The sequence below is a fragment of the Anomalospiza imberbis genome, chromosome 27, assembly GCF_031753505.1.
Source record: "Anomalospiza imberbis isolate Cuckoo-Finch-1a 21T00152 chromosome 27, ASM3175350v1, whole genome shotgun sequence".
NCBI classification, from domain to species: domain Eukaryota; kingdom Metazoa; phylum Chordata; class Aves; order Passeriformes; family Viduidae; genus Anomalospiza; species Anomalospiza imberbis.
In genome coordinates, this window is record NC_089707.1 from 469,491 (window position 1) to 530,438 (window position 60,948).

Here is a 60,948-nt window from a genome sequence, read left to right on the forward strand (position 1 = left end):
CTGCATGTGACAGCCTCCTCCCACAGCGCTGCCTGGACTGGCAGCAGTTCGCACATCCCTGGCATGAGCACAGAGGCAGTGGGAAGGAGGGAGGTGATGGAGCCAGGATTCACACCCAGAGGCAGTGCCAAGGTGGCAGCAAAGCCCAACAGTAGCTTAAAAATTGCTTGAAAGCAATTCCCAGCTGAAAGGTGAGGCCATCAAGGATGGTTCCTTTGGGGAAATCTGCTGCCTTGAGAGAGGCAAAGGCAGTGCCCATGGAGCTCAGCCCAGCTAGGTGCAACACCATCCCAGTCCAGCCAGGCATGGGGCACCTGCTGGGGCAAAGGGACCTGATGAGTGACCTGGCCAAAAGGGGTGACAAGGAAAAAAGGGAAGCAAAAATTAAAGGGTACAGAGACACAGACCTGGACAACTATCCTGGTTTGAAAGACAGGTGTCTGCCAAGGAAGATGAGAACCTTCCTTGGAATTGCCAAATTATCATAACCTTGGAATCAAGAAGCTTTCAGGCAAAGAAATGGAAAAAGAAATAACAGTTCTTTATTAGCATATATATATATGTGTGTGTGTGTGTGTATGTGTGTGTGTATAACAAGGCAAACAAACAACCATAACAGCAGCAACAACAAACAGAAGCACAGACCCAGTCGCAGCCCGAAGCACAGTCCCAGTCCCAGCCCAAAGCATGGACCCAGTCCCAGCCCAAAGCACAGACCCAGTCCGTGCCCAAAGCACGGACCCAGTCGCAGCCCGAAGCACAGACCCAGTCGCAGCCCAAAGCACAGTCCCAGTGCCAGCCCAAAGCACAGACCCAGTCGCAGCCCGAAGCACAGACCCAGTGCCAGCCCAAAGCACAGTCCCAGTGCCAGCCCGAAGCACAGACCCAGTGCCAGCCCGAAGCACAGTGCCAGGCCCAGCCCGAAGCACAGACCCAGTCCCAGCCCGAAGCACAGACCCAGTGCCAGCCCGAAGCACAGTCCCAGTGCCAGCCCGAAGCACAGACCCAGTCCCAGCCCGAAGCACAGTCCCAGTGCCAGCCCGAAGCACAGTCCCAGTCCCAGCCTGAAGCACAGACCCAGTCGCAGCCTGAAGCACAGACCCAGTCGCAGCCTGAAGCACAGACCCAGTCCCAGCCCGAAGCACAGACCCAGTGCCAGCCCGAAGCACAGTCCCAGTGCCAGCCCGAAGCACAGACCCAGTCCCAGCCCGAAGCACAGACCCAGTCCCAGCCCGAAGCACAGACCCAGTCCCAGCCCGAAGCACAGTCCCAGTGCCAGCCCGAAGCACAGACCCAGTGCCAGCCCGAAGCACAGTCCCAGTGCCAGCCCGAAGCACAGACCCAGTCCCAGCCCGAAGCACAGTCCCAGTCCCAGCCCGAAGCACAGACCCAGTCCCAGCCCGAAGCACAGTCCCAGTGCCAGCCCGAAGCACAGACCCAGTGCCAGCCTCTCCCGGCCGCAGGCACTTTCTCCTTTGGTGCAGTTCCGGGCACAGCCAGCAGGGGCGCCGGTGGCTCCCGGCCGGGCGGGGCAGGTGCGATGATTCCCCCGCGGCTGCAGGGGGCGCTGTGGCGCGGGCTCAGCCACTCTCCACACGGCAATGGCGGGCGGGCTGGATGGCGAAAATGGGCTGCAGCAGGAACCTCGGGGCGGTGGCTGGAACCGCAGGGACGAGCAGACTCCGGAGCAGCAAACAAAATGTAACAGAAACTCCGCAGCTGTAGCGGGAGCCGAGGGGTGTCCCGGCAGGCAAGGGTGCTGAGTTACAGGGCAGTGAAAAACCCAGAGCAGTGGCAGAGAAGCGGCGGGGCTGGGCATTGGCCGCTCGGCTCCCGAACGCTCCTGGGAGAGGCTCCCTGGGAGCGGGAGGGGGCTTGGGCATCCCGGGGTTTCCCCTGAGGCACCCGAGTAGATGGTGAGGGTCCTTTCTGGTGAGGAAGGGTGTTAATGAGGTCCCAGTGACACGGCCGCTCCCAGGAGCAGTTTCACTCACGGTAGGAGAAGGCAGGAGGAGGCACATCCTGCACAGGTGGCGAATTCTCCCCGCAGTGAGCGCAGCCTGTCTCCCCTCTGATGTCCAGAGCGAGAGAGAGCTAGAGCCCCTCCTGCCAGCCCAGACCTCCCGGTACCGCTGTCCTTCCCAGGAGAATGCCCTTCAGCTGCCATAGTGCAGCCAGCTCCACTCCTCCCTCTTCTCCTTGGCCTTGTCTCTCTTAATTATCAGTCGCTGTTGTCTCTTAGCAACAAATGGGAGAAAATTCCCTGAGAAGAAGAAACAAAAGGAAAAATCCTAACCCCCAACAATAGCAAATGACAGCAAAGAAAGTGTAATAACTGAACCTCATAATTCAACAATGAGATCACAATTCCATGGGCATCACTCCAGGGAAATCCAGCCTGCATAGGTGTGCAAAGCTGGGGATCAAAGGTGTGTGTCCCAGACAACTCCAAGTGCCAAAGGAAGGATGTGAGCACTAAAGCCATGTGGAGTGAAAGGATTTGGGGAGGACAAGGTGTCAGACATGCCAAAAGAGTGCAAAGGGAACTGGTCATGGGTAAAGTGGAACCGGTCAGTGAGCTTGGCCAAGGCAGCCCAGCTCCAGGCCGGGGTTCAGGCAGGCAGAGGGTTCACGTGGCTGTCTGCAAAGCCACCTGGCAGCAGCTGCCCTTGCATCCTGCTTTATTCATGCTCAGCTGGTGCCTTCCAGAGTGATGTGACAAAGCAGAGTGGAACGCATTTTGTTCCCTGTGACTGGGAATAAGGCTATCATGCCTCGACACAGGAAGAGCTGCCTGCAGAACAGAGAGGTGGGATGCAAAGCCCAGCATATGCTGTTCCCCATTTATCAGTTGAGGAATCGAGGTGGCATATGCCCTGCAAACATCTCCACCATGAACCTATGCAGCAGGACAGAACTGAGCAAACAGCCAGGGCAGGAGCCAGACCTCCCCTTTTCGCAGAACGCAGCCTGGACACCCAGAGCATGGCACTGCTCTGCTGCTGGTGTCCCCAGGTGCCATCCCAAGGGGCTGGAGGTCCCTGTGGTGCCGTGGACCAGGAGGGCTCTGAGCATTCTGCACAGGGAGATACAGACTCCTCCAGCACTCAGGGGCTCTTATCATCCACCTGCAGCTGGGCCGAGGGAGGGGAGATGCAGCAGACTCTGTGATGTAAACAGGATTGGGCACTGCAGGAACAGGAGGAATTGCCAAATTCATGTGTTGGATGAGGTCCCACATGGGCTGGCAGCTTCAGGGCATGGGAGGTCATTGCCCAGAGGAGGGGAGGGGGAAGCTTGGGGGAGTGGTACCCAGACAGACTCCCAGGTCTGCTCTCCAGGCCATCCAGCCCCTCTGGACTGTGCCCTGCTCACTCAAACAAGCTAGAAGTGCTGGGCAAGCTCAGTCCAGCCATGAGCAGATGAGGGGATCATAGGAGTGGGAAGCAGACTAAAGACCTTCCAACCCATCTCAAACCTGCTTTCCTGGAGCCAACCTGCAGGCTGAGCAGGTAAGTACTGGCTGTCTAAAAAGTGATGAATGCTGTGACCTTTCCTTTACTCCTTCTCTGCATTATCATCTTCAGGCAGTCCTCGAGTCTTGTAATTCCCACTTTCAGTGAATCCAGTCTCCCTTCCTGTTGATTGACTGTGGATATGCTGGCATCCAGGATAGAGACAGCAGAAAGTGAGACCCTGATTGATGAGGTGGAGGATATGAGTGGAAGAGGTGAGTTTTCAGAGGGGAACAGGATGGGTAACTGTCCTCTACTGAGGACAGAATGCATCCTGCTTCTGCTGTGGGACAACTATTGAAGGTCAAAGCACTGGGGCTTGTCCCCAGACTAGGCTTTTCATGTGTTGGGACTTGGTGGCTGCACCACTCCCAGCTGAACGTGTGGTGCTCATCTGTAGACCCAGCTCCAGCACCAAAGGCTCCTGAACTGACATCCTTGGCCCCCTCCACTGCTCATAGAAAGGGATGTGAATTTGGGGCCATGGGTTATGGGTCTTGGAGTAACCTCTACTGTGGTCGGCACTGGTTTGTGCCATGACCTGCCTGTTCTCCTCTCGCAGCACCAGATGCACCCAGGCAGAGGTCCAGGTGGCTGCACTGAAGGTGTGCACCCACCCACTCAGGTGCTGCCTCCTCCTCCAGGAAACTGAGGTCCCCTTGTCCAGGATGCGTGCAGGCCCCTGGGGTGGGGACAGGTTTGGGGCAGCAGGGAGCCAGGGACAGTCCAGCTAGGGGGGTTTTCCCACTGCAGGGAAAAGGAACTCACCCTGTCCCTTCTCCTTCTGGGGTGGATGCAGTCCCAGGACTGCCTGTTCTGAGCAACTTCTCTTCCTTTGTCCCCAGCTGACGTGACTCTGGACCCAGATACCGCCAACCCCTTTCTCATTCTGGCCAGTGACCAGCGAGGGGTGGGACGGGGGGATGAGTGGACCTTGCTGCCCAACAACCCCGAGCGGTTTGACACGGAGCCATGTGTGCTGGGCAGCCAGGGCTTTGCTGCGGGGAGACACTGCTGGGAGGTGGAGGTGGCTGAGGCAGGGGACTGGTGGGCAGTGGGAGTGGCCCAGGAGTCTGTCAGGAGGAAGGGGGTCCTCAATTTTACACCCCAGGAGGGGATCTGGTCCATGGGGCAGTGGTTTGGACAGTACCATGCTTTCAGTGATCCTGACTGGACCCCACTGCACCTTACCTGCCTCCCCAGGGCCATCCAGGTCTGCCTGGACTTCACAGACAAGCAGGTGACTTTTGCTGATGCTGACAGTGAAGCCCCAATCTTTGCTTTCTGCCTGGCCTCGTGTCCTGGGGAGAGGCTGCGCCCGTGGTTCTGGGTGGGGATGGACTCGTGGCTCAAGCTGTGCCCCTGACAGGGAGGGAACATGGGGGGCAGGAGAGAGACTGGAAAGACAAATGCCGTCCCCTTGGGTCTTGGTGCTAGGAACTGGGAGGGTCCTGCATCCTGCTGGCTTCTCCTCATGTGGATCCTCTGGCCACCAAGGAGAGGACTGGCAGGTCATGGAAGTGGAGGCCACAACAGAGCCTCCTTCATCCCCCCACCCCTTGGCTGGGACTGCAGGGACAACAGGGATCACAGAGACTGGGTGCAGGGAGGAGCTTGGTGCCCAGTGGTTCTATGGCAGGGACCATCACTGAGTGCCAGGGCACTGCAGAACTGCTCTGTACGAGGCCATGGAAAACATAGCAGGGTCCAGTTCCTCCAAGGGTGCTGGAGTCGTGCCTCTGGCTTTTTTCAATTAGGTTAAAAAACCCCAAACACAGCTGGATACTCATGATAACACTTATCTTCCCCACACATCCAGAGCCTGTCCTTGCTTGATGTGCACCAAGCACATTTCTTGCAGCAGAGCACTGGTAGCAGTGCAGGGGCAGCAGCAGTGGCAGCCCAGGAAGGAAAGCACAATGCTGAGCTGTGTCTGAAATCCACAGGAGAGGCAATTCCCACAGATCTGCCATTCTCTGATCTCTCCCCATCAAGGGCCCACTTCACAGGATCCTGCTAAATCCTGTCCTTAGGAGAGGAGAAGGTGGATGTAGGTGAAGGGGGACGTTGCCTGGGTCCAGCCTAGATTTCATCTCCAAACACTTTTCTGGGTGGATCTTTAGTGCCACCTCAGTTGTCATCATTGTGGTGGCATCTGGGCACAGGAAACAGTATTGGTCCCCCTGCTCTACTCCAGAAGCTGCAGAGTTGCAGCACTGGGTCATGCCCAGGTATCTGCCCCCAGAGCTCTGCCCTAAGCCTCTTCCACTGTGGTAGCACCAAGACTGGGGAAACTCAGGTATCTCTGCTCCCAGTGAGGCACTTTCCTCTCTCCATGGGCAGGAGCCTCTGAGACTGTCCTGGTTTTGCTTGGGATAGAGTTAACTTTCCTCTCAGTGGCCGGCACAGTGCTGGGTTTGGGATTTAGGGTGAGAATAATATTGATAGCAACAACCAAACCATCAGTCATGTGGGTTTTACCCTACCTCTTCAGTGTCTCATGCTCTGCCAGTGAGGCGCTGCACAAGAAGTTGGGGGGGAGCACAGCCAGGACAGCTGACCTGGCCAGAGGGATATTCCACAACATAAAACATCCTGCCCAATGTGTAAACTGGGGGAACTGCTGGTGAGGGGCTGATGGCTGCTGGGAGACAGGCTGGGCACAGATCAGTGGGTGCTGAGCACCTGTACTGGGCACCACTTGTTCCACTTGAGGTTAATATTTTTTTTCAATACAATTATTATTATCACTAGTATTATTACATATTACATTGTCTCAATTATTAAACTGTTTTTACCTCAAATCAAAAGGGGTTTTTTCCCCCATCTCCCTTGGAGAGTGGCGTGTGACTTGAGTGGCTGTGTGGTGTTTAGTTGTCAGCTGGGGTTACACCATCACAGAGGTTCACAGCAGAAGGTTGACTTATGGAGATGGCAGATTGTTAGTTCTGTATTTTTGTCTTTTGTCATGCAAAACACCCTTGATTCTTCTCAGTCAAGAAGAAATTCCTTTCTGAAAGCCAGCTCAGTCCCTCGACTGGAGAAAAGTTGGGTTTTCCAGCAGATTGGTGACTGGGAATCTCTTCACTAGAATTTTGTGGTTTGGAGGGAGTAAATATTCTGCTCTGGTTTCCTTTTTGACGTGCCCCCCAAAAATTAAATTTTAAAAAAATCATCTGTCTGGGAGCTGAGTTGCATAATTGCAGCATTTGTGTGAGAAATACACAATTTCATGAAGAATTGCACCACAAAGACTCAGGGGAGCTTAAATTGAGCTCTCACGTGCTAGAGGTCTCTGCATGTCGGAGCCACAACTGGTAAGAAGGCTTAAGGAACACTGGGATCCTTAAGCAAGGCTGGACCCACATGGGCTCTGAGTGGTTTTGGGGAGACAACCGGGGCCGGGAGGTTTGTGCCATATCCAGCATGGGCACAGACAGCACGTCACGGCAGTGACCTGCTGCCTCCTCAACTGTGCCTGGGCACAGAGGCCACAGGGCAACTCCCAGGCTCCCAAAGCCCTTGGTCCACAGCAGGGTGTGATCAGAACCCTGGGACCCTCCTGCTGCCAGGGAAAAAGGCTGCAGCAGTGGACAGTGGGAGCACCTCAACAAACATGCTCTTCTCTGCATTGCTCTCTCAAACATGCTCCAAACAAAGCCTGCCTGGATTTGGCACACCAGCCAAGCAACTGTGACTGAATGCCCTTCCCATGAAACTGTTTCCTTTTCCCGGTGAGCCCTTTCTCTGGGACTTCTGCTCCTTTTACACTGTTCCTGCTGTTGCAGATGCCACATTTTCTTCCCCCAGCCTGTCAGATTGCTGTGTGGCATCACAGTTTTATTTTAAAGGACTGGCTGAGCCAACCATTGCACTCTCTTGTTTTAAACCTTTTTTTCTTTTAATATAAACAAGCCCAGAAAACCCTTGATTTGAGAGCTTGGCCAGGAAACTCATCCAAGGTCTTGCCCAAGGCTAAAGTCTTGTCCAGCACCTGGGAAATGCATCCAACATTGGTGTTGCAGTGCTTTGAATGGCACTTTAAACAGGCAGCTTCACAATTTCCAGCCCCCTGCTGCAAGTGTGGTGTGATCAGATTTGCAACACAGATCCAGGGCCAGGGGCCAAGGCTGCAGGGGATGTTGGGTCTCCTCACTGCCCCACAGAACAGGGAACGATGGCTGGCCAAGTCTCTGCCCTGAGGTTTTATGCCCTGCAGCCTCTGCCATGGTGCTGGCCCTGGATGGCTCTCAGAGCCAGCTGGTAGCAAGCACACAGAGCAAGGCTCCTGCCCTGCAGCTAGCTGCCAGCAGCTCTTGGACACTTGGGCACAGCTCAGACACAGCCTGGACACAGCACAACCACAGACACAGCTCAGATGCAGCTCTGAGTGGCTCGGACACACTCAAACACAGTTGTGACAGAGTCGGGACACACCTCAGACACAGCCCACCATGACCTCACCAGGTGGGGCTCACAGACATGTCCGGTGTCTCCCACAGCCCTGGAGCGAGGGGCTGGGCTGCAGGGCCATGGGCAGGCCCAGGTCAGGCAACTCACAGGGGCAGCATCAGGAGCCTCTCTGGACTGGCATCATGGCAGCATCAGGGTTACTCCATGCAGCCCCATTCACACCCCTGGCCCAACCAGGGGCCAAAGGACTCTTGACTTGGCCCAAACTTCATCACCTTGCTTGGTGCCCACGCCAGGCAGGCTTCTGTACACTGACAGAGAAACTGCCCAGAAATTAAAAAGGCCCTGGGTTTTGTCCAACTTTGAAACCTTCTGCTGGGGTCCTGGGGGCAGGCCAGGGCAGCTGCTGCAGGCAGGGTGCTCTCAGGGAGGCAGCCTGGGCTCTGACCCCCCCCCTCCAATAACAACACAACAGTCCAAAGTTTATCTCACTTTTATTTACATCATTGCACAGCCCATTTCCCCAGAACACATTGGAACATGGTGGGTCAGACACTGATTGCCCACATCCACGAGCTGAACATCTCTGGGAAGGAGGACGAGACTCAAAGAGTCACTACTGGGTCTTGTGGGGGCACATGCAACAACTCCATTATTGGCAATGACAACAAAGCCAAGGATGCTGAGTGCAGCCACGGCCACACACAGACTGGGCCCCCAGTTCCCCAGCCAAGGGCTTCTGGCTTTCACAGTTGCGTATTTGGATTGATGGTGGGTTTCTTAACTGGAACACTGGCTCCATGAAGTCCTTACCCTGGGGACGTGCTATGGGAGACAGCATCCCTCATCACCTGCCAGAACTCGGTGCCTTGTGGGGCTAAGCTCCTGGGAGACAGCCAGGGCTGGGAAGGTTAAACCACCTCCCCCCCTTTTTCTTCACTGGTGATGTCCTGGTGACAAGGGGGTTGTTGGGAAGGGGCTGAAGGAAGGGGCACCCAGGACAAGGCACAGAGCAGTGGAGCAGAGCCTGCTGCCATGGAAGGGGTGTGCAGGGCGGGGAGTGCCTGCGTGGGAATGGGATGGGACTGGAGTAGGGACTGTGACTGGAGCTGGGCTGCAGCAGCCTCTCCACCAAGAGTACCAGAAGCAGAGTAATCCCTGCATGAGTGCATGACTGGGAAAAGGGCAGACACCCACAGGTATGTGGAAGAAGAGAAGGGACAGTCTGGCTGAGAGAGGGGAGCAGAGATGTGCAGCCTGGCTGTAGCAGACGACATTCACCCCACAGTCACGCCAGCCCCTCACGCTTGGAAGAGAGACCAGTACAGAGCAGCCTTCAGGGCAGAGAGGCTGCTGCAAGATGTGTCAGGGCATCCCCAAGCTGCACCTGGGAGAGGGGATAGAGGAGAGCAGACAGACACCAGGGCCAAGGGCTGGAGCAATCCTACTGGGCAAGATGGCACACTGGTCCCTGCTGCTCAGGCCACCAGCAACTTCCAGCTCAGGCTGAGGGAACACACAAGGAAACACATCCTGTTTTGCAGCTGGAGAGGAGGAGGAGGAGGAGGAAGTGCACATGGTGCTTTGAATTCAGGAAATTACAGATCTCTATCTCACAGGGCATTGCACTGACCCACCTGCTTCCAGCAAAGGGGCAGAGGGACATAGTGCATGACCACCACCACCACCCACTGCAAGGACAGGTCCCTCAGAGCCTGCCTCTTGCCTGCTCTCTACCCTCACCACCAGGGAGCCAGAGCCCAGGCTCCAGCAAAGGAGCTGCACACACCTCTGGAGCACTTGGCAGGGCAGCATCACCAGCGTCCTCACAGCCTGTGCCACTCGGGAGACTCAGGAAAGCTCAGCACCAGGCACTGTCTGGCAGGGTGAGGAGGTGGCAGAGGCAAGGACCAAAGCCAAACCAGGAGAACTCTTGGCAGAGGGGGCATTCTGAGACAGAGGCCTTTGAGAGCTGCATGTGTTGGAAACACAGGTGAAAGGAGGAGGAGAAGGAGGAACACCGGCCCCATAGGACAAGGGACCCAGAGCCTGTTCTCTGGGACCAGCAAACTGGGGGGGTTTCACTAGAGGACACAACAGGCAGGCAGCGCTACCAGGGATGAACCCAATCCCAGCAGCTCCTCTGGAATGTGCAAATAAAGTGCAGAGACAGCCAAGAGCACCTGCGTCCTGCCAGCGCCGCAGGGCATGGCCTGTCCCCTAAGGTACGTGTGAAATTGATGCTACAGGAGGTCCAGCCTCAAGCTGGTGAAAGGACATCAGCAAACACAGACTCCAACTCCCACCTTCTGGGGTCAGGAAAGCTCCTTTCTCAATCTTTTCAAAGCAAAGGCAATGGTGGGTTTAGCTAGTACGGAGGCATCTCTTCCTACCCTCGGATCCTCCATCTACCTTTGCCAGACAGACCAAGGGCTGAGTGCATCCGAGTCCTGGGGATAAGCCAGGATCTCAAGGAAAGCATTTTGTGAGATCATGTCTGAACCAGAAAAGATTCTCTCATTCTGAAACTGATTTTGAAATTCTCAAAATTACAGTACAATACAAAATGTCTCCATTCAGTATTACGACATTTTACTCCTTCTGGGATTATAATAATTATTAAAAACACTCAACTTTCTAGAAAGGACAGAACACCACAAAAGAGACCAAAGAGTAATGGGAAGTCTGCTGCAGTATATCAAAACCAATTTAGTGCAAAGGAGAACGGGACTTTCAAGAATGGTTGATGAAAAGTGTTCCTCATATGCTCATTTGGAGAAAAGGCATTGATTTAACCTCTGAATGAGATCAGGTTGCCAGCTTCTATCCTGAAGCTTAGAACATCAACACAAAAGGATTGAAACACAATATGCATAGCCATTAAAAAATAATATTATATATAGATATATATATATAGAGAGAGAGAGGGGGAGATGTTTTCCATGTATGGTATTTCATTATAGGAAAGTGTCCCTGCAGACAGGCATTTTCTGCCATCAGGCTCTTCTGGGCCATTTCACCCACAGATGTTGATTATGTGTCTCTTTGCCAAGGTCTAAAGCACATGCTGAGTGCAGAGTCCCTTTGGGTGGGATGATTGTTTTCCAGTGCCCCCACAGCTGCCACGGTCCCTGGGCCTGTGGGGACGCCCGACCCTCCACTCTGGCTGGCCGCGGGACGGCTCAGACCGTGGTCTCATCCGCGGCCTTCTTCATGAGCTTGGTGGAGAGGAGGGAGTGGGGCACGGGGTGAGGGCTCCGGGAGGCTGGGATCATCAGGCGGACTTTCTGGTTGGTCCTTCGCCACTCCGAGTACAGCTGGCAGTGGTAGCGGAACGAGACCTGGCGGGTGAGAACACAGCGCTGTCACCAACCCTGCCCCTCGCTCCGGAGCACACGCAGGGACAGCCCGATGTCCGCGCCCCTCTGCCTCTGGGGACCCTTTATCCTGAGGCAAGGGCCACAGCACTGACCCCGGCACGGTCTGGGGCACTCCCTGTCCCCAGACTGACAAGCAATCAATCCCTTCCTGGTGACACCTGGCTGAGTGGGGCACAGCCAAAGCGGCCTTCTGGGCATCACCAGCAGAGTGGGACGGAGTTTGCTCAGCTGGGTTTGGGTCCAGGCTAGTGAAATGTGGTGGGGATGAGCTGCAACTCACCCCTTCATCCAGCCCCGGGCTGCAGCCAGCACCTTCAGTGAGCAAAACAAGGGTCTGAACCCAACCAGCCTCCTCCCATCTCACAGATCCCAGGGGACCTTCTTCATCCTGCACAAAAACCTTCCCTCCTTTGTCTGCAACAACAGGACAGCAGATGGACTCATTTTTTCCTGACAACACCGTGGCCTGGGAGACTTGGCCACCCGGAGAGAAACAGGAGAGGATGCAAAGGCTGAAGGGACCCAGGGCAGCCCAGCAGAGGCAGGAGCTGGCCCTGCAGTTTCAGAGCAGCCCTGCGAGGGGAGCTTTGAGCTCAGCTCAAATACCGAATCCAGTCAGCCACTGACCTAAACCAGGCTTTCTGACAGGAAGCATTTAGCTGGCAACTAGGACGTACCAGGAAGTGTATCTGACACAGAAACCTCAGTAAAACTATTACTTCTGGATGGGTCTACGAGACATCTTAGGAGAAATGAAGTTGTGGCACTGAGGTAATTGAGCTTATTGATCTGTGCACACCCCTCCTTCCTGTTGCAGAAGGATTGTGGCAATAAGACTGTTTGCTGACAAATTCATCTCCCAGTTTTCAGAAAATGGGGACCTAATGGTGGGAACCTCAAGGAAGGCTCCTGCTCCTCACGAAGGAGCTGCAGCCTTGGCTACAGCCTCTCTCACAACCTCACTGGTTACAGCCTTGAACCCTCTCCTACATGTCAGCCCCTTGTACTGCACAGCCCAGGGTTGAGTGAACTGAATATGAATAAAGGTGCTTCACCTAATGTCCTCCTCTGCTCGAGGAAAAGTGAAGCACAGTAGAATTAAACCCATTTTAGTCAGGACTTGTTACTGCACAAACATTTTTCCATTTCCTCCAGGTTTCCAGCTCCTCCCCACCAGTCCTGAGATAGGGAAGACAGAAGCACTTCCTCTTAAGGTTTCCAATTTTAGCTTGGCTTCCTACGGAAACAAGCTTCATGCAGGAACATGCATGGAAACTTTCCTCCATGGCTCCCATGCAAGGAGTACCTCCAGCTTTGCTCCCAGGCACTCTTGCTCCCAGAGCAGGGGCTGTTGCAGCACCAGCTCATCCTACCCTGGCTCCCAAGTCTGTTGGGGAAGAGTTGTAAGGAGTGTCCAGCCCCAGGGGAAGGGGTTACTCTGAGAAAGTGGAACATGAGACGACAAGGAAATGGACTGGGGAATTTCTATTTCCCACAGGACTCCCAGCTTTTTGAGGTACCACTGTTTCTCCTGCATCAAGTGCACTTCTTCCCTTCCCAATATGATGCTTCCCTGCAAGCAGTTGGAAAAGGGCATTGACAGGGCATGAGCACACAAAGGGCTTGCATGGAATAGGAGAGCCAAAATCAAGATCCAAACCCAGAAGTCCACCCAGCAACACAAGACAAAAGAAGTGAATGGGAAACAGAGGGAAGTCCTTGGCAGAGCAGCCCCTGAAGGGAGCAGCCCTGGGGCCCTGGGGAGGGGCCAGGCAGCCCCACTGAGCCTCCACTTGTGCCACACCCAAACCCTCAGTCGCTGTCCTGCTCTTCTCAGCTCCCTGCAAGATACAAGCTCCTCGCCCCCTAATTCAGCAGGTCCAGAAATGCCAAACAAGGCATCTGCAGGAAACTCTCTCCCAGCAGGGATCAATTCAACACCCAGACTGGCTCAAGTGCAAGTTCCCAGCAACCTCCAGAGCCCCCCATACAGCAGTGGGCCAGGGCACGCTGACTACCAATCCCTGACTCGGGGCTGACCACACAACCCAGCATCAGAGAAGTCACAGGTTTCCCCAGGGCCAGAGAGATCCTTCCACACACCTTAAAAATACTGCACAGGAGTTTGTTTAGTTGTGGCCAGAGACCCCCCCCCAGGGCCAGTCTGCACCCCAGCTGGGCACAGCCAGTCTCTGCTGAGCAGCAAAAGCACAGAGGGACATGGTGGTAAATTATTTAGGTGTCCAATGTGTTCCGTATTTTACTTTTCCCCTGCACTGCCCAGGTACCAAGTTTGTGTTTCTTCTTGAACCACAGATGGGCCATTGCCTGACCCAGCCCCAAGCCCTTCCCAACCAGCCTCAGCCCCAGCTCCAGCTCCATCCCAGCTCCGGCACATCTGTGGCTGGTTGGGTTCTGACACCTGGGGAACACTGTGACAGTCTGGAAAGCAGATGACCAGGAGGTGATTTTCCATTCTCAGCAACAACTTTAGCAGCTTGCACATGAAGATAATTAAATGGACATTCAAGTGGAAGAGCCCAAGGTGTTCTCACATGGGGAAGCAGAAATAGCAGGAGGCACTGATGAGGTGTGAGCCAGTGCTCCCAGCTGCTGTTGGAGCAGGAGCAGGACCCTGGCAGCTGGCACTTACCAGTGTCCAGAGGACGTAGATGGTGAAAAGTGCTATAGTGAGTGCTATGAGTCCGATGGCCTCCAGCCGGCTGTTGAACTGCAAGTGGTCCTGGGCCCCGCGCAGACACAGCCAGCCCGAGATGGCCGCCAGTGGAGTGATGAACAGGAAACACACCATGTCACAGAACAGCGTCCTCTTCTCATTGCGGGGCCCGGGGTCCTTCAGCCACTGCGGGAAGGACGGAGAAGGGGATCAGCCTGCGACAGGCAGCGAGCATGGCGGGCGGGCAGAGCTGGGGAGCTCTCGCCTGCACTGTGCGGTCTGACTCGCATCAGCCTTCTCCTAAATGGAACCAGAGTGTCAAGTCTAGATTTAACAACTAACAAGGGAAATGGAAGAAAGTTAATGTGTACAGGGGAAGGCAGTCATGAACACACAAGCTCCTGGGCTCTCCTCTGGAGTAGTGAGGAGCAGGCACTGCAGGACATCAGTTCAGTAAAGCCTGGCTTGATGTGGATCTGACAGGTCTTGGACTAAACTTCAACAGAAACAGACCCAGGACTCTAACTGGTGAAAGGGCTGTGGCAAACAGGGGCACTAGGGTCTGCAGCAAGGCCAAGCTATAAGAGAATCTGTCCCAAATCTAGCCCTCAGGTTCCTGTGGGAGAATCACAGCATTTTAGTTTCACAGGCAATCTCCACATGTTTCTTTCTTTTGGGAGTCCTAACTTGCTTCCAGTGTGAGTTCATTTTAGATACTTAACTTCAGCAAAAGCAATTGTTTTATTTTCCTAGGATTATGCGATCTTTAGCCTTTCCTTTTCTAGATTAGCAAGAAGCTGTGGTTCCTACAGATACCAAGTTGTTACAGCACATCTTTACTGGGATCTATGTGTGCTGGCATGCAGATTCTTCTCCTCACAGAGATGACTGCCTCATTCAGGATTTTTAAAATAAAATTTGGAGAATATTATTGAAAAGGCACAGGCAGAGCAGGGAAGAGACTATCAGAGTGTGGGCTGTCAGGCCAATTCTACTGTACAGTACCTGCTTTGGAACAGACAGCTTGGGAAGGGACTCATCTGGGAACTCCACAAAGCTCCTTTCCTACTCAGAAACCACCCTTTAAGGAGCAATACAGAAGTGTAATACCTTGACAGGTATGCAAGAAGTTATGAGACCTCAGCAGAGGTAACCTGAGGACATGGCTGGCCAGAGGCATGCAGAGAGCACAGGCCCAGAGGGGCATGCAGGGGGCACAGAGGTGAGTGCAGTTTTAACTGCAGCAGGGATGTTCAGTGAGACAGAGAGAAAGAGCAAGAATGGGACTGGAAGCACAGACAACTTTTGTGGAAATGGGAAAGAGAAGGGGAATTTGGCAAATCTGGGCATAGAATAGGGGGGTAGCTGGGCTGGTTAGAGCCACAGGAACAGCAGGTTTTGCAGCACCTGGGACAGGACACTGAGCTGGCCACGAGCAGAGGAGAGGATGCTGCAGTGACAGGAATGAGCCTGGCCCAGAATTCCAGCTGGGAGGACTCATAACCATGGTATTTTAGGGATGTGACCTGAATTATCTGAACACTTCAGTGATTAAGAGTCAATGAATTTTCATTGATTCCAAAGCCATTTGGAGCATGACTTGATGGGCAGACAGACAAAAGAAAACCTCAAAGAATCACAGAATCACTAAGGTTGGAAAAGACTTCTAAGATCATCAAGTCCAACCATCAACCCAGAGCCACCTCCAAACCATATCCTCAAGTCATCCACATATTTTTTGAACACTTCAAGGGATGGTGGCTCCACCATTGTCCTGGCAGCCAGTTCCAATGCCTGACAACCACTTCCAAGAAGAAATTTTCCCAATATCCAACCTAAACCTCTTCTGGCACGCCTTGAGGCTGTTTACTCTCATCCCGTCCCTTCTTCCCTGGGAGCAGAGCTCAACCCCCACCTGGCTGCATCTTCCTGTCAGGGAGAGATAACAGAAGGTCTCCCCTGAGCCACCTCTTCTCCAGGCTGAGCCCCAGCTGCTCCTGGTGCTCCAGACCCTTCCTGAACTCTGTTGCCCTTCTCTGGACACACTCCAGTGCCTCAATGTCTTTCCTGGACCAGGTGGCCACCCCAGGATTTGAGGTGGGGCTGCACCAGTGCCCAGCACAGGAAGATGGTCACAGCCCTGGTCCTGCCGGCCACACTGTGGCTGGTACAGGCCAGGTGCCATTGGCCTTCTTGGCCATCTGGCTCACATTCAGCCACTGCTGACCAGCACCACCAGGTCCTTCTCCACTGGGCAGCCTTCAGAGCAGGCAGAACTGTCACTTGGACAGGAGCTGGGGGAAGGGAGGCAGACCTGCAGGTCCCTCCTTGTATGGCTCTGCAGAGGAATCAGTGTGATGAGCTGCGTGGGAACAATAAACACCACACATGCAGTCTGAGCAGTCCTGGGAGGAAGTGAGGGTGGACAGCAACTCACTGGCACAGGAAAGCTGCTCAAACTCAACCTCGTGCCAGGCTCTCCCCAGTCCAACCAGGACAGGGCTGCCTGGTGACACAGCACTCAGGTGAGAGCCAAATCACCCTGTCTGGACCAAGTTCCCTCCAGCAGCAAGCCCAGAGCACCCCATTCTCTGCAAAATGACATGGTGGAACACTTCTGACCCTTGTACAATAAGATGCTCAGGCAGATGGGTATTTTACTGCATCTTAATTCTATTTATATTCCTGTGAATTTTGGCTCTCCTTCCTCTTCCCCAAGATGGGAGACAAACATATAAAGGCAGGAAGTAAATTAATTTCCTTTTGAAGTAGTTGATTTACTTTGCCAATAGGCACTGACACAGTAACAAAATGGAAAACAGTAAGCCACTCTAAGGGTGCAGCATTTTTAGCACAGCAACATATTGGTGCATACAGGACTTTAAATAAACTTCGTGAGCAATCCATAAACTGGTCAGGCAGATTAAACAATTTTTGTAGGAAAACTATCAAGTAAGCATGGGCAAGCAACAAAAGCACAACTTGGTCTTCTAGCAGCTTCCACACTGCAATCATGTCTGAGACTAAAAGAGGCAGAGGTGCCTGCTTGCTGCCAACAGGGCTACGAGCTGAGTCCTAGATCCTGCTTTAAACAACTTCTCTCTGCTTGTGTGACAGAATTCTGGGTGCAAGCAATTTCTTTGTCCTCCAGCATGATCCTGAGGCTTTTCCAGATACTGGGATAAGCAGGGTTGTGGAAGGGAGCTCATTTTTTAGAGCCACAGCAGGGCTGTGGGATGATGAGAGCTGACTCAGCTGGGTTCTGCAGTGCCCATGAAGCTCAGGTGAGCCCAGGTGATGGGAGGCAGGAGGGGAGCAGGCAGTAAAAGGCAGCAGGACATCATCAGTTCCTCTGGAAGACAACAGCATATCAGAGCAGTCTCTCAGTGTGTCCATCCCAGCACCTGCTGCTTCATGTATCTCAAGGCTGAGCTGCATTCTGCCCCTTGGGACCAAGGGGAGTGGACAAAAGAGGGACTCTCCCAGCAGCACTCAGCATCTTGCAGTGTGTCTGGGGGCTTAAAAATGGGTGTTTTAAAAATCAGCTTTCATTGATTCCTATGACTTACCTCATGTGGCTCAATGTCCCTGGCTGGGAGCTGTCAGCCTGTTTCATGAACACATCCCATGCAGCACTCAGTGCAGCATGCCACTGGAGGGATCAGCATGAGCTCATGTCTCTCCCTGCCTTGCACCTGGACCCCTCACTCTGGTGGGCACGAGTCAGGACCAGTGTGACCTGCCAGCCTCACCACCTGACCCTGCCAGAGTTCCCCACAGCTTCACAGCTACAGCATGATGGCAAGCCACAGCACCACACAAGCATTTGGCTGCATTACAAAACATCCCACATGCTTTCTGGCCACCAAACAGTTACCCTCTGGCTTCTCAGGTGCCTGCTGATTTTCCTTCCACTGCTGACCTGGTGCCTGGCTGTAAAAGCCAGAAAGAAAGTCACATGAACTTGATCACAACAGCACTATTAGCCCTGTCCCTGTACTGAGAAACATGTTGAATCAAAAAGTACAGCTTCAGATGCGGGACTCTCACATCCCTTCTCTGGGCCTGCACCAAAACCTTTCTGCAGGCCATCGAGCTCTATGGACAGCCCCAGCAGAATAGTCCTGTTCCTTCCCCAATGTGGGAAGGGATGTTTTCTGACAGAGTACCCAGAATTCGGGAAACCATGACCCAGAAATGCCCCTAGCCCTGCAAGCAGAGCAGTTAAATGCTGCAGCACAAAGCTGCCCCTCCTCATCCTCCTTCCCCCAACAATGCTCCACAGACCAAATCTCTCCTCGTACGGGCATGAAAGCCTTCCCTACACCCTCAGCTGCTGAGGGTTCTGGGCTGACCCAAGAGATTCAGGAGCACTAGAAATGGTGGACAGGAGAGGAAGAGACCCAAGCAGTGCTATAGGTCACTGGGACACTTTCCTCCAGAGCACGAGCTTCCATGGTTGGTGGCACCATGGCAAATGCCACACCACGACATGCGCCAGTACGGGATCACAGCACTGCCAGCACTGTGCCTCAGAAAAAGCCCACTGGTCTTCTGGATAAGCACAGCACAGCCCAGCCAGGGCTGGACAAAGTGGTGAAGATGGACAGGTAAAGTGGAAGACTAGTGCTGGTGAGTATCAGGAGTGCAAGGGTATTTCCTGTTTTGGCCCTAAACAGGCCAAACAGGCCATTGCTTTATGCAGAGCAGTGCCCAGGACTGCACAGAGAAGTGACAAGAGGATCTCATGTTGGACCTGTGACCAGCATCTCCAGACAGCAAACTCAAGTAAAGTGAGAAAGGAAAAGATTAGATAGGTGGAACTCAGCTGGAACCAAGAAGGATTTATTTTTCACTAGATCCAGGAGTGTAAAAGAGGTGTGCATTGACCAAGGAGAGAGGTGGGCTGGGGAAGGGTAGAGGAACACGGGTCGGACAACAGTGCAGTGAGTTCAGCAGAAGAGTTCGAGGAAAGCAAAGGGAAAAGTCTGTCTGCAAGGAAGATAAGGCTGGAGGAAGGGTGGGGGAGAGCTTATACCACAGCTCAGTTCTCCGAACTGGAGGGGGCACATTGAGTGCTGCGCCGGACACTGCGGCCAGAGACAAAACTTCTTTCCCTAATAACGTAAGCAGAAGTAACATCACAATTCCTGCCTGCCAACTTCCCTTTTTGTGTTCCAGGGACATCTCTGCAGCACCTCCCACAGCCCGAGGTGCAGGAGGCACAGGAGATGAAGCAGAAGGACTGCACATGACAGACCCATGGGAGGTGTCCCCTACTCTAGTGCACCTACTCTAGCGTAACCCGCAGTCAAGCAACTCCTCAGAGAATTTCAAAAACATTTTGTTGCATGTGACATTGTGTTTGAAAACTGTACTTTCAAAAGACAAAAAAATAATCCACTGACCTACATAAAACATGAAGTTTAAGTGAATCAGAAGTGTTAGCAGTCATTGAAAAGTAATAATCTTTAATCAAAATTGCACCATAAACTCCAAGAAAAACAGCAGGAGCAAAAACTGTCAGGCTCCTTTACAGCACAGCATTCTTGGAAGGAGGAGCTGTTTTGAGGAGGCAAAGGAACACACCAGAATCACAAAAGCAGCCCATTTATAAATAAAGCTGTTAAAATACACATTGCTGGAAAACACCAGCTCTGAAGACATGGAAGCAGAATTTTCTTGTGACTCCCTGGTGAGATTGGCTTGCAAGGACAGAAATAGGGAAACAAAATGTGTAGCTGGACTGCTCCAACAGTAACTGGTTCACCAGAGAAATCTTTTTGGAATTAGTGAGATGTCTTAAATGAGTTTTGCCTTAGCAAAGGAATTAAATGCTTGCAGAAGCATTATGATCAAGTCCTGCAGTATAACTGTTAGCTTTCACCACGAGGGTATGTTGACTTTCAACCTCCCAGTAATTTTAACAAATCTGCACCAGATTTGTTAAAATTACTGGGAGGTTGAAATTAGCAGATTTGCTAAATCTGCACCAGCAGTTTGTGTCCTCTCTCAGAGCACAGACTGAAACCTCCTGGCTCCTCTTCCTGGTATTTACATGATGAGTGAACAAAAACACAGCCTTCCCGTGGAGTATGGAGTAATCTTTGCTGGGACTGAACAGCTGCTGCTCTGACAGCGGCCTGACCTGCAAGCCCGGGACATTTCCGCAGAGATCTGGGCTGGCAGCACACACCTGATCTGATCCCTCCACATGCCAGGACTGCAAACCAAAGCTGGCTCACACCAGGGGCAGATGGCCCTTGGGCTGCGAGCTGGTGCTTCTCTTCAGCCCATTGAGAAACACTCAAGAGGGGACGAAATTAACAGTAGCTTGAAGCTTTAACACTTTACAAGTGGTTAATGAACTGAAGAGAGAAATGAGAGGGTGGGTGCCACAGCAAAACACACAAAACAAGGCTGCCATGGAAAGGAAATACTTTTGCTGGTAACCTGGGAAAGTAAAAATGGGGGGGAGTGAGCTCAGGTACACCAATACAGACCAACCCACTCAGCCACTTCCCTCTGTGGGCAGTGGGCTGCAGCCAGGAAGAAGGCCACGAGCTGTGCAGAAGGGCTTGTGGCAGTAGAAACACAATGGTAATGCTTGGTAATGCTTTCTGGAAATACACAATGCATCCCATACAGTCCCAAATGCCTCCATCCACACATCTCTGCCTGAAATCCCAAAGGACAAAGTATCTCCAGTGGGAAGACCACTTTGTAAGAGAAAATGGGTTTGGGATGGATTTTGCCCCAGACCAAAGAGAAGAGTTTATGTGGAAGGGAGAACATTAAGGACAGAGGCAGGGGAGGCAATATTTTGACTCATACACAAGTTGCCTGGTTCTCCTACAGCCAGGAAGAGGCAGGCTCCTCTAGACATGTTGACACATCCTAACTTAGCCTTCTAAGGAGGCAAGAATTAATTGATCACAAGAGGTATTCCCTTCTCTCAATACACTATATAGGACTTTAAAGAACAAGGTCTGGCTGAGGCACATTTAAGGCATGCAAGGTTAGGACAAATAAACTCAGTCATGCCTAGAGAATTGTATGACCATCCATGGCCTGGGAGAAAGAGCTGTCTAGGCTACAGCAATCCTTCAGGTCCAAAGGCCTGTGCTCCTCCTTCTACCATGCTCTGGACAGGAAAGGTACAGATACTCCTGTCACAGTCTAGAATATCCCTTTGGCTGCTCTGGATGCCTCAAGACCCTGGCAGGGGGCTCAGGGACCTTGGCAGCAAGTCAAAAACACCTGTGGCTTCGATTTTAGCCCATGGGAGAGGCTGCCAACCTCATATGAGGAATTACAAGCCAAAAGGGCTCGAGTAGTGTAATAAGGGAATTGACACAGGGTGAAAAAGTAGAATTTTGGGGTTTTTTAGAATGTAATTCAGGGATACAATATGGAGGAATCTGGGTGTGCCCTAGCCTTTTCTTCCTTCTTCTTGTCCTCCATGGCTCGGTGTGATGGTGACACTTTTCTATTGGTCTAGGATAGGGACACACTGTCCAGCATAGATTTTAGGTATTGGTACAGGAACTGTAAACATGGTACATGTAATTTTGAGTCTATAATGTGGGAGACACCCAGGGCTAGCAGCAGATTGCCATGGCTTCTGTACTAGCCGGACTTCGGCGGGTCAGAAAGAAAATATTTTAGATAAGAAATAAACAACCTTGAAAACTCAGCTTCATGCCTTCCAGACGTCTTCTTTGGCTGCCAGGCTAAGGAAAAAGGACTTTCACACTGTTGGGGTCTTGTCAACCCGACCACGACATACTCCCTGAAGAAGAATCCTGGGCAGTAACTGCACATTTCCTGTGCATGATATTATTAGAACAAAGAGGAAAGTACTTCCTCCAGGAAAACTGTGTCTGCTGCAACTTACACTTCAAACACTTCATCTAAATATCAAGTGACAAAATCTTCCAGGGAACACAGAAAGTATTTTGCCTTTTTTGACTATGCCAGCCATGCTGGCTAGAGTGTTCTGGAGTCAGATCACTTTCCCGTAAACATATGGAGGTCCATTAAATTAACAATCATATAGGGAAACCGTCTTTCTCTGAGGCTTGGCCATTTTGTTCTCTGCTGGGGATATGCTCCTCACTCAAGAACCCTGGTCCACAACTGCCTTGTGCTGGAGACCACTTCAGAGCCAAGCAGAAGCCTTTCTGTCCTCTCACAGCACAGGCACCAGCGTCCTGCACCTCTGGCTACAAAACTCTCCACCCAGGGCAGCAGGTCAATTCTCCATCTCCACCTGCAGGGGTTCAAAACATGCCCCTGCTCAGCCCAGTGATCTCACAGCCTGACAGATTTCAAAAGCCTCTCTTTCTCTTTTTTCCTTTTTTTTTTTTTTTTTTTTTTTAGCTAGCTTCTTAGTTAAAAATAGCTCAACTAGGCTGAACTGCAGGAGGTATTTCCCCCACACCCATGGGCCAGCCTGTGGTTGCCAGAGCTGGCTCTGGGCTCAGATGAGTTCCCCACTCTGTGTTCAGAGATGAGGCACACTGGCAGTCAACACTGTTACTGTTTTTACATTGAACAGACCCCAACATAAATCAATGGCTACTTAAAGAAAACAGAAATATAATTCTATTAACAAATTATCTTTAATCCATACTGGACAAAGTTGACACCTGTTCTCTGTAAAAGAGGCTGCAAAATTTAATTACTGTTTGTCAAGTGCTTGGATGTCACAGCAATTAGTACCCCAGAGAAGCTTGTGAGAAAATGAATAGTTTTGTCTTGGTGAGCAGGGACACAGCAGGATTAACACAGCAGGATTAATACAGTTAGCTAGTGAGCATCTTCCATCCATGCACTCCTTCTGGAAGACAGCCTGTGACCATGAAGACCACACTGTAACACAGACAAAGAGGCCTGAAGTAAAAACTAAGACAATTTTGGTCATGGCATTTCCTGACTTCTAAGAAATCAGGAAGTTACACAGAAGCATTTCAACTTGGCCATGTAGCTTCCCCCCAGTACTCACCAAAATGTCTCCTGCAGCCCAAAATCAGCCTCAGGCCCTCTCCCTCCGAAGGATCTCAAAACCACATGACAAAGCCAGTTCTTAATGAAGCTGATGGTCCCTTCCCAGAAATGAGCTGTGCTGACCAGTGACTGCTGCAGCCACTATGACCAGCTCTAAGTTTCCCCAGGCTGGAAAGTCAGGACATGGCAGAACCAACAGCAAGAGCTGCTTTCTCCTCAGAGGCCCAGCAGCAGCTGGTAGCATGTTACCAAATTCCCTTGTGGCCAGGTGACAGCAAAGGAGAGCCAAAATGCTTCGATAGCCTTTCACACATGGGGCAGACCCTTCTGCCATGCAGCATGCTCCTGCATTATTCCTAGTCCTAGTCTCCATCCATTTATCCATTTATCCTCTGCTCTTAATTTCTATTTTGATTCCACAGCTTTATTTGGTGAGCAGTGGATTTTTATCAGGGCTCCTCAACAGCACACTCACCACAAACATTACTTTCCCCAAAGTTTCAAAACACTCCCCACCCCTCCTCACAAACAACCAAGAGGCAGAGAACTTCCCAGATAAGGTGGCTGGGGGAACTGTGACATTTTTAAATGACTAAGCAGCCTCTTTCCCCAGCCTTCTTCTCAGAAACAGATGAACAGCTGGAGATGACACTTCCCAAAAGTATTTGGTGAAGAGCTGCAGCCCGTTCTGGTATGGGGATGAGATTGCACTCATCCCTGCAGGCAGAGTATTAATGGAAAGTGCCAGCCAGCTGGCCAAGGGGTTATCTGCTCCTGCCAAAGGGCTCAGCACTAAGGGCAGAGCCTCTGCTACCAGCGGGAACTTCCCGAAGTGGTCACACTTGGTCAGTTGACCTCTAAACCCCAGCAAACCTCATGGGATGAAGCACGCTCACTGTCACTGCCTCTGCCCAGCAGACTGCAGTGGTGCAGGAGGATCAGAGTGGCTGTAATAGCTCCCAATGAAAATGAGAAACTGAACTCCAAGTCACTCTCCCCAGGCTCCAGGCAAGGATCAGAGGGTTTATAGCATGGTGGAAGTAATACAACAAAACCAGGTGGTCTTTCCAGCCAGGTGAACCATTTTGCTCTAGCAGGAGCCCTCCAGCCATGGCGTGCCAGGCACAGAGCACATGTGCTGATGAGCTAACAGGGCTGTGCAGGGCCCCAGCACAGCTGAATGCTGCAGCCACAGCACACACTGCTGGTAACCCACCCACCGCACTCCATTGCCTGGGGGCATGCTGTCAGCCCCGGAAGAGGGGCAAGAACAGCCTGCTACCATGGCCTGTGCTAAACCAGGCTATATGCTGCTTTCCAAGCCAGGGAAACCCTTTCTGCGCCTGAGCTGCTGGCAAGGGAACTGCTCTGGGGCTGCACCATGTTCGGCTCTGCTCTGCAGGGGGGATCACTCTCACCAGCTACCTGGTGACTTTTCATCAGGTGCTTACCAGCCTCCAGACTCACAAGGCACTTTAGGCAAGCTGCTCCTCAGCAGACACCACAACAGAGCAGATCATCCCCTTCAATGTGCACACAGACAGTCTAAAAATACCAGAAGTAACAAATCACTGGAATCCCAAAGCCTTTGCCAGCTGGCAGTAATGGCTCAAGAAGTCCATTCCTCTCTGAAAACACAGTGGCAGTTCTCCTGTGTTTGAGTTCATTAAATGCTGCCCACCCACCACCTCTCAGCACTCACTGTTTGTTGATCACCATACCCTTATAGGCTCTAGTCCAGAGGGGCTTTTCACAAATGTCAACAGGAATTAAAATTGATTATCCTGGAACGCTCATTCACCCACACTGAAGTACAGACAAGACTTTCCCAGCAAGCTCCTCATGCCAGATGGAGGCACAGAGTGGGTGTCACAGGAAAAAAACTCCTCCAATACACACTGGCCTTTGAGCTTTTATTTGAGTGTGCAATTTTCCAAGCCTATGTTTGTTATGAGGTGACACAGCATCATGAAAGATGGCTGAACACACTCCCATGTGTTTGTTTCTGGCTAGGAATATTTACCAGCTCTTAAGCTAAAAAATCTGAGACCTGCACTCACAACTTGGCCTGCATAAGCCCTAGCAAGATCACTGCCCCTGGGCTTGCCTGCACTGTGTTCTCAAAGCCAAGGTACAACCCTTCCTAAATGTTTTAAAGCAGTGTTTTGCAACCTCTGAAACAACCAGTTGAGAGATACTGGCCAAAGCACCAATTTGTATATCTGAGCAGCTAGGAGAGAAGCAGTAAGACCCCAACAGCAGTAACCACTGAGGTAATGCTCATACAAATTGCTGTGCTAGATACATGGTTTGGGTTAGCACTGTAGGCTAAAGCCTCCTCCTGTCTGGGGCTGTCAAGTCCATGACAGTCAGTTGTAAGTTAAACAGTCATTAAAACTTAGTATCTACTTTGCAAACTGAAGCTTGAATGCTTCCCCAGTTAGTGGACTCTATTCCACACCAAGGTTCACCTAGGAGGAGATGGGAATATGAGAAATAGAGCTAGGGACTCTGGAAAGGAAAAGGGGGCAAATATTGTTTCCAGAGGGAGGTGGGAAGAGAGAAGAAGCAACCTCTGGAATCGATGGGAATGGAAACAGAAATGTGGAAAGCAACTTAGAATTCCAGTTGTGACTCAGTTTTGATCTAACTGATGGGGCAAGGGGCATGAGAGAGTGGACAAGAGCAGTCACCACTACAAATCCGAAATTACTCTGCCTCAGCACACGCTCTGGTGGCAGGCAGCGACAAATCTCCCGCAGCTGTCAGGTAACAGGAGTCTGTTGCTAAGAATCAGCTCCCAGAGCTCTCACTGCTGATGGCTGCAGGAACGTGGGACTCCCAAAATTGTTAAGTGTAAATGCCCAGCTGCAGAGTGACGCTTCTCTGCAGCTGCACAGCGTTTTGAAGGAACCCCCAAGCCAAGCCAGCAGCACACTGACACGGGAGAGCTCACTCAACTGCAGACATATTAAACCATCTTCTAAAACAAATCCTTAAGCCTTTTGTATTGTACCTCACCAGTTTACTTGTTCCTCTTTTGGGGATGTACACTTGAACCCTGAGGTCAGACAATGGCCTGGTCCACGCTGCCTTTGTTCCCAAAATAAAAAAACCCAACCCACCAGCCAGAGCCCACATTGTACGTTCCAGCTCTGGGAGGCTGATGGACTGATCCCCTGTGGTCAGTACAGAGAGGAACATAAGGACCAGCTGAGCCCTGTCCTGTTTTCTCCTTCAACTGGGAGGAGCACAGAGCAGCAGGAAGGAGCAAGGCCTAAAGGAGCACACATCAATATTAGTTATGGGAAGACAGGTCTTTTACAAACAGTATCAGCAATCACCACATCTCACTTTTCAGAACAGAACATGACAAGGAAGGCACATGCAAGAGAGCTGCACTAATCTAGCACTGAGATAAGATTAAAACCAGGAGCAAAAAAAAAGAATATTTATGAGAACTTCATATTTCAGTCAGTCATGTTGTGACACCTGCATTTTGATCTTCAGGCATTAAAGCCCAGCCAAAGCACAGTGCTTGCCACTGGCAGGTGGCACATGGGCAGGTCACAGCTAGGAGCTGCCCCAAACACCACTACTGTGTGTTTGCAAGTACATCACTTGGTCTGGCAAGGGACTTGATCCCTCCAAACAGACTCCTTGTGAGTACAAAGGTACTGCAAAGAGGAGGAGACACCAAGAACTTCAAGAATAGTAGGGCAATCAGTCATTTTCTCTCAAATTATATGGAAATAAAAATGAAGCAGGAAGAAAATGGTACCTCTGTCAAGGGTCTTGGTCTTCTTTCAACAACAAATTCTGTGTGGCAGAGCTCACAGTAACTTGTGTTGGAGGAGGATAACCATTTTTCCAGACAGCTCTTGTGCACGGTGCCCAGTGTTCCTGTGCAGTCACATGGGGAAAGCAGTCCTTCCCCATTTCCACCTTCATGACAGATTCGACAGATGGGACCATCACTAAAGAGGCAGAATGAGAGACAAACAGAATGAAATCACAGTCAGAGCAGGCAGAACAACACTGCCACAGAGTCTGGTCCCACCAAGCCCCAGAAAGGCACATGAACAGCAGGCGGTGTGTGGCACAGCATGCCAGGAGCCTGCTGCAGCAAGAAACCAGTCTCAGGGGACCATGGAGGTGCTCAGGACATTTTAGATCATTTAAAATCTGGAAGATCCATAACAACAAGAGAAGATGGCACATCAGCCTGGCCAGCTCAGCTGGCCCCAGAAGTGACTGCAGCGCACGTCCCACAGCCTTCAGCTCTACCCACAATGGGCAGGGGCTGATACCAGATCCAACACCAAGCTTGAAGCACTCATGCAAATCCAGACGACCAAAGTAAAGCCAAACAACCCACGGTAGTCACAGCGTGCCCTAGCCACCTGCAGCTACTCAAGAGGCTGGCAATCAGGTCACATTTACCAGATCACCTACCCACTCTCAGCCCACCTCGGCTCTGCAGCCTGGGCTGAGCAGGAACTGCACAAGGAACAGTAATTTCTCGAGAGACAACTGAACTGACCCTGGAAGCTCACCTCCCCAAGAGTACAACATATATCACAGCAATCAGGCACCCAGAGCAAGGTCTCCAGCATACAAACCCTCTGCCCATCACTGCACAGTAACTCTGCAGCATCCCGTGGGCACACCCTCCCCAGAGCAACAACTGCTCTGCAGTGTTCGGCAGCTCGGTGGCCACAGAAATGCTTTGGTGCTTCAGGAACAACACCTCCCTGGCCATGAGTTCCAACTACAGAATCACACAGAACCTCACAGAACCAGAGATAACTACCAAAGCAACTAACATTTTCAGAGACACTTGCAACCTTTCCCGCAGGAGGCCTGAGCTGCTCATCACACTCAAACCATCCATCTGTTCCCAAGATATTCCTCACACCTTCAGCTGGCACCACTGACTGAACAATTAGTGCTACACCTTTCACTAGACCAGCTTGCTCAAAGTCCCAGCCAACCTGGCCTGGAACACTTACAGAGATGGGGCATCCCAGCTGGCATCCCAAGGCACACAGGTTTCTTAGCAGCCATATGCCAGCCCCGTGATGAGGATGTTTTGGGCTCCCTGGGAAGCCCCAGATGGATCTAGACACCAAAGTTCACTGTTTTCAGCAGTTCAGTTCGTCTCTTCAGCATTCACCAATCACTGAGATCATTTAGAAACAAAATGCTGGACAGCAGAGGCCCAGGGCAGGACTGCCTTCCCTGGACCATGGAAACCAGGCCCTCACTAGTATCTCATTTCCTACCTTCCAAACAGCCATTTCTTTCACACATTTTTCCTCTTACATCCAAAGCTGCCCAGATTTGGGGGTGCGAGAAAGGAAAAAAGTGAAAATGGACCATCTTTATTTCAAAGACCCTATTGTAAGTCCTCTTGAAATCCAGGTGAGCGGTATCAGATATCACATTTTCTAGATACTGCTGACAGAACAAAAAAAGCCACACTGAGGCCATATCATAGTTCACACTCCACTGCTATTCTGAATTCAAAAAACCCCACCTGACTGCAGAAGTCTGTGGGATTGCAACACAACTGCCAAGCAATCTTCAAAACCAGCAGGACCACTTCCGTTACTTTGCATAGAAAGCAAGAGTGAGGCATTGTAAGCACAGTTCAAGGAAAAGGAGCATACTGGGGGAAAAGGTGCAACAGGAGCCTGGGGGGGGTCTTTCATCCTCAAAGATCCTGGAAACTACATCAGACAAGACTCTGAGCAGGCTTACTCTAAAAGGAAGCTGTGCCAGATATCCTGTGGAATTGTCTTCCAATTTGAATTACTTGATGATTGTGTAACATTTATTGCCATAAAATGCTGTACCAGAACAGCATGCACACAGAGCCCTAGTGACACAGACAATCCCCTACAGCCTCCAGTGCTCTCATGCATCTGTCATTTCCTAAGAAAAGTGTCTGTAAGATATTTCACCCATTCTCTTCCTGTTTGAGAAGTTTCATATTTCCAGAACATTACTATAACCTTGGCTATCAACAAACAACCCAAAATGAAAAGATTTGCTGACAGTGTGTGGAAAGAATTCTTATCAGACTTCATTTTCCTTCCTTCCTTTCCTCTGCCGGGTGGGGGCTCGCTCACACTCCCACATGATACACACTCAGACACAGTTTTCCAGCTAGCTGAAGACACTATATCAGTAATTCAACATTCCAGTGCAGTCACACTGCTCTTGGCTTTGCTGTGCTAAGTGCTGGTGACAAGGAAGACACTGAAACCCACCACCAAAAGAAACAAACTGGTGTCCATCATTATGGGTTGACCCTAAACATTAAACCCTAAAAACATTAGGGTTTTTTAACCTGTTTCCAGGCAGTTTTCCCACACAATTATTACACCCCCACAAGTTCTAAAGGGTTAAACAACTTCTCACCCTGAGTATCTACTGCCAGAGAACAAGCCCAGTTACTTTCACATTTTTATTGACCTGCTCCAGGTTTGCTGGATGCAGCAGTTATGTTTGCCTCTATTCTCATCCAGCTTCCCTGTATCCCTCCCCCATATCTGCAATCACTGCTTTCATATCACATAAATGTTTGACCAAACTCATTGAAACAAGTAACAGCTGTTCAGACAGGATTTCTGAACACAAAATGTGACAGCTCTCAGTAGATGGACTGAACAATGCTGCCAAATGTCCTCTACTCTGGAAGCTGCTCAAAATAAGTGACAAGAAGTCACATCAGGAGGAGTCTGAGCTAGTGAAGCTGCCACGTGTCCCCTCCAGCAATAGCTGGGTGCTGTAGTTGCTGCAACACAAACACCCTCCCCTCCCTGCGGCTGAAGATCAACGCCATGCCTTTATTCCATGGATGTTCCCGGAACAAAGGCTGTGCTCCCAGCCCTTCAGATGTGTCCCCGAACAGCAGACTGCCCGGCAAGCACGGCCCCACCTTCACGCCGCGAGGCCGTGACAGCAGCGCAGCCAGAGGGCCCCGTGTCCGAGCAGCTGCAGCTCTGGGCTCCCCGAACCGCCAGCTCCAGGCCAGCAGCGCCCGGACTGCAGGAGCCCAGCGCAGGGCACGGAGCGGCGGGCCCACGAGGAGGCACGCTCGCTATTAGCGCCCCGGCAAACTCCTTCACTAAACAAGACCAGTGTCTCCCTGTACCCGAGCCACCGAAACAGGGGAAGAGCCCAGCTGCAGCTCCGAGCCCCGTCCCTGCAGCAGCCTCACCTCTGGGCACCCAGCGCCTTGATCACCGTGGAGAGGAGCCGGCCGTCCTTGGCCGTGACCTGTGTGATGTACTGCGGGCGGCCCATGTCCGACTCCTCCACCGACTTGGAGAGGGCAGCACTTCCCGGACAGTCGCAGAGGGAGCCGGGGAGGTGGCAGCAGTCGCCTGTCGTCATGGCAGCTCCGGGCCCCTCTGTCCCGGGCCCGGCACCCGGGAGACCTGCAGGAACAGCACCACAGTCAGAACCCAGAGCCCTGGAATCCCCAACCCCTCACGATCCTCCAGCCCCACTCGCGCCAGGAGCACCCCAGGGCCCCAACACACATGCGTTTTGTGAGTCTTCTGTCCCCTTTAATAGGCTTTGTGAGGCTGCCTTACCATAAAATTAAGGCTCCAAGTGTTGTACTTACATAACTTACCATCAGAATTGCAAATCTGCCTTTCCCAGAGAGAATTCCTGGTAACCACCCTTTAACCTGATGAAGCCTTTCAAACTGAATGTGCTGATACAGAGATGGGGAAGGCAACCAGAAGCCCCATGGGCCTGTGCTGTTCTGGCTAAAGCCATCCCGAAAACTTATATTCATACTCTCCATAAATGCAGCAAAGTTTCACCTCAACAGGGCACCTAAACCAGTTTATGTGGCTGAGTTCAGGAGGCCCTTCTCAGCTGCCCTCAGGAGCTTTCTGAGCACTTGAAAGACTGTCCAAGCTCAAAAGGCTCTCCCATTCCATCGCTGATGTTTTTTCTCATTATTTCATTAAAGAAATACACATGCTCACATTTCTATATCCGCTGGGGTACATCCCAATAGTGAATGTGTGGATATGAACATCCCAAAAGCATCAAAAATCCTCCTTGGGAATGGCAGCAGGCCAGCCTGACTCCTTTCCCTTTCAACTGTTCGGACCAATCATGACTTACATGAGCCACTTGCAAACAGCAAAGCACACCAGCACATTTTCAATGTTCACCCAGCAAAGAGAAGACACGGAACAAACAGCAAATGCTAGAAACAGAGAGAAGAATGCAGAGAAAAGCCCAACACAGCAAACCAGGAGCTGGCTCTGATGAGCCACATTTGGACAGGAGAGCTCTCTGCCTTTGAGGTAAGGCAGCAGCTCACCCAAGCTGCCAAAAACAGCCATGTTCCTCCCTGGCAGGGGGTATCTCATCCCCAAAATCAGGTATGCTCTGCAGATTTAGAAAAATCCTGGTTTTGGCAATCGTCTTTAACCTGGTCCCTGAGAGGCAGCTGTGCAGAAATAAAGAGCTGAGGTTACAGTGAGTCACATTGAACACAATCCAACAACACCGTACTGCTGGTAAAACCAAAATCCCTGTGTCTGTAAACAGGACTGCCTTATGTAAGGCACGCACAGTAATCCCTGTGCGCCAGCACTGCTGGGATCAGAGCTGGAATGCTGCCTCATCCTGGTGGCTGGATTTCAAGATGAAATAAACCCGTAAAGAAGTTCAAATGAAAGCAATGAAAAGGAAAAAGGGGGAGGAATAAAAGGAAATAAAATAACCACAACCCCAAATAAGATCTATGAAAACAATTAGGTTTGTTAAATTTTGGGGGAGTGGGGGGAATCTGCAATCTTTGCTTCCTGGAAGCAGAAGCACGCAAATCTTCACCATCCCATCCAAGGAAAGGTTTTTATTTGAGATCTCTGAGCACAACAGGAGGAAAACATTCTCATGAAACTGCAGTTCTGTAAGGTTCAAGTAAGCCAAAATCTAACAAAAATAACTAAAGAAAATAAGGGCTTGTTCCTGGTTGGAGGCTTGGCCACACTACAGAGGAAAAAAACCAAAAAGCCGGTACAAGAACATGATCCTTGAAGCCATGAAAACACTGATTTGGGTAAGCAAAAGTGCTTTTTCACGTCTTGGAAATTAAGCAACTCACACAACCAAGAGCTTCATCTGTCAGGACAGCTTCTTTCATGTACATGCGTTTAGGAGGGAGAGAGCCCTTCACCGGTGTCTCAGAACCAGATGCCAACTTTGGTAGCACTCCCTCACTTTACAGAATAGTTTCCAATTTCTAATAGAAGACTTTCTAATCGATTTTTTAAAGCTGCTCTTGATAACTATCTATAATCCTTCCTTCGCATCTGAGCAGGAATAAGCTTGAGCTTGTGGCTAGGTCAATCCTCTTCAAAACGAACGTGAATCTTTTCATCAACTTAAAAATTAACTTGATAGACTCAGCCTCTCTCTCCACCTGTGCAAAGAACACACAGAGTTAGAGCTACTTTTCTTATTTCTCCTCCTCAAAAAAAAGGCTACAAATTCTCCAACTGCGAGGAGCAGAAAGTAAGATGATAAATGCTATTGGAATTACTTAAGTCAGCTGTTCTGCAAGTTAAGGAGTTCTTTAAAATTAACAACCTCTTACTGAAACAACCATGAGAAGATATATGCTTTTAATAAAAAGGTTGGTTCCATTTGTTTGGCCAAAATGTTGTTTATTTTAAAGTTCAGAGGAAAAAGTCCATTCTGCATACTGGAATAAAACTGCCCTCACTGACTGTGTCCTGGGAGTATTTATACTGAGGCTCTTTGTGCTCCACATCTGACAGACACAGGCAGTCCCATGGCCTTGCCCCAGGGCCCTGTTGGGGCTGGAAGGGAATGGCCACCCTGCCGTTCTTCAGGAAATGCACAGGTTTCTGTTACGAGTTATTTGGCATTTCCTTGTCAGGGTCCAGCCCAGGGTGGAACCTGAAGTCACTGCTTTAATATCTGACTCATGCCATTTAGCAAATACGAAAGAAAAGCAGCAAGATTTTCATGGTTAGTAAAGAAGTAACTGAAATCCAAAGACAACATCTGCAGTGCACTCGGGTCCCAGTTCCATACCCAGTGGAATATGAACCATGGTATGCAGGAGCATCACAACAATGGTGTACAGCCAAGTCAGTCCCTTTCCTGATCCCTGAAGGATCAGCTCATCAACACACAGTCTTCTCTCACAACAGCTCATCCAACCCAAACCCAGTGTTCACAGAATCGTTCAGGTTGGAAACAGCCTTTGAAATCATCTAATCCAACAGCTCCCCCAGCACTGCCAAGCCCACCAGGAACCCACATCCCCAGGTGCCACATCCACAGTTTTTAAATCTCTGCAGGGATGGTGATTCCACCACTGCCCTGGGCAGCCTGTCCCGGTGCCTGACCACTCGTTCCATGAAGGAATTCTTTCAGCCTAAACCTCCCCAGTACAATCTGAGGTTATTTCCTCTCTTCTTGTCACTCCTTTCCTGGGAGAAGTGACTGACTCCCACCTGGCTGAACTCTCCTTTCAGGGAGTTTTAGTGAGCAAGAAGGTCCCCCCTGAATCTCCTTTTCTGAACAGCCAGCTCCCTCAGCCACCCATCATCAGATTTCTGCTCCGGCCCCTTCCCCAGCTCTGTTTACAGCAGAAACATCAAAATCCCAGGGTGAGAAACAAGACCCAAACAGCTGGTTTGAACCACACACTGGTTTTTTTTCTAAGCACATGTGCTTTCTGAGCCCATTCCTTGGGGATACATTTCTTGTACACATTTTTTTTAAAGTCTCAGAGACACTAGGTTTATTATCAACATCCCCTCTGCTGCCATAGTTAGACATTAGCAAATAAATAGGAAGGCTCTTCTCAGCAACATTTTGCATCCTCAGCTTCTAAGCAGATCCAGAACATAAAGGGCTGTAGAAAATTACTCAAACTGAAAAAAAAAACTGTCTGTGGAAAGCTGTCTCAGAATAGTGAATTCTGCACTAGGATTCCAAAACTCAAACATGTGCAGCAAAATGAGCCACTTCCTTGATGAGCAGCTTGTGCTCTGTCACTGCTCCAAGGCAGAGACCAGACTGCTGGTGCAGGATCCTGCTCCACGGCTCAAGTGAAACACGCTCACAAGATCTCATGCAATGAGATACGTAATCCAGTTTGTATCACCCAAAGGGCAATGAGGTGGGCAAAAGCTCCTCAAAAGACTGCAGAGATCAGGTTGGACCAGTGCTCTCCATGCAGGAGATGTGCCCAGGAGAAGCAAGCAGGAGTAAAGGAGCTAAAGGATCCCCCAGCTCTGCTTTGGACTTTGAAGATGGACAAAACACTTATTCCTCCCAGGCAGGGAAACCACAGCATGCCAGATGAACATCTGGATCAAAACCACAAAAGGAAAAACACACTCAAGATGAGAACGACAACAAGAAAGGCTTCAGCCAAATGATGGCAGTAATGGGGACTGTCAGGTGCAGGTCATGGCTCTGCCATGCTGCTTGTGGCCTGCCCACTAATGAATATCCCAACCAGCCTAAAGCCTTGGAGCAAGCCTGTGGCTTTGATAGGATCCAGAGCAAACTGGAACCAGAACCAGCTCCACTTGCTTTGGGTGCAGCACATACTCACCAGCTCCTGAACAGACTGGTTTCCCTGGGACATCTCCACCAAACAAAACCCAACATGTGAGGCTGCCAGCAGCTGGGTCTGTTCCTCTCGCTGAGCAACCCACTTCCCTGGTTACTGTAACCAAGACCTGGACCCTCACCCATGGTATCACAGAGATAACCAAGCTGTGTAGCCAACATAACCCAACCAACTGTACGCATGGACTTTTTTTATTTTTAGCAGGTAACCTATTCACTGATGGCAAATCAGAGCTCCAATCCCTGCTCACATGAGCTGACGTTTAAGCCTGGGTGTAAAGCTTCCCAGACTGCTTTCCAAAGCCCTTTTAGCCACTTTGGGCACACAGACACTGAGTTTTCTAATCATATGATCCTGCAAATGTCACCAGTGAACTGAAGGTTTTCAGCAGCTAAAGGGCATTTCCTAACATCAGTGCTTTCCTTTTAACCACTAAAACTGCATTTCCCAAATCCTGGGCCCTACAACCATCTGAACACCTCTCTCCATCTCGAGGGAGACCGTACAAAGAATTGCTTGCTGCACACAGGTAAGCACCTGCTCTCACACATCCCATCTCATACAGCTAATGCACATCTTCCCATGGCCCAGGCTCAATCCCAGGTGTGAAGCACATCCTCCAGCACCAGTTCTGCCTACTGAAGCACCAGCCTCACCAGTGTACCTGTAGCCTGTGTGCTCTGGGTTAGTGGTGGAGTACCTCCTTCTCTACATCTAGCCTCTACATCCTCACAGCCAAGTGATCACACACCTAAGACACTGCCACCAGAGATACACACAGATGGAATGAGTGGCCTGAGGTGCTCCCTGTTACTGTTAAAAGGTTGTGTAAGTGGATTAATCAAAAGAAAAACAAAACAAAACCAAACAACAACAACAAAAAAACCCCAAAAAACCAAAAAAAACAACAAAACAACCCCCCCCCCCCAAGAACCAGTCTCACACTGGGCTTTGTTTTCAGTTTTGTTTGTTTAAATATTCTTTCTGCTCAGGGTTGAAAACCACAATATTATTTTGTTCTTTATTAAAAATACACAATTCTATACATCAACTGACTCCTCAAAGTTACCCTGCAGGTCTGCTATGTAACACCTTAAAAGTACCCAAAAAGCCAGCTCAGGATCTGCCCCCAGTTGACCCATCAGCAACTCTTCCCATCACTCAGGGCCTGGGAAGAAATCTCATTAGTCCTATGCTCAGAAGTCGCCTGAATACAACAGCCCTAAAGTCAGGGTGCAAGGAGCCCTGTCCAGAGAGAAAATTGACACAGAATTTTATGGCATATGCATCAACATTCAATAAAAGACCTGATGCCATGCAATAGCCTCTAAAACATTTTAAAATTTGGTAAATAACACACAGGAAAGTATTTCACTCCCCAGGAGCTTCTCTATTTCGGCCCGCCTGCAAAATTTGGTTGGGCAGTTTCAACTAAAGGCGATGCTGTAAAAACTTCAGCTATCACTTGCTCTTCAGAGGATGCCAGTGGAGCAATGCTGTGAGTCAGAGCCAGGGGACAGGCCTGACCCTGGGCTCAAAACAAATCCCAAAAAGCAAGGGAAAAAAACAAGCCAGGCACAATGTCCTGGGAGCTTGAAAACCTTCTGATAAAACTTCACACCAGGAAACTCCTCCTACACCTCTAACAGCAAAAGCTTTGGGCTAACTCCAGAGGCTCACCTGCCTCATCCCTGGGGCCGAGTTTAAAAACAAATGCTCCAAGTTTAACCCTGTAACACCCAAGAGGAGGTCAGAAGCTTAGAGGACACAGCCTTTCTGGACTCCCGTGTTTGCCACATTTGTACGTGACCACAGCCGGACTTGCTGGGCTGCCTCTCCATTATTCCAAAAACACAGCTCAGCAGCAGTCAGGGGTAACCCAAGGCTTCACTCACTGGCTGCTGCTGCTGCTGGGGACAAACAATCAGAACTTCTCTATACCCAGAAACTATGTAGACATATTCTAGAAGCTGTCTGAAGTCTTGATTATTTAGATTATGGCAAATGGATTTGCAGACACAGATGAAGAGATAGTCTTTCACTTCAATTTTTTCCAAGGAGACACATTCCCAGCATCTGAGTTCTATTCCCCACTGGTAGCAAAATACTGCAGCAAGCCTTGGTGATCAATAATTGCTGTTTTCCAAAGCCAGCTTCCACATACATCCCTCCTCTTCAAAACTTCAGTATATTGGATCAACATCTCCAGTAGTTTCACTTCATCTCCATGTCTTGAAGCAATGGAAAACTATTGTCTGGCAAAGATGAAGCTCCTGAGGCACAGCTCCTGTGGGGCTTGGCGGGGCTCCCACCAGGTGAGAACCCCAACTTTTAAACAAGGCCAAAGGCATGGGTCTCATGTGGGCACAGCAGAACTGTGACACAGAGAGCTCCCTGCATTTTGGGGTACCTGTCATGTTGTTCACCCATTGTTTTTCAAACAAGTTTTCTTCATTGCCTAATAAAGTTACTCAATATTCAAGAAGAAGCAAAAGGTTCAAGTTCAGATGTTGAGAAAAAAAAATCAGTATAAAAAGAAGAAGCCTAAAGGACTATTTTTTTTTCTTGCTGTGCTTGGGAATAATTAGGCTGTATGCTACAGCTGGAATGTCAAAATGAACAAAGTATCTCAGCTCTTTTGAGACTTGCTATCTGCCACAAGGCTGTATGAAAAGAAAGTTTACTGCACTTTAATTACCAACATCTGGAAAAATGAATTGCAACATTAGAAGAAAATTCTTTGCAGAGGGTGTCTCCAATCAAAATTCAGTCTTTTTAATAACAAGTTTCATAAGGAAACAACCAAAAACCAGCTGGGGCATGAGGAACACCTGTGACTCCTCTGAGGATTCAAAAGACATCAGCTTTTAAAGATGAACAGCAGCACAACTTACTACATAATGCAACTACAGAGTCTCTGCACCCACCTCCCACTGCATTTTATCACTCTTTTTAGGGAAATAAAAATGCATTAGAAAGACTTGAAACTGAAACCATGAACCAGGGTGGGAAAAAAATGTATTATCATGCCTACAAAACAATTCTTGCAGACTGCTGTCCATCATTGGGGACAACAGCCAGCCCACCAGACACAAGCACAGCCCTGCCCTGCTGAAGGGACCACAACTGTGCGGCCTCTCACATCTCTCTGCATCCATGTGCTTCACAAAATAGCAGCAGCAGACACTTCTGCTTCCCAGCTCTACTACTTCAGCGAGCTCCTCTTTAAACAGAGGCAGCCTCTGCAGCAAGATCAAAGCTCAAGTGCTCCCCAGTCCTGCACAGTCACTTGCCAGGCAGCTGCAGTTTGTTCAGAACAAATGGATTTTCCAGCTGTGTGTAACACCTCAGGAAACAGAATTTTAGTGTAGCAGTAACACACACACCAGATCAAGACTGCAGCGCCCACACACCACAGAACTGGTCAGTCCCTCGAAGGGCATGACTCAGGAGGATGCAACACATTATTTCAGGATTGGGAAGCCCAGGTCAGAAAGAACTTGCATTCTCCCCAGTGTTTTCCTTCTTGGTTTATAAAGCACCATTTACACTGCTGTACAAATAACAACACTCTGCTTGGAGATGAACTGGAGCTGAAACAAACCACCACCAAAGCCCACAGCAGCCCCGCTTGCCCCAACTGCTCCGAGCAGCGCGGCCGGTGCGCAACCACTGCACAAAACCAGGCAGCACACTCAGCTCCCAGGAGACATTTGATCTGGAATTTAACTTCACTATTTATATTTTTCAACCTAGCTGTATCACAAATCTCTTCAGAATGTTCCGCTTTCAAAGAGCTTTCCAGCAAAGGCACCACCACAGCCAGCCAGTGACTCACCACCCTGCTCTGGAGAGCTCCAGAGCAGACAGCAACTGAGAGCATCCCCATAGTCACCCAGAGAGGAGTCACTGATCCCAGCCAAGGGCACCAGTGCCTCCCTTCTGCCCACTCCTTACTGCTGCAGATTCCCTCCTCAATCCTCAAGTGAAACTTCATAATTGGTATCTGTGCTGCAAAACTCTCTCAGTTCAGTTTGCAATGTTTTGCTTAGGCTGCATTTCTAATTCTTCTGGACACAGGCCTTGTCTGATTTGTCTGCAGGAAAGTACAAGAAAAGCTGGGAGGAAATAAATTGAAAACAGTTCAGAATTGAAGTTTACCCTTCCCCTCCCACCACTCTCAAATCTAACCCCAAAAAGCTTTCACCTGAAACAGAACTAAAGTTCTCAAAGCTTCAAACAAAGAAATCCCTGTTCAAACCAAGACTACATGAGCTTGGTGCACTCTCCTTTTCACAGAAAAGTGCTTTAGCAGGTAAGTTTGATATGTTTGTACTTTTATTTCCTGAGCCAGTGCTGCTCCCTGTCCCTTGTTTCCTCTTTTTAGGAACTGGAGTAGAATGCTTCCTTCAGCTTTGATCACTAATTCTATGACAACTGATTAAAATTGCAACAGCAGTTACAGCACTTGAGGTTAACCATGCACAATCATCTCAGGTTCTATCAGGATTTGAAAAGTTTAGTTAGAATTGCTACATAAAATCTGGAATAAAACTTACAGATGCCTATTTATTTGAAATGGGGGAAAATGACAGATTCCAAACTGTAACACTGTTTGTTCTGGAAAGGCCTGGGGCAGGAAAGGTATTTGCAAGGCAGATGGGTAGGAAGAGCTGCAGGTCAGTACAGCTCCTGTTGGGCTGCTCCCTTCACTGGAGGATGCACAGGGTTCAGTCCCTGCTTTCAGGATTTTGTCACTCTGCCCTTTACCTTCAGTGCCTAGGGCTCTCACAGGCTGTAACTGTGCAGCAGGAGAGGAACGTTCCACCCCCAGGAAAGGTGCACAAGACCCTGAGACACTCAGTAGTGACTTCCCCACTTTCACCCAGCAGATGAGCCACCAAAAGCTCTCCCAAACCAGCTGCAGTGGGGAACCCCCTCTCCCAGCTGAGCTGCATTGCTGCAAGCAATGAGCTACAGCTGAGCTGGTCTACTTACAACAAAGATGGCACAAAGACAGGTTCCAGGGAACAGCTGCTACAGTTGGAGCTGGAGAGAGAACAAGACCAGGACTGGAGAGGTGGAGATCCTGCTGTTTACGTGCATGACATGGACTGTGCTGATAAGCCGTGAATTTGATAAGCCTCAGCACAGATTAATGCGTCATTTTACCACCCGAGAAAGATAACGTACACAGACTGCATGGAGACCCACTCGCCTACCCTGGCTTGGTGCTGAGCTCATTTCCTTCAGGGCTTAGTTTACCTCATGGCTTGTGTGCCCAGGTGTCACTCACTGAGACATGCCCAGAGTGCTTCCAAGAGGACAAGAGTCAGTAACCGAGACCACTTCTCTATTGTGGGAAAGGCTGCAGCTAAGAGCAGGCAGAAGCATAAACTAACCAGAGTAAATTAGACTGGGAGGGAGAAGAGACACACTAGTTCAAACTTCAGTCTGGAAGGGGGAAAAAAAAAAAATTAGTTTGGAAAGAGAAACTCTGAAATCTCCAAATATCCAAAGCTGAGTCAAAGTCAAGTAGAGAAAAAATAAACTCATCCTGTGGATTATAGTTCATCACAATGCTGGATCCCTCCCTTCATTTTCTAAGAAAAGCTTCTGTATTCTTAGTGTGAAAAACCAAGATATTTTAAACAACAGTGAAACAATTCCCCAAATGCCCATTTTGCTTTCTGCCTTTACCTGCAGAACTACTACAAAGTCCTGTCCTGAGGACTTGCAACAGTCCCTCAGACTCACAGAGTCTCAGAGTCCATACCCAGCCTCAGCTTGCCATGGATGCATTTTGACTTCACTTTGGTCACGCTGTTTCAAGAAAACAGTGTTTACTTCCTCCCAGGGAAACATGGTGTGCTACACTTGCTTGATGCAGGCCAGCATCAACCTAGAAGAGGAAAGGCCCTCTCCCAGCATCCATGAAGGAGAGGACTCTGTCAGAAGCTGCTCACAGTCAGTACATTGTAGTTCTGCTCATGTGCATGGTCCCCTTGGCGTCCAGCACAGCGTGACCTCAACCTGCAGCCTCTGTGCAATCCACAGCAAAAAACAGCAAGCACATCCAAAACAAGGAAAATTAGTTCCAATGCCATTTTCAGTTTCCACTTAGGCAGTGGTGCTGATCAGCTAACCACAGACACCCACTCCCAGCTATATAGCTGGTGTAGAGTGTCCGTGAACTACACATTAGGCTCACACTTGGCTGTTCCCTGTGCCACCTGGTCTGCTCTTGGCGAAGTTTAGACTTCCCTACTGATGCAGACTGCCTGCAACGCTCTCCAGTGTGTGCCTGGGGGTAGTTAGAGTTCTGTCGTCAACCAGAATTATTAAATTCACTGTCACGGTGCATGCGACAAAGGGATTTTAGAGTCCCAGCTCCTTCCCTTCGAGCCTCTGTTTCTGATGGATGACACATCATCACAGCTTCAAACACACCTGAAAAACCAGGGCACTTCCAGCCTCCAAACACTCCCCTGAATAATCCTTTGGAGATGAAGAAAAGTATTCAAACACTTTAGCTTTGGAAAGCCCAGACTAACATGCAGCTGTTCAAAGGATTATACTGTGCACGTGTGAGTGGCAGCCAAGCAGGGTTTTTATGTCCCCATGAGCAGGACCAGCCACAGCCAATACAGCTGGCTGACTGCAGTGACATCACAGGAATTCTCAACAAGAACCTGGAAAAAGGTCAAGAAAGTGCTAGAAACTGCATCAGAAGGGAAAGACACAGAGTTAAATGCTTGCTGGAAGGAGAGTCGAGCAAGAGAATGAGAGTGCCAAGGAAAATGAAGGGCTGGTAATAGAGAGGGATAGAAACATTCCCTTAGGGATGAACAAATAAAGGGCACAGGGTGGGAAGAGAATCACATCCCTAGTGATAGATCCTCATCACACACATCAAGGCAGAGAAAGAACACTAAATACAAACAAGCAGGATAAAAAACCAGAGCTGCTTTGGATAACCCTGACACTTCCAGCTCACCATCATCATCCCCAACATGCAACACCTCACATGCTTGCCTGCAAAATTCGAGCTCTGCACAGCTCCCTCCAAGAGGACAACAGCCTAAACGCTCCATGGTCCAGCAGCACCATGCAGTGCAGATGTATCACCCCACGCCTTGGTGGCACCACTTCTGAGGGCACAGCATGCAAGCAACTGCACACTCCAGAAGCCTCCAAGGCCACTGCAGGGCATTTTGGTTTGTAATCTCGGTCCCCCCACCAGATCTAGAACGTACAACAAGAGCAAGTGTTTGAGGCTGCAACAAAGACACCTCCCATGTCACAGTCACCTTCCTGAACATGAGCCACAGGCTTGTCCCTTGGATAAATCCCACAAACCAACAGTTCTGGCCTGTCACAGAGAGTCGGCTCAAGAAACCTGAGTTTAAATGAGACAGAAAGTTAAAGACTGCCAGTTTATGAAAAGTCCATCACAAACCCATAGTTTACACCAAGGAGGAAAGCAGCTGCTGCTCCAGCACAGGACTGCAGCAACCTCTTCAGCTGTGCTGTGCCACCGAGCTCATTCTCTTGGGAAATCTCTGCACACAAGGCAGCGTGTCCGTGCGCTCGGGAGGCAAAACAGGCACCAGCACGCTCCCAAACAAGTGAAAAAACAGGTACGGGAGCCCAGTGGCAAAGGAAACTTTTCCTAATAACTGTTATACACAGGGAAGAAGAATCTAATGAACAAACACCGCTTCTCAAACCTCCGGCACTTCTGTGTCTGGTGATGTTTGTACGCGACAGCCCCGGAGCTCTCAGGGGCCAGTGCCAGCCCAGCCCAGCCCAGCCCGGCCCAGCCCAGCCCGGCCCGGCCGGGAAGGGCCGCGGCTCAGGCGCGGGGCCCCGCACAGCGAACACGGCGCAGTCCGTACAGGCGGCAGCGTCTCGCACGGGGCCCGTGCGGGCAGCGGGGCCGGCGGCAGCCGCTCCACGGGAGTGGCCCCGAGACCTGCAGCGCGGCTCCGGCTTCCAAGCACGAACGGCGCCGCACACCGGGGACACCCCTCGGCGGGGCCACCGGGAGGGCTGTCAGGGCTCGCGGGCCCGCCCGCCTCGGCCCGGCCTGGCTGGGACGCCGCTCTCGCCGCCGGAGCCCCGCGCCGGAGCTGCCCGGGCCGGTGGGCGCGGCGCGGGGCGCGGGGCCGGCCCGGCCGCCCCCCCCCGTCCGGTACCTGCGCTCCCGGCGCCCGCGGCCCCTCAGCGCGGCGCGCGCCGCCCCAGCGCCGGCTGCGGCGGCCGCCGGGCCCCGCCCCCCAGCGCCCGCCCGCCAATCCCCGCCCGTACCGCGCTGACGCAACTCCCGAGCGCCCAATGGACTGCGGGTAACCCGCCAGCGTCGCAACGCGACCCCGCTGGCAACAGCCGGCGGCCAATAGCGGCCCTGCGGCCAAGCCCCGCCCCTTATCAGCCCCGCCCCCGACGCTCGGGCCCCGCCCCTCGTCTCTTGCTCCGCCCCCAGCCCGCCCCCAGCCCCGGGGGGGGGCTCGGCCCAGCGCCAGCCCCACGGCGGGACACGGGGACACCGGGACAGAGGGACACGGGGACAGAGGGACACCGGGACAGAGGGACACCGGGACAGAGGGACACGGGGACATGGGGACACCTGGACACCGGGACACCGGGACAGAGGGACACGGGGACACCGGGACAGAGGGACACGGGGACAGAGGGACACCGGGACAGAGGGACACCGGGACAGAGGGACACGGGGACAGAGGGACACCTGGACACCGGGACAGAGGGACACCGGGACAGAGGGACACGGGGACAGAGGGACACCTGGACAGAGGGACACCGGGACAGAGGGACACCGGGACAGAGGGACACCTGGACAGAGGGACACCGGGACAGAGGGACACGGGGACACCGGGACAGAGGGACACCGGGACAGAGGGACACGGGGACAGAGGGACACCTGGACAGAGGGACACCGGGACAGAGGCACACCGGGACACCGCTCAAGCGGCACCCTGCGGCAGTGCAGAAGCCCCGGGGGCAGCGGGTACCCTGTCCTGCCGCTCCCGGAGGCGCTGGCGGAGACACATCCTCGCCCCACCCCGCGCTCTGGCTCGGGAGGCCCCCCCACCTTATTCTACAGCTGTGTCTGGAACAGAACTTTACACAGACAGTATGATTTGGCAATCTTTATATCCACAATACATCATAACCATGCACAAAAATCGAGTGATGTGTTTATTTACAAAGTGAATTGCACTTAACACAGGAACCAGGAATAAAAGTAAATGAAAGGAACCTCTCTTGTGGGTTGCATAAAGGCCCACTGCTATTTATAGCCTACGAAGCCTGACAGTCAACACTACCATGCATTATCTGACCAGTGTAAAATAGGAATTGCTGTTATTTATTGAAACAGTGGAACCCTGGAGATACTCATTGCATGGAAACATTCCATAAATCACCAACTACATTTAAGAGTCTGCAAGTCAAGAGAATCTACCCTTCAGCCCCCACTTACTGTGCTTTACTTGAAGGACAGTTAGTCTTAACCTCCAATTGTCTGATTTTCCTTAGCTGAAATTCAGGCCCCTACCTTTAACACTGTTTTAGTTTTTTATGGAGGAAAAAAATCTTCCCTATGTGACTGAGGCGCTTCATTGGGATCTTCTTCTGTTCTACAGAGTCCAGAACCTCTAAGCAAGTTCTTGCTTCTGCTTGGAAGGGAAATGATCACCAAGCCCAACCAGAAACAGATCCCACCCCCACCTTCTGAAGCAGTACAGCACACAGGGATCAAAGCACCAGGAGCAAAAATACCTCCTGTACCATTTTCCAACAACTTTTGTTAAGTAACTGATTCAAATACAAGCTCAGCCCAACCCTTACCACGCCCAGCCAAGAGCTCTGTGCTCACACAAGGTTACCAGGGAGTCACAGAACAGCACCCAAATGGGGACATCTCTGGCCCCACAGAGATGGTCTCCACAGCACACACTGAAATATTTTTAACCAAGCAGCAAGCAGTCACCCATCAACTGGATTTTTACATTTCTACAAGTATAGAGCTTTAAAACTTTCCCAGGAACCAAACCTCCTTGTTCTGTGCCGGCTCCAGTGAAGATCCCACACTAACTCCCCTGCCTGTAAGCACTGACTCTGCAGGAAAAGAGGCTGGATTGATCTGATCTGCCCAAGGAATTTATTTTACCAATTTGCTGTTTGTGTGCTCAGGACCAATTCACTTTTATGTAAGCATTTTGGCCTTCACCTTTCCCATCAGTAAGAGGAGAGGCAGCAGGACACACTCCTACCTAATTCTGCATTAAAGGAGCTGTTCTAGACATCAGCAGGAGCTTCTGATGGTTGTGATACTGACACAGGTTGCAGTACTCAGGGCTTTGTAGTGTTTTCAACAGTTAAAGGAAAGTCAGCCTCAACATCCAAGTAAAGCAAGCAAAGCACACGTTTGTTCTTTTCACAGGCAGCTTTCCTGTTATCAGGAGTTTACAAAAGCCAAACTTAGCCCTCAAAACCCTTGGTGCAGATGGAAGAGAGCTGTAACCTTTTTTTTTTTTTTTTTTCCCTGACAGTAAAACTGAGAGACACACAGCCAGCAAAGCTGTGGGATGAAGCAGTCAAATTGAGGTTACATGCAGTCTGTAATTTCCACATCAGGGAAGCATGCTTAAGGAGTCTGGGCTACTGGAGAGCTTCTCTGAATGTCAGACAGCTCTTCAGCATTTCCAGCTTCCTCAGGATTCCTCCAAGTCCTGCCCTCAGTAATTCCAGCACAGTAGTGGGCTGGGTTGTGGATGCAGTTTCTAAGGAGTGTACAATGTTTCATCAGGACACCAGGAACCCCAGATCACAAGCCTTTCCCCAGTCTGTGCACAGGAAGATGGCCTAACCGGGCAGAAGTGATCCACTGTCCTTTTTCTATCGTCACAAACAGCCCTGTGCTTAGTCTGGGCAGGAGCAGCTCAGACCCACAGAAGGGCTGTATCTCTGCCCGGAGAGCAGCACAGCAGCCTGGAAAAAGCCTTGTCTCATACTGAGGGACCACAGCAGATGAAAGCCCCCACCCTATTCCCAGTGCTCTCAGGAGCTACATGGATGCACACACCAACTGCCCCTGTGTGCCCCGGCAAAGGGCAGGAGGCCCTTCCCTGTCACACAACACAACAGAATGGTCCGAGGTCCACCAGCGCTGAGGGGGCTTTGGACAATGCAGTTGTTCTAGAGCTCTTCAACACCCATAAACTTAACTGCACCTTAAGCCCTAGACACTGACCTTTCACTGGGACTCTGCAGGGAAGTTCAGAGCCTTCCACAAAGTCAGAGACTAAAGACAATCTTTGAAGAGACAAGCAAGTGACTAAACTGTTTCTTGCCTTCTTACACCAGGCCAGACTGATTCTAGAAACTTCATGTTAAAAGCAAGACTTGTTGAGTAAGCATGTTAATACATCACCCTGAACTAATTAGTCTTAACAGTACAATTCCTCCTCATGCTATCCAGCTGATTTCTTTATATAAGAAGTTTGTTCAAAATTAAGGAGCCCAGCTCCACTAGTGTCCACTTGTTCTCAAATGAAATATTTTCAATACTTTAGAATTTTCCATTCCCTCATTGCCAGCTGTCTGAACACTGACTGCACATTATGTTCTGGTCTCGGACCACCAAAAAGGAAACATCCCAGTTCCCACTTTCTCTCAACAGAATGCCAGTGAAGCAAATACCAAGTGTTGAAAGTGTTTCCTGAACTGGAGCACCCTTAGGACAGAGCCCTGTGATGCCTACTGAGGGATTCATAGCCTGATTCAATGGGATCAGGCTGCAAGCATGCACCCTTTCACCTTGAATGTAACCTCTGAACAAAGCTGAAGAGTGAAAGTGCCAGGCACCACGTGCATCCTGCACTGTGAGCTGGAGCCCTCTCAGTGCATACAGTACAAAATTAAAGGCATTGGTCTGGAAATCTTATAAAAGAAAAGCCATCAGAGTTAACTGCCCTTAATTTTATTACATAACCAGACAGAACAGTTGAGACTGGAATGTCAGACTTCCTCTTCAAGCACAATTCACAGTTTCATATTTGCTTTGTATCAATAATGAAAAATCACCTCACTAATATGCACCTGGGATTCATCCAGTGAGGCACATGCTCAGAACACAGAGCAAAAACTCACTGCAAATGGCTCCACAAGCCTTCGGAGAGCAGCAGATGGTCTCCAGCTCTTCCTTTAGATCATTTCACCCAGTATTTGCCATCGAACATTCAGTGGATACCGGAGGGGATACAAGTATGCAAGAGCTAGTGAGTGATGAAAAGCCATCAGAGATTTGCACAAACAAGCAAGAGACTGACTACACAAAGTTGTGGTAACATTCTTCCCATTCAGCACAACAAAGAAAGTAGTTAGCCCTGCTGATGACAAATCTGTTACATCAGTGAAGTACAATCATTTAAGAATTACAGTCTGCAGTTCAGTAAAACAGTAAGAAGAAAACAACAGGTTAGTAGTTATTATGTGAAATCCTAATATTATGCATTTTAATAGAGGTCAATAGTGAAAGATCATGAAGAGAAAGTTCCAGATACTATGGATCTGCAGAAGTTTTACAAAATGTATAAAGTATTGTGTTTCTCTACAACAACCAAAACTCTTACAAGTGCAGGTATATAGGCGACATGAAAATATTGCCTCACTCACTCAGACAGGGGCAGGAGAGATCTAGAGAAAAAGCAGCATGCAAAAAAAACCCTTGAACTAGAGCAGATCCTGCTTTCAGACACTACCTACAGTACAAAAAAAGCTTACTTGTACAGGCTGCAAAAGGTTTCTGAAATCAATATGCTGGCACTTACTGTACAATAATGTTAACTGATTAACATAAGCCATGAATAAATATTACGCCACTTCATAAAGCCTGCACAGGCATTCATGGTGGCAGAGAAAGCAATGCAGACATATTTCATTGTTCCCAAATAAAACAAGAATAGAGAAAGATTTCCCAAGCAGGAAACAGTAAACTACACAGCCAGACTAACTGTATTAGGGGTAATTACAGAATAAGTAATGTTATTTTCAACAGCTTTCTTATGTGTGTGCAGCCACTAAAATCCTCACTGTGAGACTTCATCAGGACAGAAAACAGAGCATTTGGCAAGATAGCTAGTTTAATTTCTCCCCCATGTTTACAGAAACATAAGAAAAAGAGATATCTGACTATGGGAGGAAAAAACCTTGTCACCTAAATGTAGTTATTTCTTCAACTGGTAGAGTCAAGTCCCATTGTTCCCCTCCCAGAAAACAACAACAACAGAACCAAACTGAAAAAAACCCTAGCAAAACCAAAACAAGCCTATTTGATAAGAGTGTTTCATGGGATAATATCCAGCAGCAGATGTTCCAACACAAACATGTCTATCAGATCAGTGACTACATTTCAAGCCCAGAAGTCACCACATGGAAGGGGTTTCAGAGGCAGGGGGATGTTAGCCCTACAATTAAAGCTCTAATATGAGAGGGGAGATTTGGGAATGGAATAAAGGAGGGAGGAGGGAGTCACTGAATCACAGGAGATAGGAAGTGCACACAAGTTTCTAAATGAAGCACGGACAAAGTGGAGGGCACAAGAGTCATCTAGAGAAGGTCACAGGTTCTGACAGCACTGGAGTTTGTTGGATTTCTGTCCATCGGTGGTTGGCGGGACGCTGATATCAACGACGTTGTTGCCAGGAGACTCATCGTGCGCAGACCGGTCGGCGATTTGCTTCTGCGACACGATGCGGTAGATTTCTGCAAGGAGAGCACATGGTCAGAGCCCAGGGGCACGGCCTCCCACGGGCACGGCGCCGGGCAAACTGTCCAACAACATGCCAGAGCCCAGAAAGGAGAAGATTTAACTTGAGGGCTCTAAAAGGGAATCTAGGCTAACCAGATGTGGTATGTAACATCTGGCTGGCATTCCAGTTCTCGAATGAATACACCAGCTCTGTCTGGAAAAGTTATTAAGACAAGAGTCCTCACTGCCTTCCGCAACAGCACTTCCTCTCCCCTTCTTTTTCAATTACTCCATGAAAATGGGGATTATTAAAAGGGTTTTGTAATGGGAAAGGAGCACTAATGCTCCTTTCTAAAACAGAGAATCATCATCTTTGTGATTAAAAAAAGTGGTCAGCATACTCTAGTAGCACCAATCACCAGGATGCCAGGAAACTTTCACAGCAGCAACAAGTTACACGATGCCCACCTCCCCTCCCAGCAACCTGCTACCACCAAGTAACAGCAATGCTCCTCTCTGCAACACATCAGTTTTCCTACCTATGACAGTAAAAGCTGCATGGGTCCATAAACCCCCATGCTTCTCCAAATGAATTTATTTGACTCAAACTAACTTAATGCTTGAAAGCACACAGATCCACACAGCTTGAAAGCACACAGTAACCACTGAAGAGAGACTGCCAACTTAAAAGCTTTGACAAGCAAACTGTTTCAACTGCATGCTTAGCAGAAGTCTTATAAGTGGAAAGGTTTTTAAGTTACTTATTTCACTGACTAAAAGCCCTTGTTCCAACTTCCCTCCATTGTGAAACAGGAAAAGGGCAAGTACTTCCCTGGAAGTCTGTGGTAAATATTATGGTCACATTCATAAAGCCACAAGCCCAAAACAGCAACACCCAAAGCCTTTAGTAAGGATTAAAAATCACAGAGGACTGTGAAGGGCTTCTTTATGGGGATTTTTTGTTAGGTTTTTTTGGTGGTTTTCTTTTTTGTTTTTAAGAATCTGCACTTATTTACGTTGTTTAAAATGGAAGCCTTTAACTCAAGGCCAATCTTGTTGCCACTGGCTACCTAGAGATATTTGCTGAAAGGGAGGAGGGTTGTTCAGAGGCTTGTCACACCTTTTTCTTTCCTGCTCAGTACTGTATTTGAATTTGAACTGTTCAGAGTGGTTGCCAAGCCCCCTTTGCTTTGGGGTAGCAACTCTTTGGGGTGTTTTGTGGGCTTTTTTTTCTTCCAGCTGTTAGTGATTCCTCAAACAAGTGGCCAGTAAGGAAACCCCTGTCCTGCTGTTCCCACTCTCTTCCCTCCTCCAAGTTCCCTGTGGTGGTTCCCAACTCACTGCTCTACACAGCACATTTTCCTAGGTTCCTTCTCCTCTCTTAGAAGGATGATTCTCCCTCAGGTGTAATCACTTTAGGAATAGCCTTTTCAGGACTCCTCAGTCTTATTATCCATGTGCCTATGCTACCTGACTGGACAATCTCAACACTTTTAGGAGCCCAGGGTGCTGTGAGAGAAAGGGGTTTGAATTCAGTTTGCCTGGGCCTGACCTCAGCTTCAGTGGCCTCAGGCCAGCATCTCTAACGAGGGTCAGTCTCAGGAAGGGAAGACAGGATGGATGGTGACCATTGAACTACACTCGGAGCACTACAATAAAAAATACCGTCTCAAAGTGCCAGGGAAGTTGCCTCAAATCCAGCCAAGTGTCCCAGATCAGCCACGAATCTGCTACACAGTGTGAGACAGCCCAGCCCCAGCTCTGGGCAGTCAGCTCTGCCTCACACTCCAGATACTTCACTAGTGGCTCTCTAAATAACACAGATCTGCTGGGCACCAAATACAACCCATTCCTCATCTGTCAGGCTTTTACCTATAGAGGCAGCTTGGCTACACTTTATTTCCTGTCTGCCTCTTCTTGGGCACCTTGGAGTCAGAGTTGGGGTTGTTCACTCTGGAAAAGAAAAGGCTCCAGGGAGACCTTAACAGAGACTACCAACAACTACAGTCCCCCAAGAGAGATGAAGAGGGACTTTGGACAAAGGCCTGGAGGTACAGAACAAGTGGAATGGTTTTCCACTGCCAGAGGAACAGGGTTAGTTGGGATAGTGGGGAGAAATTCTTGGCTGTGAGGGTGGTGAGATCCTGGCACAGGGTGCCCAGAGCAGCTGTGACTGCCCCTGGATCCCTGGAAGTGTCCAAGGCCAGGTTGGACAGGGCTTGGAGCAACCTGGGATAGTGGGAGGTGTCCCTGCCCATGGCTGACTGTCAACTTGATATCCATCAGAATCCCCAGCTCCTTTTCTGCAGAAGATGCTGTTGGTGCAGTGCAGTCACCACTCTTGCTATCAGCTGAGAACAAAAGTTCAGTAGTCTGAAAATGGTACCGGCCTGCTTTGGTGCAAAAGATACTGCAACATTTAACTTCCAGCATGGCTGGGGCTTCACTGCCAAGATTTTGTGTAGGCACAGAAGTACAGTTCCTAATTCCTTTACAACAGTGCTATTGCAATATCTTGAACTTACGGAACATCAGGAGATAGAAACCTCCAGGAGACAGAAACCCTCACCTGGGACAGAAAGGGATGTATGGGGTGGGAGGCAGAACACAAAGGTGAGATTAGAAAGCTTGCGAACTAACCATTGTACCCAACACTCATTTCCAAAACATTCCAGAAAACTACAAAATGTGCCCATGAAGAAGATCCACCACCTCAGCTGCTCCTCTGAATCCGTAACAAACCATACCTGTAAGGATGTTCTTGAAGGCTTCTTCTACATTTGTAGAGTCCAGAGCAGATGTTTCAATAAAAGATAAGTTATTTTTTTCTGTAATAAATAAGAAGTAGTTCAGTTAAAAAGTTTAATAACACTTTATTTCATATTTACTTTGAGGTTTTTAACTTTTATTTTAGGCCAAACCAGCCAGGGCACAATAATATTTTTTCTTTTCCTTGCTGCACAAGGAACACCTTGGTTCTGGAGTTCAGCAACATTTCCTTTGCCCAAAGTGCAAGAACATCTTCCTCACTGCAGCCCTTGCTCAGTCAAACAACACAAAATACCATTCTCTTCTGGCTACAGATCACCAGAGGTATCTTGAGCAAGAGCCCCAGCAAAAGCACATCAGCTGCTACAGAGACACAATTCTCCTCTGCAACCCCAAGAAGTTCAACAGAACTATACTTTCCTAATCAGACCCCACTTCCAAATAACAATGACCCCCTGAAACTCAGTCTATTTTCTTCTTTCCTCGTACAATGCTTTTTAAAAATTATTATTATCAAAAAAGAAAGTGATTAACACTCAAATATCATACCTAGAATGGTTCTGTATCATCTGCCCAGGAATAGGCAAATTTCAGTAATGGAGCTTAAACAGCAATAATTTGACCATCACTAGCAATTTAAAACAGCCTTAGGAGGAAGTCCAGGGTCCAAAAGGAAGAAGCTGAACCAAGTGACCAAAGTAATAGACTATATGGGGCACCCACCAACTTGCTTTGCTTCTCTTAGATAAATGGACCTTCACCTGAAAATTTAAAGTGGCTTTATTACCCTCAGAACACTTGCTTACCAGCAAACTTCAGAAAGTGTGGATAAGCAAGCCTTGGTAATATTTCTAGAGGTATTTTAGAACTTGCACATTTACATTCCACCTCCAAGCTTGACAGCCACACAAAAGCTGAACGTCCCCAGGCCTTTCAGGACAAAAAAATATCTGACCAGTGCTCTGCCAGGTAAGGAAGAGAGAAGGAATGTAGTGGCAGCATCTTACATAACCCACTTGACTTCTCCCAACAAATGATAATTGTCAAGTCTGATGATTGCTGCATTTAAGTGAGACTAGATGACACTACTACATGCATCAGTGCTCTAGAGCAGCAACCACCCCATCTAAGAGAAGGTTCAGCATTCATCTGTATCACTGATACAAATGTTCACACTGATATCTACTCAGCAGAAGCAGGTCTCTAGGAAGGAAGGATGGACATTTTGTATTGCAATATTTTTTATTTTTATTGTGATAAAATTGTGCTAAATATTGCTTACTGTTTCTAACCTTGTTAGAAAAAGTGTTTATTCTTCAGCTATCAGGCAGCTCAAGGACGTTTCAAAAACAAGTACTACCACTAGATTTAAAAAACAACAGAAAACTGCAAACTAAAAATGGCAAAGAAAATTCTCCAAAAAAAAAAAACAAACCAGCCACACATGCTAGTTAATAAGTCAAGATAATTCAATATTAAAAAACCAAAAAACAACAAAACACCTTAATGTCTTTTTTAGGATTCAAACTAAAACTTGAGGTGAGAGTTGAGCCCTGGACAAAACAGTGTGATCACAGCAGGCACCATCCCCCTGGGCCAAACCCCAGTCCAAACCTGCGAAGGCCCTGGCCTCGTCAGTGGGCACGGCCCGGAGGTGGCGCAGGTCGCTCTTGTTGCCCACCAGCATGATCACGATGTTGTTGTCAGCGTGGTCCCGCAGCTCCTTCAGCCAGCGCTCCACGTTCTCATAGGTGAGGTGTTTGGCAATGTCATAGACGAGCAGAGCCCCAACAGCACCACGGTAATATCTGAAACCATGAGGCACAGCCCGTCAGCGAGAGCTCTGTCTCAGCCACACCAACAAACAGGCCACCTAGCTCTTCTTTAATGCTCTCCACTTGGGAAAAAGTTGTGCTGATGCAGATACACTCTTGTGGGAGTGGTTTTGAAGCCTAAGACCAAGTTCCAAATGCAGGGTTTTTTTCTAATAACATTTCTAAAAAACTCCAGTGTGTGTACCAAAATGCTGGAGAGCCTCCAGAAATGAAGACTAGAAATGTCCTGTCTGCTCCAGCTGTGTATAGGAAAACTCACCATTGCAGAATCGGTACAGCTGGGAGGTTTTTGTGATGTTACAACCTACCTTTCTACTAGGAAAATAGCCCTTAATAAAATGTCAGTATTTGTTCCTGATCCTTCAAATATCTCCTGCCCCTCCGACAAATTAAAGAGGGGACTCTGGGCTATACTGTCACTATCCACCAACCTCTAACCCAGGAACAGAGTTTGCCCCCTCAGTGCAAGTTTGGGCCCATGCCAACACAAGCCACTCTGTATCAGCAATCCTGTAACATCCATATCTCTCTTCCACACAATCCTACCATTTCTCCTCAGTTCTGCCAGCACCTGTCTGACACATTGTTAAACTGAGTCAGGGCACCAAGTCAGCAGAAAACATTCTCTTTTCCCTGATGTCTGGCGTTCTGCTGGCCGAGCAGGCTGAACTGGCTGAGTGATGTGTTGAGCAGCAGTTAGTGCCAGCACAAAGGAGAGGCAGGATCACAGGACTGCAGCTGCACTAGCTCCCAGCAGTAAAACCTGTTGTTGTTGACCCAGACTAGACTAGCAGTTTTTACAGCAAGAGCAAGGGTCACAAAAAAACTTCTGAAAGTCACACTAACAGTTCCAGAAAAAATGCAATTTGAAATTGTCACTTACATCTGCTTCTGCATCCCTTTCCCTATAGACTGTTCCCTTTGGGCTTCGGGGTCTCCTGGTTTTCTCCCATCTTGACAAAATTCCCCTTACCTTGAGTTTAATGGCTCAATCTGTGCATTGACTCCGAAACATGTTTTTACCTTTAAAAACTGATACACATCTGTAACATAACAAAAAATCAACTCACTGATCAGAAAATGCTCTGGAAAACCAGGCCAGACCAAAAGGTTTGCTTTTTGTCCTCTGCAAGATACTTTTGCCAGCATAGAAACAGGTACACCTCAAGGCACTCTGTGGATTAACAAGGTGCCATAGGTGAAAAAGCGTCTCACCTCCAGGGACTGTGCCTAATGTTGCACAGCCAGCACTGTCATTGTTGCCTTCCTACTCCCTGGCTATTCAATGTCTGTCCTCACGGACGTAATCTTCAGGGCTGTGATTAGTTCAAAGTTATTGAGATTTCAAGGGACTTTGTGGCTGCAGGTTTTCCTAAAAACACCCTCAGTCTCAAGACTGAGGAGGCAATTGAGACCAGAAGCCATGGGTGTTACAGTAAGCCACCATACCCAGACCAAAACTTGGTATCAACAGTACCTAGCTTCCAACTGAAATGACACTCACTCCACATAAAGAACACAGCACATTCAGCACAGACAAAAAACCAAATCCCAAAACTCAAACAGAATTTCCCACAGTTTTGATTTAAGCTGTCATTTGTTTCTATAACAGTAACATGAGAATCTAAAAAGTACTTTCATTATATTAATCAAGGGAACACAAAAGTATTTGCTATCGTATGACTTGGATCCACACTGAAGTCTGTCACAATGACTTTGTCACGTGTGCCAAGTATGTTTCACTCTCTACCCCTACATTTACCTGCAGCATCTCTGCTAGAATTCTGTTGAGCAAAGACAGAGTACTCACGCTGAGGTAATCGCGCGGTATCGCTCCTGGCCTGCAGTATCCCAGATCTGGGCTTTTATCGTCTTCCCATCCACCTGGATGCTCCTGGTGGCAAATTCCACCCCAATGGTGCTCTTACTTTCCAGATTGAACTCATTGCGTGTGAAACGTGACAGAAGATTACTTTTCCCAACTCCAGAGTCTCCAATCAACACAACTGAAAGCAGAGACATTATTTTCACAATTAATTTCTCGTATCAGCACTGACCCCACGCTACAGTGCAGCCTGGCAGGCAGCATCTGCCAGAAATGCACAGTCAGATAACACAGGAGAGACAACACAGACAACACCGCAGTCTTTACTATGCACAGCTTGCTTCTCCAACCCCAGAAGAGCCCCAGGCTGTTTTGTGGTGAGTAGCTGCCTGGTCCTCAGAGGTGAAAATGAGAAATTGCTACAGCAATTTCACTGTCAAACAGTGCTTTGGAAGCCCCAACCACTGCAGCAGGCAGAGGTAAGACATGCCCCTCACACACTCAACCTTTGGCACAGGAAGGCTACAACCCACATTTTCAGAAACACTACAGGCAAGAACATGTCAACAGGCCACATGTCTGCCCAACAAAAGCCTTTGTACAGGGTAAGTGTACTCTATTTTTATTAAAAAACCAAAACCATGGTAAGTAAACAATTATTTGCAGTCCCTGTTGAAATCATATAGTGTGTTTTATTTCAATAATTTAATAAATAAATATGTTCACCACAAAAGGGGGAAATCAGGAGACATTTGGTACTACAAAAAAAGATACAAAGCAAAGCAGAACTTCATCCAGCAAAACAAGTTTTAGGAGACTGCATGAGAAGTAAGAGATGAGCTAGAAACCTCTGCCTCCACACATGGTGTTGCCATGATAACAGAAAAATGTAAGTGCACAGAGATCTTCAGCACACAAAGCCCAGCTTTCCTGAAAGGAATTGTGAAAACAAAGGTAAATCTTGTGGTAGGAGGTTCCCTCTACTTTTTGGCTTATAGATGAGAGCAAGAAACAACTAAGAGAAACACAGTTGAAACAGCTGAGCCATGCTCCCTTCCTCTCGCAAACACTCTTATCACATACCCTTTGGAATTCAAGTGTCCTGGCTCAAAGCAAAAGGAAGAAAGGCAGCCAGCCTCTGTGAGCTTCTTTAACCTCGGGAGTATTTCCTACTCCAGTTCTAAGTACAGATTTGCTGATCTTCCTCATTCAAATGGTCTGCTTTTCCTACAGAAAAGCAGACATGGGCAAAAAACATTCCAAATTTCCTCCCAGCAACTACAGAAGAACCTTCTCATTGCACACTTCCAGAATGAGCTCACCAGTGTTTTCCTAGGGCCAAGGATCATACTTGTCTTTTAGTGCTGCTACAGCTTTTCTCTGCTCAGGCCATTGTTTGAGGATGGAGCTCTGGCAGCGCCCTGCTTCCAGCTCGCTGCCACCCCACCCCTGGAGCACATTCCCAGGCTGCTGCTGGACCCTGGCTCTCTGCTGCGACAGCTCCCGAGCTGCACAGGGGCATTGTGCCAGAGAGCCCCTGTGCAGCTCCTCTCCCTGAGAGCACAGACAGACAATTGTGCTAGCACAGCTGAACAGGCAAAACACAACACAGGCAGGAACGGGCAGCCAGCACATCGTGGCAAGGCACCACAAGTGCCCACCCGGGAGAACTTAAACCAGCTCCTCACAGTGCTCTGCCTACCCGGACAAACATACTAAACGATTTTTTAGGGTATGAGAACAGATAGTTTAAAAAAAGATTTTATCACAAGTTCTAACTCTAGGATGTTGTCAGCTTTATTTTTCAGACAACAGTTTTTCATCACTAATTCCATGGGGCCTTCCAAGAACAGGCGGAGGTCACCCATCTTGCACAGGGATCTGCTGGCTGCAATAGGCTCTATCCTACAGCAAAGCCCTGACCATAACCAAGAGTATCCACCACACAAGCTAGACCAGACTGGAAGACCCCTGAGGCTTCCAACTGTTTCCGAAGGGAGTTACCTTCTCATGATTTTGCAGCTGGAGAAAGCACAGCCTTTCCACATTCTAGCCATCTCCCAGGCTCTCGCATTTTAAAAGTATCAGTTTGGGGCATAAACCATGCAAATGGCTCTCAGGTCATTAAACTCCATCTGTCATTGGAAGAAAATTCCAGGGGTCCTGGGCTCCTTTGGCTGGTTATCCACATGCTCCCTTCACTGTGCTGTCCCACATTGCAGCAGAGCTTCTAGGAGAACATTTTTCAGAAGTTAAAGGAAGGCAACCAGATCCCAATTCAATAAAGAACATTCCTAGAGTTTCCATGTGCTTCTTATTAATACTCAATCTTGAGCACTAAAAGGGCATTTTCACTTTCAGGAGAAAGATGCCAAGACTGGGGGCCCCACATGCAGAGAGAAGCCACAAACTTATTTTCTACAGAAGCTGAGCAAGAAGATACCTTCAACATTCTGGACTAAGTGATTAGGTCTTGGGTAAGTTTCTAAACTTGAAAACAGGCCACCACACAGTATTGCCTGTTCAAATTCAGAAGTCATGACAGAGAAGGGAAAAAAGTTCCAAATGACAGCTTAAGAGTCTGAATACTCTCTAAACCCATCTCACCAGAACTGAGGAACTCACTCTCGAAATGCCCCTAAGGGCCACACTGGTGATAAAAAGATGCACTGGTTTGATCCCGGAAGTGACATGAACCAATAACCAGCACCAGCCACCTTCAGATGGCTCTAAGCACATAGATAAGCCTTGCATAGTGCCCTGTTTATATCCTGAATCCTGCTCCTTCAGTATTTCCTGATTTTCTCTCTCCTCCAGCACCCCCTGCCACTGTGTGGGTTATGCACCACCACCAAATTACCCATCCATCAACTCAGTCACCACCCTCACTCTGCTTCCTGTGTCTACAACATCCAGAACTACAGCACAAATTCACCTGCCCTGTATATTGAGATCCTTGCACAAAACAAGCCAAAGTCAGAATTAAAATTCCAGTGCCATACATCATTGGTAAGAAAGGGAAAATAATATGATCAAGTTTATGACAGAATTGTAAATACACTCATTTATTAATCTGAGAAAATGAACATATACTTTTGAGTGATTAAGAATATTAAGACTCCCTCTAGCAGAGACCATCTAACCAGAGTTTGTGATAAATCTGAAGTACATGAGGTTGCCAGATATTGGTGACTAATAGGATATGCATTTGTTTTTAATAACCACAGCCTTAGTTACGTGGAGACTAATCAGAGCAGTCTAAATTCCCACAAAAGTAAAAGAAAACTCTTTTTCCCTATGGCTGATTTTTCCTGCCTTTTTCATGAGCCAGCACACATCTGCACAACCTCAGATTTGATTTTTAAAATAAACACTGATAATAGCCAATCTTCTTGAGAGCAAAATTAATGTGCAGATCACGTTTAATAGGTACAAGGCTTCTAACATTTTTAACGGCTCTTCAAAGGTCATGAATTCAATTCCAAATCAACGGATTCAAAACGCATCCTGAAAAGTCCCCGCTTTTTCACCATCCCTGCCACAAAACTAACTGGGAATAGAGGCCAGAACTGCCAGCTTCATTTGGGCCACATCGCTGAGCGCAGCCACAAGCTCTTCGCAGCCTCACTACCCCACACAGCCCTGCACACACAGCTTGGCTCCTTCCCCCAAAGGCTGGCTCAGGCACTTGGGTAACAAGTAATATTTTGTTGTGATCAATAAAATAAGCAGTTCTGTTGGGATGCACACAGAAAAAAATGGAAATTGGGAACAAAGAAGCACCAGTTCAGCAGAGCAGATCTGACAATAATCACTCACATTCCCAGAGTGCTCCCAAACCTTAAGTCAGTCATGGCCTGCCCCATGCTGCCCTTTGGAAATAGGTAGCAGGGGAAACAGTCAAGCAATAAATTTAATAAAAATAAACCTTCCCAGACTACGATCCTCCTACATCATTATTTCTACCTCTGACTACTACACAGACTGACAGAACAGAGTTTAAAAGTCATCTATGTAGCTAAGAAGGGGCTAAACCACAAACCAACCAAAGTCCTGGACATCATTATGGCAACTGTCCTTGATGTTTAATTCCACTGTTGAAGGAGGCAAAAAGAAAAGGCAGGAGAGTTGGTCCCACAGCAGAGCCCTCATCCCACTTGGTCCCATTTATATTATTTTTTGTCTAGTCCCAAAAAGCTTCAGAAGAAGGAAAATATAAATAATCAAACCCACAAAGAAACCCTTCTCTATTTACTTTTCTTTTTATTTTTTTAAGAAATCCACACAATGACCCCTCCCAAAAGATGCACAGAAAAGGACAATTCTCTCACCTGCTTTTTGTTAAGTGCTACAAAGTGTGCCAGCATCACCACAGCAAAGATCCTGACCAAATGGCTTTAGGTTGAGTCTCATTCCAAATAATATTAAAAATGCATTTCAAATCAAGTATTTTTAAAAGATGAATGCCCCTACCTAATTGACTATTCAGAGAAAGAAAAAAAATAAGTACAGTTTTTGGCTTTCAAGTTCATGGCTATTAAACTACCTGGGAAACAGACTTCAAAAGGAAACTAGACTTAGACTGTTTAGTATATTTTTACAGGCTGGTCGTGTGCTTTATAGGAAAAGAAGAAATAAGGGCTGTTTTTTTCCTCATTGTCTTCAAAATTCAACCCACTACAAAACAAATAAAGCAAATAGGCAAATAAATCTATAAAATATTTCCCACAGATGAGTAACTGTTATTTTCTTTGGTCCCCAGGTTCGGAATCACTGCTGCCCTTGTGAGTGTGCAGGTACAAAGACATCGAACACCTGGGAAATTGTCACAGCAGCAAGTGACCCCCAGAGCCCTCACAGACCACCAATGGCACCGTTAGCACTGCCCCTCCCAAGAGTGAACTCTTGGGATAAAAATCAGATTTCAGCCACTCTACCAACAGTAGATCTGGTGCAAAAAAGGCTGGGAAACCAAAGATGAAGGTGCTACACCCACCTGCACTGCTCCTCGGGCCTCACAGGCAGAGCTGTGGGCTGCTCCGGGAAATTGGTCAGCTCGAGCCTCTGAGCAGGCAGAAGCCCGGCCTGGGGAAACATCCCACGGGACAAGAAACCCCGAAGACATCGCACGGGATGACATCCTCCGGCTCCCCCCGGAGCCGACGCAGGCGGAGCAGCACCGAGCCCTCACAAGAGCCCTGGACGTGCCACAGGAAGGGCAGGGGCGGCAAACACCCTTCAGCACAACCACTTAACGCCGCGACGGTCCCAGGCTCCCAGTACCGCGCTCAGCGGGGACCTGCGGCGGAGCCTCCACCGAAGCTTACGGTTTTGCAGCTCCGACTCGACACCGGGCGATCTCCGGACAAACACCGGCACCGCCGGGCACAGCCCCGGCCCGCAGCCCGCCCGCTCCCCGCCGCGGCTCCTGTCGCCCCCGGGGATCGCAGCCACCCAGCTGCTAGTGCGCGGCCTACGCGGACCGGACCGGGCCGGGCCGGGGCGGGGCGGGGCGGGGCGGCCCTTGCGGCTCTCCCGCCGCTCCCCCGGGGCTACCCCAGCTCCAGACCAGGCCGGGGGCCCACAAGGCCGCCCCACGCACCAAGGCCGCGGCAGACCCCCTGGGCCCGCGCGGACCGCTGGTCCCGGCAGAGACCGGCGCGGTGCGGCGGCCGTGGCCCTGCTGAGCACGTACCTTTGAACAGATAGTCGTACTCGTCGTCGCGGGTGCCCATGGCGATGGCGGCGCCGACCCTCTGCCTGCCCGGCACCGACCGCGGCCCAGCCGGGGAGGGGCGCTCCCGCACGGCCCAATCAGCGTCCGCCAGAGACCGCAGGAGGCGGGCGGTGCACCAGATCCATCAACAACAGCCAATAAGCGACGGGAACTCCGCTGACTGGCGGGGAACGCTGCCCAATCGAAGGCAGGCAGCTGGAGAGGGGCGGTGCTTGGGTGCCCGAGCTGGGACCCTGAGAGACGGGGCGGGCCGGGGGCGGGGCCGGGGCGGGCCGGGGGCGGGGCCGGGGCGGGCGGGGCGGGGTTTGTGTGAGGGCCGGGGTGGGGCTGCGGAGGCCGGGGCAGGCTGTTCGGCGAG

At 49.5% G+C, this 60,948-nt stretch overlaps 3 protein-coding genes across 10 annotated transcripts; 1 reads left to right on the forward strand and 2 right to left on the reverse strand.

The window, feature by feature from the left end:
* The first annotated feature begins 1,451 nt into the window (after positions 1-1,451).
* On the forward strand, positions 1,452-8,333 carry LOC137463197 (E3 ubiquitin-protein ligase TRIM7-like). Of its 2 annotated transcripts, none has more exons than XM_068174271.1 (3): positions 1,452-3,512; positions 3,588-3,730; positions 4,361-8,333. In XM_068174271.1, exons 2-3 carry the CDS (start codon positions 3,658-3,660, stop codon positions 4,879-4,881), a joined length of 594 nt encoding a protein of 197 aa, XP_068030372.1. In that variant the 5' UTR covers positions 1,452-3,512; positions 3,588-3,657; the 3' UTR covers positions 4,882-8,333. The 2 variants fall into 2 exon arrangements, with proteins under 2 accessions (XP_068030372.1, XP_068030371.1); XM_068174270.1 differs by having other exon boundaries at positions 1,454-3,512; positions 3,621-3,730.
* Positions 8,334-8,409: 76 nt separating this feature from the next.
* MARCHF2 (membrane associated ring-CH-type finger 2) lies at positions 8,410-42,927 on the reverse strand. Of its 7 annotated transcripts, none has more exons than XM_068174264.1 (5): positions 42,849-42,927; positions 30,223-30,442; positions 26,776-26,971; positions 13,962-14,171; positions 8,410-11,269 (listed from the first exon to the last, which is right to left on the reverse strand). In XM_068174264.1, exons 2-5 carry the CDS (start codon positions 30,396-30,398, stop codon positions 11,111-11,113), a joined length of 741 nt encoding a protein of 246 aa, XP_068030365.1. In that variant the 5' UTR covers positions 30,399-30,442; positions 42,849-42,927; the 3' UTR covers positions 8,410-11,110. The 7 variants fall into 7 exon arrangements, 6 of the variants coding, with proteins under 6 accessions (XP_068030365.1, XP_068030364.1, XP_068030369.1 ...); XM_068174263.1 differs by lacking the exon at positions 42,849-42,927 and adding an exon at positions 42,549-42,682; XM_068174268.1 differs by lacking the exon at positions 42,849-42,927 and adding an exon at positions 39,649-39,791.
* Positions 42,928-46,638: 3,711 nt separating this feature from the next.
* RAB11B (RAB11B, member RAS oncogene family) lies at positions 46,639-60,707 on the reverse strand. Its single transcript, XM_068174269.1, has 5 exons — positions 60,549-60,707; positions 54,839-55,034; positions 52,808-53,001; positions 51,172-51,252; positions 46,639-48,438 (listed from the first exon to the last, which is right to left on the reverse strand). The coding sequence occupies exons 1-5, from the start codon at positions 60,586-60,588 to the stop codon at positions 48,293-48,295; spliced, it is 657 nt and encodes a 218-aa protein (XP_068030370.1). The 5' UTR covers positions 60,589-60,707; the 3' UTR covers positions 46,639-48,292.
* Between the last annotated feature and the right edge of the window lie 241 nt (positions 60,708-60,948).

Bases quoted from the DNA above. Each gene is read 5' to 3' on its own strand.
- LOC137463197 (XM_068174271.1), top strand. From the start codon at position 3,658: ATGCTGGCATCCAGGATAGAGACAGCAGAAAGTGAGACCCTGATTGAT. The intron at 3,731-4,360 runs GTGAGTTTTCAG...CTTTGTCCCCAG, and splicing joins GGAGGATATGAGTGGAAGAG to CTGACGTGACTCTGGACCCA.
- RAB11B (XM_068174269.1), bottom strand. From the start codon at position 60,588: ATGGGCACCCGCGACGACGAGTACGACTATCTGTTCAAAG. The intron at 55,035-60,548 runs GTACGTGCTCAG...CTCTGCTTTCAG, and splicing joins GTACGACTATCTGTTCAAAG to TTGTGTTGATTGGAGACTCT. The intron at 51,253-52,807 runs GTTTGGACTGGG...TATTTATTACAG, and splicing joins CGAGGCCAGGGCCTTCGCAG to AAAAAAATAACTTATCTTTT.
- MARCHF2 (XM_068174264.1), bottom strand. From the start codon at position 30,398: ATGACGACAGGCGACTGCTGCCACCTCCCCGGCTCCCTCTGCGACTGT. The intron at 26,972-30,222 runs GTGAGGCTGCTG...CTGCCTCTTTAG, and splicing joins AAGGCGCTGGGTGCCCAGAG to TGATGGTCCCATCTGTCGAA. The intron at 11,270-13,961 runs GTAAGTGCCAGC...CTCACCCGCCAG, and splicing joins TCTACGTCCTCTGGACACTG to GTCTCGTTCCGCTACCACTG.